This window comes from Olea europaea, unplaced genomic scaffold (assembly GCF_002742605.1).
Source record: "Olea europaea var. sylvestris unplaced genomic scaffold, O_europaea_v1 scaffold529, whole genome shotgun sequence".
NCBI lineage: Eukaryota > Viridiplantae > Streptophyta > Magnoliopsida > Lamiales > Oleaceae > Olea > Olea europaea.
This window is the reverse complement of record NW_019263611.1, coordinates 268,762-340,850: the sequence shown is the minus strand read 5'-3', so window position 1 is coordinate 340,850 and position 72,089 is coordinate 268,762. Positions and strand designations below refer to the sequence as shown.

At 34.5% G+C, this 72,089-nt stretch overlaps 5 protein-coding genes and 1 long non-coding RNA gene across 8 annotated transcripts; 2 read left to right on the top strand and 4 right to left on the bottom strand.

The window, feature by feature from the left end:
- Positions 1-277: 277 nt before the first annotated feature.
- LOC111388817 (translation initiation factor IF-2-like) lies at positions 278-1,174 on the bottom strand. Its single transcript, XM_023013628.1, has one exon. It carries the CDS (start codon positions 1,172-1,174, stop codon positions 278-280), a length of 897 nt encoding a protein of 298 aa, XP_022869396.1.
- A 7,886-nt stretch (positions 1,175-9,060) lies between these two features.
- Positions 9,061-11,883, bottom strand: LOC111388804. The gene is made up of 2 exons (XR_002701638.1): positions 10,898-11,883; positions 9,061-10,789 (listed from the first exon to the last, which is right to left on the bottom strand). It is a non-coding gene; the product is annotated as an uncharacterized LOC111388804 (long non-coding RNA).
- An 11,853-nt stretch (positions 11,884-23,736) lies between these two features.
- On the top strand, positions 23,737-30,977 carry LOC111388816. The gene is made up of 6 exons (XM_023013626.1): positions 23,737-24,574; positions 24,765-24,875; positions 25,437-25,707; positions 28,923-29,072; positions 30,639-30,802; positions 30,909-30,977. Exons 1-6 carry the CDS (start codon positions 23,744-23,746, stop codon positions 30,975-30,977), a joined length of 1,596 nt encoding a protein of 531 aa, XP_022869394.1. The 5' UTR covers positions 23,737-23,743.
- Positions 30,978-41,182: 10,205 nt separating this feature from the next.
- Positions 41,183-42,210, bottom strand: LOC111388815. Its single transcript, XM_023013625.1, has 3 exons — positions 41,652-42,210; positions 41,429-41,534; positions 41,183-41,354 (listed from the first exon to the last, which is right to left on the bottom strand). The coding sequence occupies exons 1-3, from the start codon at positions 42,208-42,210 to the stop codon at positions 41,183-41,185; spliced, it is 837 nt and encodes a 278-aa protein (XP_022869393.1).
- Positions 42,211-51,685: 9,475 nt separating this feature from the next.
- Positions 51,686-54,581, top strand: LOC111388794 (probable protein phosphatase 2C 34). Of its 3 annotated transcripts, none has more exons than XM_023013601.1 (6): positions 51,686-51,834; positions 52,350-52,630; positions 52,707-53,015; positions 53,590-53,707; positions 53,794-54,017; positions 54,323-54,581. In XM_023013601.1, exons 2-6 carry the CDS (start codon positions 52,376-52,378, stop codon positions 54,533-54,535), a joined length of 1,119 nt encoding a protein of 372 aa, XP_022869369.1. In that variant the 5' UTR covers positions 51,686-51,834; positions 52,350-52,375; the 3' UTR covers positions 54,536-54,581. The 3 variants fall into 3 exon arrangements, with proteins under 3 accessions (XP_022869369.1, XP_022869368.1, XP_022869366.1); XM_023013600.1 differs by having other exon boundaries at positions 51,687-51,914; XM_023013598.1 differs by having other exon boundaries at positions 51,687-51,948.
- A 3,090-nt stretch (positions 54,582-57,671) lies between these two features.
- Positions 57,672-62,708, bottom strand: LOC111388803. Its single transcript, XM_023013615.1, has 8 exons — positions 62,383-62,708; positions 62,237-62,303; positions 61,920-61,959; positions 61,707-61,839; positions 60,924-60,995; positions 58,213-58,293; positions 58,077-58,138; positions 57,672-58,002 (listed from the first exon to the last, which is right to left on the bottom strand). Exons 1-8 carry the CDS (start codon positions 62,656-62,658, stop codon positions 57,936-57,938), a joined length of 798 nt encoding a protein of 265 aa, XP_022869383.1. The 5' UTR covers positions 62,659-62,708; the 3' UTR covers positions 57,672-57,935.
- Between the last annotated feature and the right edge of the window lie 9,381 nt (positions 62,709-72,089).

The window sequence follows — 72,089 nt, the reverse complement described above, 5'->3', positions numbered from 1 at the left end:
TCAGAGCTTTATGAAATCTTTCTCTATGAACACTTCTTACACTGAAAGATATTTTATTCTCATGTCAAAAATCCACGTGAAAACAAAATGTGAACTTTCTGATATTTTATTTTGTATTATTTCTTAGTGCTTCAATTGGAACACGACATGGATAATCAGAATTTTGTATGGACAAAGTTAAAACTATACTGCTGATGAAGAACAGAAACAAAAATCTTAAACATTGTGTGTTATATATTTATCTGTGTATAAGATTAGTAATATCAAGTGAAATAAACTAAGCAGCAGCGTCATCGTCGTCTTGTGGTGGTTCATAATTCAAATCAGGAAGTTTGTACTTTTGCAGTCCCGTTGCGCCATCACCCTCCTCTTCTCGGCCTTCTTGAACCTCCATCGCCTCTTCCCCGGCCTGTGCTTCTTGCTCTACGTCAGCAGCTGCACGGCCTGGATTCAGATGGCCGGGGAAGTCGGCGAACTCCTCTTCAGCCCTAAACGTTGGCGGTGGAAAGGCACCTTTCCACCCTCGATCGGGATGCTGTCTCATGTGACCGAAGAGAGCCTTAGCCGATTGGAATTGTTTACCACAAACACTGCACTGAAAGGGATTTCCGCCATCTCCCCGCCCACCTTGATTTCCTTCCCTTACTCTTTTCCTGATCATGGGGTTTCCAATCCTCACCCCACCGGCTGCATAGCCGCCGCCACCACCACTTCCACCCACAGGAATTGCCTGCACCCCAAATAACCCACTGCCACTTACATTTCCACTAGCACCTGCTGCACCGCCTGACGATCCCCCACCCCCAGGTTGGCTTTGTGGCCTATAGGACCTGAAGGCAGAGTGTCCCGGACGGCCCATTACATGTGGAAGTGGAAGTGGAAGTGGAGCCATGGGTGGCCTTTGCATCGGAGAAGAAATATAACTGCCGCTGCCACGTTGAGGGCTGCTTTGATCAGGGTCTTGTGGGGCTTGTGCCCTATAGGCACGGAAGGCAGAGTGTCCTGTACGGCCCATTACGGGTGGAGCCATGGGTGGCCTTTGCAACGGCGATGAATCCGCATGGGGAGAAGAAGTATCGCCACCGCCGTCTTGAGGGCTGCTTTGATCTGGCTGTTGTGGGTTGTCGGGATTGGAAGAAGATCCCTCGGATCCGCCACTACTGGTTTTCTCCATGATTGATTATTTATATTAAAGAGTGAGAATAACAGTGTTGTAACTTCGAAGATGACAACAATGGCGATGGAGGCGGATATTTATAGTGGAGGGAAACTTTTGAAAATGGTAGCGTTTCATCCCTAATCCCATCACACGCGACTCAAAGTAAAGAGTTGCTTTGTTTCATTTTGAACACTCTGGTGGGAAGGGACGGCTGGGATTTTTTCCCGGCGACTGTTTGGAAGCGATGCCGGAGCCATTTTCTCCTCATCAACTTTTGGCTTCGCTAATTCGCTTTGTATTGTAAAAAGGCGCGAAACTACTGACAAATATAAAATATAACTGACCAAATCATTTTTTTCTCTCTTTTTTGGAGTCGGTTATTTGCATGAATGTGATATAAGGGGAAAGAAGAGTGATGCTACAGCCTTCAAGGTTGACATCTGAGTTGACACAATACGCACACATAAGGGTGACTTTTTTTATTCACCTGGAACTCACGCACTCCATGTGAGGGTGCAGTCATCATCGCAGCCACTGGCGTGGATCGTTTGGCATTTTTCGGTTAAAGAATTACGCAATTTATCATTATGATAATTGAACATTGGTGATGTGGCAGTCCAAGTGGAATAGTGGGTTGGACAGACAAGGATTGTGAAGGATAATGGATTGCCATATTTTTTATATTTCATCATTATAGTGATAAATAGCATTTCTCAAAGTGAAATGGAGGAAAAACGAAAGAAAATTTATATAGAAAATGTAAAAATGAATAAATAATTTTTTTTGGCCGAGATTAAATTAGTATTGATCCAAAAAGGGGAAAAAAAAAAAACCGTGAAGTTTGCAGGACTTTGATTTTCGATGGCATTAGTGAAGTTTGTTGTAAGAAATGAGCATTCCTAAAGTAAATTTTAAAGCGTCGCTTGAAGGACCGGAAAGATACAATAGAAATAAGTAACAATCTATAATTATATGAAACTTTAATAACAAAAGAAAAAACTCACAATATTATTACAAAATCACGTCCAACGTGTGTGTTCCTGACTAGCCATAGAAGTATTGTATATCCGTTACATTGTATTCCAACAACTTTCCGAATCCGTCTCTCTTGTCTGATGGTGGACATCTATCGATTTTATTTTCGAGTGTATTTTCTAATGATATTTATAGTCGACCATATTGTAGAACAACAGATATCTTCACCTAATTAACTCTAAGCAATGTCATTCTAGAGTTGGACAAACCGTTGAAATCATAATTGTGACTATGACATTTAGCCCCTCTTTGGTGTAAATTAAAATTAGATTTTAGTATATTTTGATAAAAATTGATGAAATGTATGTGATTAAATTTAATTGTTGATTTTGATTTGAGACTTTCAATATATTTTAATCTACACCTAGGGCTTAATAGAGTTTCAAACAGATTCGAAATAGCAAAATTATGATCAACAACTATTCATTGCTTATTTCATTGAATCCCACACATTATCGATTACATTTAAGGATATAATACAGATCATGATAAGAGAATTATAATAAGAATATCAAATCTTAATGCAAGTCTATTGTTCGCTAAAGAGACCTAAAAGTCATAGTTCTTATAAATGTGACGTATTAAATGTCATAGTATTTAGCAATGACAATAAAAATCACACATTATAAAAGGTTGTACCCCAATCTTGAGGGTCCTCATCCCACTGCCCCACCCCTGGAGCATCATGAGGGAAGTAAATCGCGGGATGTGTCATAGGAGACCAGGGAACAAGAGTTTGTCCGTACACTGGTGCCTACAAAGAGTCCAATTCCATATTTTAGGAATTGAACCCTCACACTATGACTGTCAGCAAGGTTGAGACTACCTCACTCATGTCCTTTACACCATTGGGTTATGCCCCGGGGGGCAAAAAAATATAAATAAAAAAATCACACATTATAGGTAACACGTTAGGATAAATTAGACATTATAGGCAGAGAAATTTAAAATACGGCTACTACTTCAAAGTAAGTTGCTCTATTAAGGGGTCCATAAATATTGGCACAACTTTTTGTTTTAAAATAGAAGGTAATATGCACACATAAGAGTGCATCAAAACTCAAAATGCGGCGACGACTTCAAAGTAAGTCGCTCTGCTGAGGGGTCGTAAAATCACAAATTTTGACACAACTTTTAGTTTTAAAATAGAAGATAATATGCACATAAAGAGTGTAATAATATTTAAAACGCGGCTACGACTTCAAATTTAGTCGTGCTATTAAGGGGTCGGAACATCACAATTTTTGACAAGACATTAGTTTTAAAATAGAAGGTAGTATGCACACATAAAGAGTGTAACAATGCTCAAAATTGAAAATTGTTTGAACATAAATGTAACAATACTAATATATTTATTTCGATACCATTTTAAATCAATAAATTAATACGAGATTCTATAAATATTATACCCTAGATCCAATCAACTTTGGACATAAATACTTTTGATATATAATTAATGCAATTTAATGGCATGTCTATTATTTAATTAATAGACAATTAAATAAATAATAAAGTCAGTAGATTCAAATCTTCGTAATTTGTTAATCGCAAGGAGTTGTGATTGTGAGATACAAATTACATCTGATTGAATCTTAAATCATCCGTAGTCGTAAGTAATAACGAGATACGGATATCGTTATTACGGATAGACCATCACGTGTGGCATTTCTTACTTGTGAAGTAAGTAGTTGATCTCACAAGTTAAAGTGTGGTGACACTTAAATAAACGCGTGGATGTTTTGTTATAGAACAAAACATTAGAGACCCGCCGAGAGATTCCACATGGATAACTATCTGAGTGTCAGTGGTTAATCTCTAACGTTCGGTAGTGGAATTGGTCCTTTGACTTGAGGTCGTCATGGTACCTTATATGAGGACAGTCATACTTTGGCGGTGTTGGATGTTGCTCTGCAAAGGGCTGCTAATACGACATCGTTCGGGTATGTCAAGAATCGTATGAAGGTTGTGATTGATCAATAAAGGATTCGTTACTCTTAGATAGTAGGAGATTATGATCTGCGTTTCATTCAATTAAGTCGATGATGAAATCTTTGGCCAATGTGTACTCATAAGTCGAAAAGGAGTTTTCGATTTATATTGACTTAATAGTAGAGTGAAAGATATGATCGAAATTCGAGATTAACACAATTCCATATCTCGTAATTGATCGGATCATATTGACGAAGGGATTATAGTTTCACGGTAAACAAACGAATTTGATTTTGTCATATCACGTGACATTTTTCGTCACATGCATTGCCCTGACACATTACTAGATGTCAATTAGGGACGGCGAGTGTGAATTGACGATAAATTAAAAGGGTGTTTTAATTTATCATTTTTGTATTTCACATCTTTAGGCATCGTGGTCGGGAACCTAATGGGTCGCACACAAAAGAGAATTGGAAGATTGCAAATTGTCAATTGGTTAATTTAACAATCGTTGGATAAATTAATTAATTGAATTTGTTATTTATATTCCCGAATTAATTAATTGGATTAATTAATTCACGGATCGGGTTTAATTAATTAGATTAATTAAATGTTGGATCGGACCGGGCCGAGCCCGTTTGGGTTTATATAAATACATGGCTAGGGTTTGAGGTCCATATGATTTTCATTATTCTTACTGGCACAAGAGAGAAAATCCTGATAGTTGCAATCTTGTTTTCTGTGTGGATTAACGTTGGAGACTGGACAATTGGACAGTTGTGGATGGCGAATCAAGATTGCTGGAACGAAAAGAATAGCAAAGAAGTTTGCAGATCTGAAAAATGTACAATCTTATCACAATTTCTATCTAAACACAAAGGCGATTCTTGGTGGGAATCGAAAATTATTTTAAATTCCACTGTGTATGTATAAGTAGATTCCTAACAGATTCAACCATACAATTTATGCTTGCAATTTCATTATTTAGATACATATAATATTATCACATATAACTTATTATTATTCTAAAGGGCCAAAATGAATTCAACTAACAAGTAAATATTTTGAAGTATAAATTGATCTAATAATTAACATATCTTGGTTAAAACAAGTATTAAAAAAAAATAAAAATAGGTGAACTGTTTGGTTTCAAACAGTTTTAACCACAAAAATCTTAACCAAAGCAATTTCAAACGATTTGGTTCAGTTTTAAACTTGTTGAAATCTAAATCATGTGGACCCAAATTAACTATTTAAAAACCACGATTCCAATTTAATTTGACAAATTGAATCTCTCTCTCTCTCTCTCTCTCTCTCTCTTTTTAATCCTCTCTAAGTAACAGTGAAGGATTTTTCAATTTAAGGAGCAAAAACAAGGGCTCAGCCTAATTTTTACTAAAATATAAGCACACAGGAAGAAGTGGGTATTTTACTATTTTCTTTGGGGAAAGGTTCATATATATGCTTATGAAATATGAAATATTTCAAAATATACAGAAAAAGATATTTAATCATATAATATACAACTTAACACCCAAAAAACACAAGACATATTGTGGCAGAAACTTCCCCCATTTATAGAGTTTTTAACTAAAATTTTGAGTATACATAAATCACGCTTGCATTAAATTGCATAGCTAATGAGAAATCGAAATTGAAAATACCAATAAACCCTGTTTCCTAGTTTTGTAATCTTTGAATTTCATCAGTGTTTTCTAATTTCTACTATGAATTGGGCTGTCGATGAATATATTTTTCAGAAGGCATGCAAAGTAAGATTCACGATGAATGGAACATCCTGAAATGCAGCTTCCATTTGTCCTCTATGTATAATTCATATTTCATGCTTCAGCATTGTGGATATTCTTTATTTCAGTTTAATCAATTTCGTAAATTGATGTTTTATTCCATGGTTTTCATGTCTTCAACTATACAATTCAGGTATCTTAAATTCTGGAATGTGATCCTGCATTTGGATATATAAATTGTCTGCTTGGCCTCTTGTGTCTATGAGTTTTTATAACAATCGTATGACTTTGTGGATGTTTTCCCCCTTTTTGTGCAATTTCATGGAATTGTTTACAAAAGTGTGTGCACTCTAAATAATTGGTAATTTTGCGACTTCTTTGTATATAGATTCATACCATCATTTCTTGTTTTGTTGATTGCATCCTTAATTCACACGAGTACGTTTTGTTTCATAGATGTATGATACATGTTACGTTTTTTTTTTTCACTAAATCAGATAAATATTCTATTATGTTTGGTTGCAGGATATGTAATTTGTAAAATGTGTACATAATTTGTGAGGCAAATACGTTTGGACTTTTCGTGCCTACTTGTTGCAAATATTTGGAACTCATTGAGACTATATCTGTCGAGTTGAAGATCAATAATAGGATGGCTATTTTGAAAATAGGATATAAAGTGGGTGGAAACAAATCCCTAATATCTCCGCAACCCACGAGAGAATAATGGATTTGATCCTAATATTATGGAATAAAAAAAGTTACATATGAACAATGCCATTTGCCTGATGTGAAAAAATTTATATTTTCCTGGGTTTCCATTGATGTGATTCCATTTTCTGCCTAAAGATGAAGATGATGAAATTTGAGAATTTTAGCTTTAATTGAGGGTGAATTAAATTAGAGGCTTGTTTGATGGAAAGATATAAGTTACCAAAATTTATTATTCATTTGTCTTTGATAAATCGTTTTTATTTTACTGGTCAAAGTTGAACTTGCATTGCAGATTATTCTAAAATACTTTTAAAGTGATGTAAAAGTAATATTGTACCAATTTGTTGGAGGATTTGATGAATTCGGATGAATTAAAGAAAATAAAATTTAGCATAGAAATTCAAGAGAAAAAAATTGTACTCTCAAAACTCAATTTCTATGATTTAAATTTTTTATAATGATGAATTACTATAAATGAGCAATCTTTTTATATTACATTTGATACATAAAATTAATTGTTAATACATAAATTTAAACACCTATTAAATTTTTTAGATATATGAATATGAATAAATTCATCTATTATAACTCTAAATTCATATAATTCAAGATTTATCGAGTGAAAATTCATTGAATCTAGATTAATGTGAATGTTAATTAATTGAAAATTAATAACACAATAATATTTATTACATATTGAAAAACGAAAAGCAAGATATTATTGAATAATTGAATTGTAAGGGAGGTTAAAATCGTCTAAAAAATGATTCTCTCTTGATGCAATACTTTAATACTTTAATTTAATATACTAGTAGTAAGCACGTACTTTGCACACTTATGTAGCGGATGAATTATATGTATAATAATTGGAAATATAAATATGTCAAATCAAATTTAAAAAGTAAAGTTTGTATACGTGAATATTAGAACGTAAGAACGATGCATAATTTTTTATTCATTGACAATATTCAAAATCACAAAATATAAAATATTGAACCTCATTAAATTTGTCAAAAGTAAAGACACCTTTAGTCTCTTTGATATGATTCTAGATGCATGTCTCTTCTAACAACATTGTGAAAGCCAAAAGGAAATGATCAAACATCATAAAAAATAATTGAGAAGAATTTAAAATCAAAAGCTAGTTTTAAATTCTATTCCCTTGATAATTTTAAGAAACGGAGATAGACAAATCCCTTGACTGGTATCTTGATTTATTTTATGAAACACAATTTTTTGAGAAGAAGAAATAACGAAAGTGAGTGAGAAGATGGGGACAGTGCATAATAAACTCATATAGAAAATATTAAATAATAAACACCCTTAATAAATATGATTTTGATGGCTACACATTCTAGTTAAAAAATTGTAAATGTGTTATACTACTTATGTTTATCAGAAAAATTTTCAAATTCAAAAACAGTAGTCAAATCAATAAGTTTTAAATGATAAGTAGGGATGACCGTCATACTCGCTTAATCGGGTATTCGGGGTAGGGAATTCCGTTTCGAGGCGGGTAAGGGTAACACCCGCCCAACTTTGTTAATTTTTATTTGTTTTCAAGTATTCATACTTTAAATGAAAAATTCTACAAAATTTCATTAATTCTAATAGAAGATGACAACTAAAATTATTTGAGGAATATAATAAATAATAAAAATCTTAGTTTAACAAACATATTCAAATAATTTAACTTTTAAAATTAAATAAATTAAATAAAAAATTTAACTACTATATTATTATCTTACTTTAATGAATTGAGAAATAAAATGAATTATCAAAAATTTAAAGAAAAAAGGTTACATAAATGGGTGAAGGCCCTGCCTTAAACGAGTAATGGGACAGGGACGGGGCGAAAAAATCACCGACGAGACAAAGGGTGGAGGAACTCTCCCCATTGCCATCCCTTGATAAGTAACACTACATCAAAAATCAATTTTTGCAACGGGCAAAAAACGTTGCCGTAGACCTATTGCAACGTTCTGGCGTCTGTTGTGGGTTTTAACATTGCCGTAGAGCGAAGAGTTTTGGCAACTCTCATTGCGCGTTGCGAAAACTTGGTTTTGGCAACGTGCATTGAACGTTGCCAAAACATCTTTCGACAACGTTCAATGCACGTTGCGAAAACTGGGTTTTGGCAACGTGCAATGAACGTTGCCAAAACACCCTTTCGGTAACGTTCAATGCACGTTGCAGAAACTGGGTTTTGGCAACGTGTAATGAACGTTGCCAAAACACCATTTTCGCAACGTGAAATACACATTGCAAATGAGGCTTTTGACAACGTTCAATGAACGTTGCAAATGAGACTTTTGGCAACGTTCAATGAACGTTGCCGTAGGTCGTTTACTATTTTTTCCCCATTTTTATAACAATTTATCAAATCAACCACAAAATGAAAAAGACTTTTTGGGCCTCCAATTGATATAATTTTATTAATCTATACCAAATAATCAAAACACATCATTGTAATAAATCAAAGAAAGGTTTTGATTGACGTATTGCCCATCAAATAAACATCATCTTACACTCCTCTTAAACAACAGAAAATTATTGTATAAAAGAAGATAATTTACAACTTGTTGCCTTCAAACCGTTGGGTTTGCTAGCTCTAAAAAATTCTTCTCATTACTTTCCTCTTGGCCTGCACCTATCTTTTGAATGCAATGGGTAAATTCAACATTCATGATCGTCACAGAGAAGCTTGTCCTCAGAAAACTCAAATCGAGTATGAGAATTTAGTTTCAATGATTCAGAAAACTCACATGTAAGATCGACCTTGAAATGGATTAAAGGTTGAAGACCATTAGTTGAGGACCAATGCTGCAATTCTCCATGTTGTTATATATTCTTAAAATAGTAAAAATGGTTGGGAAAGAACAATTAAAACTTCGGTACCTTTCTGATAATAGTAATCCAGTTGTGATAGTCATGATCATCAATATTGGTTTTTACATTTGCAGCATTCCTCTACCCCCATGGGTGCTTGAAGAGATCAGCAAAAATCCCGACCTTGCTACACAGATAGATCAGGTCGCCGCAGCACAGAATATATATAATTGGGTTGCGACTCATTGCCTGTTCTCAGAGGAGGAACACCAATTCAGGGCTATTCAGACCATATGAAGAGTTTCAAAGAAAGGTTCAAGGATTATATGGGAAAGGTTATAGTGGTAAGGCTCTAACAATCCTCACAAATCCTAATGTTCATCTTAAACATTTATAGAAACGTCCATTGTAGTAAAGTTTTCTTCATATTGGTTCATTCACTATAGAAATTGTTTGGTTCCCAAGCATTCACTATATGCATCAAACAGTCAAAAAAAAAAACTAACTTTGCGGGCATGTTTGGTCCATGACTAGATTATTCTCCACTACTATTCAATCCACCTTTACCACACAAGTCATGATAACAATTAAGGGAATAAAGAGCCAATATCTCTTTTCTTCACGTTTCAATCAAAGATAATAGAAATGATAAACAAGAACTCAAGATCAAAGGCTCAGACAAAAAAATCAAGTCTTTAATAGCTTTGAAATAAACCAATTTTCCTTCGGCAATACAAAAAATTAGTCCAATTTATTAAGGAAGACTTACTGATGTCATTTGTTATGCAAATTACACTCTCTTCTCACTTTAGCAAGACAAGCAAAAGCTTGAGAAAATTAGCATAGTATAGAGACGAGGGAAAATTATAACCAGAGAACGAAAAACAGTATCAATAAAATACTTAATCGAAATTATGTGAGCATCCCAAGTTACCTAATAGTTACTATCAACACAGTGGACAAATTTAAGTTTTAGAGGTATGCTTAAAATATCACATGTCAAGGACCCACATTGCTCTTTATTTCATTTTGTAACCTACAAACGAACAACAAACAATTCTCTAGAAACTCAAATTTGCTTTCTCTTTAATGCAGGAGATACAAGTGGGGATTAAAATCATATTTTTAGTAAATTTTAATGTAGGATGAAAGGGAGCAAGTTGGTCTTCAACGTTTAATCCCTTGGTTGCATCGGCTCTTAGATACAACATAAGCCATAGATATTTTTTCGAGGTCCTTACTTTATGAGCAAAATCCCAACTCCCTGAATACAGGTCCGGATTGTTCAGTGCTTTCGGATTTAATCCCGGAAATTGCTTCCCAATGCCAAGTTTGTTATCCTCCTCACTCACTTTGTGAATTAGAGAATGATCTAAAAAGGACAAAGTGAAAACAGATTTGACAACAAGCAAATGAAGTCTAAATAAAAATGCCTAAATAAAAATATATTTTTAAGTTGAATATTTTTCACCATTCTTACTTGAAATATCCAACACTTAAAAATGTCGTGATTAATGTCGCCACCTTTCGAAAGTCAGTCTTGGATACAACTTGCCTTTATCAATTAAGTTTATTCTAAGAGTAAGGATTCAAATAAAGGGTCTTTCCATCTTTCTCAACATGGAAAGGTCCAATTTCCTCAGCTAATCCATATGCAATAGATGAACATCTAGGCCTGAACATAGCTAAAGAGTCAGAAACAAGTTTCCACGTTGGCTACAAATTACATCTCGCCAAAATAAATTACAATGGAAATAACATAAATGGAGAGAACTCCGCAGTATCAAATTTGATAACTAACTAAAAAGTGAAAAGGAGTACAAATCCAAGATGGAGTTTATATAAGTTATTGAAGTTTATAATTGAGAACAGGGAAGAAATAGCACTATATTTCTTGAACTAATTTCATAGCTAATGATAAAACGTTTTAGAAATTTCAACTAATAATATTGGCCCAGAAGGATCATCAGGATGCTCTTTTAGCTCAGAAATAATATCACAATTTGATGAGCAAAATCACATGATTCTATGTCTGTATCTCCCAATATCATAACAAATTTTAAGTACTCTAAAACAAATTCAACAAAAGGGGAAAAAAATGAATTGCACATTTCTGGAGGCTAATAGTAATGAATTAACATTAACAAAATAAAAAATTGAATTTTAAACAAAATTGATTTAAAAAAGGAAGGGTCAGACTAAATTGACCTCCATTGAACCAAAAGAACAATAGGCTTGGAAGAAGGGTCCTCATCGGCCTCAAAGAACCAATAAAATAATGCTCTCCCGACTTCCCTATTGATTGTAACATGGCCCGCATAATGTGCAAAACTCACATTAAAATTCTGCCCTGGAAGCTCCCAGACTCTATCTAGTTGCTGTTGGGCATATGAGAAGAAATTGGGAGTGAGAGTGAGAACGGTGGCGGGAGAGTGAGAGAGGGGGAAGAAATTAGGGTTGGTTTGAGTTTATACCAAACTAACAGGGTCGGGTCGATTTGGGTTTTGTATGATTTTATATTTAACGTTGAATTTAGTCAATTTACTACGAAAAAATTAATGACAACGTTCAAAAAACGTTGCCAAAGATACTTAACCGCAACATTCAATGAACGTTGCTAAAACAAACCAAAGAACGTTGCTAACGTTCAATGAGCATTGTTAAAAAATATATAGAAACGTGCATTGCCCGTTGTAAAAACTTGTTAACGGCAACGTTCAATGAATGTTGCTAAAACTGATTAATGGCAACGTTCAATGAACGTTGTCGTTAACAAGTTTTTGCAACGGCAATGCACGTTGCCAAAAGTAATTAACGGCAATGTTCTTTAAACGTTGCTAAAACATCTATCGCAACGGTCAATGCACGTTGCAAAAAAAAAAAAAAAAAAAAAACAACAACAACAACAACGGTCTTTTAACGTTGCGAAAGGGGGTATTAGCAACAACCACTCAAAGAACGTTGTTAAATTTTAATTTTCTCAACCAATGGCAACATGCATTTGCTGAATGTTGCAATAAACCTCTTTTGGTAACATACAATTGGTGAATGTTGCCATTTAAATGTTGTAAAATGTCATTTTTCTTGTAGTGTAATAATTGTCAATTAATGGTGTAGGGGTGAATGTTGATACAAGATAAGTCAAAATATAACCTAATGCATGTATTATTTCAAATATTTATATTATGGATAATTAAATTTTTTGTAATTACATATTTGTTTGATTAATAAAAGATTCAAAGATTGCAATTATTAATTGAATTTATGGATTTAAAACCTTACTGTTCCTTTAGCCCAAGTTATTGAAAAGGTTTCAAAATTAAAAACAGTAATCGAAACAATATATTTCAAATGTTAAATAATAATAGCATATTAGAGAGTAATATGTAATAAAATTTTGGTGGAATCGCATTCAAATATGGCTTTTCATCTTACTTTTTAATGTTATTGAAAAAATTCATTTAATTACTTATTTGTAGATAGATGAATTAATTACTTAAAGGAATGAATGTAATTATGAAGATATTTTATATATTATAATGCTATCAGTACAAAAGCACGTTAGATTCGGAAGATTGACAAAGGACATCGCTGACAAATTACCAAAAAAAAAATAAGGCAAAAGTGGAAATTAAATGTTTTCCAGGGTAACCAACAAATAGTTTGAGTTTATCATCTAATGTTTGTATTTCTTTTTTTTACATAATCACAGATTTCTCATGAATGAATTGCATGCACTTCAGTAACCATTGCTACACAACTCAACCAAACCAAAAAACAATTGTTAAAAAATTGATTTCACATAGCCATTGAAACATAAGATAATATGTAAAAATAATAATAATAATAATAGTAAGGAATCTCAACTCTAAGAGAACGCAATAGCAAAATAAAGACTCAAAACAAGAGTGAGACTGAGAAATAATAAAAAAAAATCACCTAAAATTAATTTAAAGAAAAAAAGGGGCGGAGACGACGTAGAAAAAAGGAGAAAGGGTTACCATCAGAGATTTAAACCACTTAACTGAAAATTAAAATTTATCACATTTTTCCATTCTATAACATAATGATTATTATTAGGAGGTTAAAAGTCAAATTCTGAAATGAAAATTACTAACTAATTCAATTGGAAGAAATCCAAATAAATACAACTTAATAAATTTCAACCTTTCACCAATTAAATTGGAAGATTACCTTACACAGTTTATAGAAGAATTGTTGATGAAGATATGAATTGAATGTTGGAAAATGGTTAGTAAAATGGGTCAACTTTGAACCCAAATTTCAGTGGGATTCACACTTTAATTAATTTGGGACCTAGTGTATTCATGTTCAACTCCGCGAGGTGATTAACGTGATATATTTATTTGTCGAAAATCATTTAGAATTGAATGAAATATTGAATGTCAAAGTAACCCACTTGAAACTATAAATCATGAAAGAATTTGATTTATCAAACACTTATCCCACTTAGAAAAGTTAGGAAACTTTAGTGTAGTTTATATGGTGGAAGTTTGGGAATTGGATTTGGACCCCAAAGGGTACCAATAGTCTTTGGAAGGGGAGAGACCTATATTCTATTGGATTTGGTCATAAACCCACACGCATGCCCCGCTGTTGGCGGCGGGCGGCATGGCACGAGTTCGGTTTGGGTTCGAGTGGGTCCTTGTGCTATATTAACTTTTTAGACAAAAATTATTTGAATTTATTGGACCAAATTGTAAATAATCAAATTCTCGGGTACTTAATGAAATTAATTTTGGCTTATCTCCAGGTAATTTTTCTTGGTCTGGATGGTCTATTAAACAGTCGTTTATTAACCGACCAAACAATTGACTGTTAACAGATTAAACAGTCGTCTTTTAACTGACTAAACTGGCTCAGTATCGAACAAACATGTTTGTTCGAGTTTTGAAGGCTGCCTGAACAGTGATGATTGTTCGGGAGGATGTTTGAATGGCCACGAACAAGTTTACACATAGTCCATCCCACTACCAGAAAAATTACACCATTTTCATTGCAAATATCATCTGCATTGAATTTCATCCTCCCTCTATCTCGTTTTGATATTATTTTCGAAGTTAAAACACTTCGTTGCGTTCGTTGGAATTTCTGCAAATTACTGTGCTGTTTCTGTAGGAGATGAAATTCATTCTATCCTGGGAAACGATTGTTGGACACTTTTAGCACTGTTGAAGGCAACAAATTCATTTTAAGGAAATATCGTGAAGTCGGTGGGCTTGAATTAATTTTCTGATCCCATTGATCGTATTTTTACGCTGTTCAAAATTACATAAGGTAATTTTGTCGGATTATTTCAAAGGAGAAACTTGTACTCCAGAAACAACAATCTTAAAACGAATTTTTTTCTGGTTTATTCTGTTTCTACCCCTTCTTATAGTCCATCTTCTGATTGTGTTTCAAAAATGGCAACTTCTAGTACTACACTCCCGAATACGACCGGGGAAAAATCAGAGAAATTTAATGGGTCAGATTTCAAGCGCTGGCAACAGAAAATGCTTTTTTTTATCTGAAAACATTATGTTTAGCAAAATTTTTCAAAGAAGATGCGCCTTCATACACCAAGCAAGACAGTGATGTTGAGAAATTGACTACGGTTGATGCATGGAAGCATTCTAATTTTCTATGAAGAAATTATGTATTCAATGGACTGGATAACACATTATATAATGTATACTACAATGCGAAGTCTGTAAAAGAATTATGGGAATCTTTGGACATCAAGTACAAAACCAAAGATGCCGGCACAAAAAAATTCATTGTCGGTCGTTTTTTTTTTATTATAAAATGGTTGACAGCACGATTGTCATATTTCAAATTCAAGAACTTCAAATTGGCTAACCTGCTAGTTCATACTTCTGTTGAGCACTGTAAACTTTTATAATCTAGGAGTAATGTTTTGCATATGGGTGTGATAAGATATTATATGGTGCAATCATTTGAATCAATTAACTACCTAATCAATGTTTGAATCACATATCAAGAAGGTCATTTCAGAATCTGAAAATTTGTAGGTCAGAAAAAAAAGATACCTTTTACTCCCCATAAAGAACGTTATCTAAATAGATTGTATGATGAAGACAATTATGTGCCCTTAGGATTTGCATTACGTGCTAGGAGGAATTTCATTAGATGATAAAGTAAAAAGACATTAGTGGTAATTTTTGCTGTTAAATAGAATTCTTTGAAAATTGAAACCTTGATAGCATTTGAGTTTTCATTCAATTGAAGAAAATATAAAAAACTGCCTGGAACTGATAAATGAAATCCAACAAGTTCTTAGTTAGTGTTATATGTAAAATATAATTATTGTAACTAGAAAATCAGTAGTCTTCCACTCCTTTTTTCATTTTTCCTACTGTTTTGGGAAGGAATTTTTTTCATTTCCTTTTCCTTGTACCATTGAGAAAGTTATTTTATCGTAACAAATGGGTGGCATATCCTTCCTCAGAATGGTGTTTAGGTGAGGCTGACACTTCATTTTTCCTTGTCTGTGTATTTTAGGACAATGCAGTGTGCATCCCAGTTTGAGAGATTTTTTACGATGTAATGTTTCTAATTAGTCTTATGAGAAATTGGCTACGATTGATGCATGGAAGCATTCTGATTTTCTATGCAGAAATTATGTATTCAATGGACTGGATAACAGTTTATATAATGTATACTACAATGCGAAGTCTGCAAAAGAACTATGGGAATCTTTGGACACCAAGTACAAAACAGAAGATGCCAGAACAAAAAAATTCATTGTCGGTCGTGTTTTTGGATTATAAAATGGTTGACAACACGATTGTCATATCTCAAGTTCAAGAACTTCAAATTCTACTCAGCGACATTTATGCAGAAGGAATGAAACTAAGTGAATCATTTCAAGTTGCTGCAATGATTGAGAAATTACATCCTTCCTGGAAGGACTTCAAGGATTATCTAAAGCATAAGCGGAAGGAAATGAAACTTGAAGATATCATTGTCCAATTGAGAATTGAAGAAGACAATTGCAAATCTGAAAAAAGGAGTGGTGTATCTCATGTGATGGAATCGAAAGCCAACATTGTGGAAGGAAGTTTAAAGATAAGTAAAAAGAGGAAGCACAATGGAGAAGGACAAACCGGTTCTTCAAAAACTGCTAAAAAGTTCAAAGGTAACTATTACAATTGTGGCAAGGCAGGACTTCGATCCAAAGAATTTCAAGGGAAAAACTCATCAGGCCAGTGTAACGGAACACAACAACCTCTCCGATAAGGTACAAGATATAAATATTTTTGTGGTCGTCTCTGAATGCAGCTTAGTTGGAAACACTAAGGAATCGTGGGTGGATACTGGAGCTACTCGTCATATGTGCTCAAATCGTGGGATGTTCTCTACCTACAAAGCGATGGATCATGATGAACACCTCTACGTGGGAAACTCTTCATCTTCCAAGGTATAATGACATGGAAAGATAGTGCTAAAAATGATAAGTGGAAAGGAGCTCACTTTGAATGACGTTCTTCATGTGCTAGATATTAGAAAGAATTTGGTATCTGGTTCCTTATTAAGCGAGAACGGGTTTAAGCTAGTATTCGTTTCAGACAAATTTGTACTTACAAAGAATGAAATGTTTGTAGGAAAGGGCTACCTGAATGAGAGGCTCTTTAAGTTGAATGTAATGACCGTTGTATTTCCAATTATGAATAAAATTACATCTTCTTCTTACTTGCTTGAGTCATTTAATATTTGGCATGAACGATTAAGACATGTAAATTATAATACTTTTCGTAGACTAATCAAATTAGATTTATTACCAAAGTGCGATTTAAATCCTAATCACAAATGCGATATATGCGTAGAAGCCAAAATAACATGTTTACCCTTTCGTTCTGTTGAAAGAAGTACTGAACCCCTAGATTTAATTCACACTGACACATGTGATTTAAAGTTTGTTTAAACTAGAGGAGGTAATAAGTACTTTATTACTTTTATCGATGATTGTACTCGATATTACTATGTGTATTTACTTAAAAGCAAAGACGAAGCAATTGAAGTATTTAAACACTACAAGTTAGAAGTTGAAAATCAACTTAATAAAAAGATTAAGGCTATAAGAAGTGATAGAGGTGGTGAATATGATTCTCCATTTGAACAATTCTGTTCGGAACATGGAATTATTCATCAAACTACCGCGCTTTATTCTCCTTGTTAGGGAATTTATTGTTAAACAACGCCCGGGCTATGATGTAACCCCGATTTTATCTATCATCAATTGATCTTGGCCATATGATTGATTTATATGTCGACACAATAATCAAGACAACCCAATCCACATTCCTATGGACCGTTAGAAGCAACCGATTGTTAATAATGTTGCTCACGGTTAGTCCCATTTCCTTAGAGGGCTATGGTATTAATTTGAAACCCATTATTTTGAGTCGAGCCTTGTTTGGTCCACTAAATAAACCTAACCTAACTTACCTTGTTTGGTCACTTGCTTGGCTTATATTCTTGGCCTCTCTCTTGGCCTACACTATGAAGAATGTTCTATCTCTCTCTATGACTGTTTCTCAGCTTTTCCTCTCTCATATGACCTTTGTGATTTTTTGTGGGCATATTATTGTTCTTCATCTTGTCCAACTCTTTGTGAGTATATTGTAGCAACCGGAGGTGGGAATATAGGTGGTGGTTTTGGGCGTTGTCTCAACTCGTTGGTGGTGTCAATCTATTTGGTGAAACTGAGCTCGGTTTACCTTGGTATTTGGTGGAACTTGGCCCTACAACTGGTATCAGAGCGTGGGCCACCTTTTCTGGCCAGAAATCCACCCAAAAATGCTGGCGAGTTCGCATTTTTATAAGGAAACTGATCCTGCAATCGCGAATTCCGGCCAAACCAGAAACTTTCCGACGAAACTGACCCTATACCCGGAACCAGCAGGCAGAGGCGCTCCTTCCAGTGGAGCGTGTGGTGGCGGCGGCGAACTCCGATGAACTTCCTTCGGGCAGTTTGCTCATTTCAATCCCCTGAACGCACTGTCATTGTTCATTTTCTGTTTCAGGTTACACATAAAATGTTGGACAATTTTGCCCCTGGTGGATCGACGATTAAAACTGCCATATATCTACTGAATTACTTTAGGCCAAAATTGCGGCCCTAAAGCAATAGATTCGCATCTTTCTCAATTATACGGACTCAGATACGTCCGCTCTGGTAAATTGGCATAACCCGTTAATTTTCAGCATTAGCGCATCACCATGTGGGGTGACAATAGATTGGGGGTTGTCATTGCTTGGCAACCATTGCTTGTGCTAGAATTAGGGTTACGTGTTCTTGATTGTTTTGATTGAGTATTTGTTTTTGGGTTAAAATAAGTTTTTTGTAATTCTTAGTGATCTAATTACTATGAAACTAGTTATCTGCTAGACGTATCTTTTGTTGCATTGTTACTTCCACTGCTTACTTATTCCATTAGAAATACTGTGACCTTACCCGTTCGACATTCCCTTGATCTAAGACCGCGAGTCTTACGAAACCCTGGGAATCTAGAACGATGTATACTATCTGTGACCCTATGATTATTTTGGGTGGTTTGATTGTGGTTTGTGCATTCTTTGACTGTTGTGTAAAAATAACAACTCACAATTTTGATTTGGGGATTTTTAATGGAAAGGGTGACTTTGCTATTTGGCAACAAAAAATGAAGGGCATTTTAGTCCAACAAAAGGTTTCAAAGGCCATTGAAGACAATTTTTCAACTGATTTTTTACAAGAACAAAGAGAAGAAGCCGATGAGTTTGCTTATACCTCAATCATTTTACACTTGTCTGACGTCGTTTTAAGAAAGATGGGTAAACTGAAAACCACTAAAGAACTTTAGAAAAAATTAAAAGACTTGTATTTGCTTAAGTCTACACCAAATAAACTTTACTTGCTCGAATGTTTTTTCAGTTTCAAAATGGATCCTTCAAAGGATCTTGATGACAATTTAAACGTGTTTAACAAATTGGTGCAAGATATAGTTAATTGTGATGAGACTGTGTCCGAAACTTATAAGGCTATAATTTTGCTCAATGCAATTCCTGATTCCTATAAGGAAGTTAAGAACGCCATTAAGTATGGTAGAGATATGTTGACACCTGAAATTGTTATAGATTCCCTCAAAAGTAAAGAAATGAAAATTAGGGCTGAAAAACACGATAAGAGGAACTGTGAGGTACATATGATGCGGGGCAGAACTCAATTTAGGCAAAATAGTCATGATGGATATCAAACTAGTGGCGAGTCAAGTGGTAATGGATGGAAAAAGAAGAGCAAAGGTAGGTGTAGATCAAAATCTAAGACTAAGGCGAGAAAATGTTATGGTTGTGGAAACACAGGGCATTTTATAAAGGATCGTCATAAGGAGAAGGGTAAGCTGAAGATTAAGGAGAGAGATGAGGTCAATGTGTTAGCATCTACTTCCGATATAAATGGTGTTGAGGTCTATATGATTACAAGTCCCGTTGCATATACTGCTGAATTAAATCTAACTGCTAATTCCCGCATGCATGAGTGGATACTTGACTCTGGTGCATCTTTTCATGTGACGTCTGAAAAGAATTGGTTTTATAAGTTGTATGAATCTAATGTTGGGCATGTTGTGCTGTGTGATAACTTTGCCTATACATTGCTGGAATTGGTGACATAAACGTAAAATTTGACACAGGTTTTGTGTATACGTTAAAGGATGTTAGATATATTCCTGAGTTGTCTAGGAATCTATAGATCTTTAATTTCAGAATTTAGAGAAGAATATTTTATAAATAGTTTTGATCAGATATTTATATCAGATCTAAAATTAAGGATTGAATTAGACAATATTGATAATAATTATTTATCAGATCATACAAATTTTTCATTAGATTCTTTTTATTATTCAGATTAGATTTTTAAAACTGGATATCTTAATAAAAGAAAATAATAAATTAACTGGAGAAGTAAGTACTTTAGGAAAAAAGAATCTTTAATATTGAGAAAGATATTAATAAAATTCGTGAAAACTTAGATTTTATTAAAGAACAAAACTTGACAATCTTAAATAAAATTTCTAGAGTAGAAGATAAAGAAAAATTTCCAGATCTTAAGACTACAGAAGCAATAGAAAATATAAATAAAAAATTAAATAATATAGAAAATAAACCAAATCAAGAAATTGAAAATATAATAAATAACCTAGATAGATTAAGTTTAAAAAATACAGGTAAAGAAAAAATAACTAGAAAATTATCTACAACATTTTATAGAATATGAATAATTTTCCTGGTAGATCAAGAACTATTAGAGAAGTAGGATCATCTTCAGAACCTTATGATAGAAGTAGACATAGTACTTCTAACATAAGTACTAATATAATAGAAAGAATTTTACATAGACAGCCTCAATATAATCAGAATATTGAAGAACTTATAGATCCTGAACAAGATTATAATAGATTCCAAACTCATGGTCTACAATTACTTAATTCAGAAAATTTATATAATAGAGGGATTTTTGAATCAAGAACCCAATTTTTTAGACATATATAAGAGTAGGAATTAATATAGAAGAAATTGATAATATGACAGAAATTTCAGAAAGTAGTAATCATAAAGAATTAGTAGATGAAAATATGGGAATTAAAACAGAACCAGAACAATTTCAATACTTAGCTGGTCATCCTCCTAGAACATCTTATACAAATTATAATGATAAAGAAAGAAATTATATAGCTAGAGGAAAAGTTAGACCTTTAGAACCTAAAATAAAATTTCAGACATCACATAAACCACAGATATTAAACATTACAGCACGTGACCCTCAAACTTGGAATAATATAATAGAAGTATGGAAGAATACAATATTAGGCCATTATATTAGATTAGCAGATAATATGGAATCATTAGAAATGTATAGATATTTAGAAACATTTTTAGGAGAAAGTGTTAAAGCTACATGGGAAGCTTTTAAGAAAGATAAACAACCAGAATTTGAAGCATTGGTAGCATTAGGAAATAATCCTTATAATTTTGTTAGTAAAATACATGAATTATTAACATGAGCAGATCCAAATACAGGACATTTAATAATTCAAAGTAAAGCTATTAGAAACTTGAACAACTTAGCTTAAATAGATGGACTAAAGGTAAAGAAGTTAAACAATTTCTAAACGAATATCATTACCTTGTTTCTATATCAGGTAATACTTTTAATCAAGAATTAGGTAAAAAATTATTCCATAAATTACCAGGTCTCTTAGGATTAGAAATAACAAAAAAGTGGAATGAAAATAAGAATGTTATAGAAAGACCAGATCATTTATGGAGTATAGGAATAAGAACACAATTTATAATGCAATATTTAGAAGAAAAATGTGTTGAATTACAAATTCAGAATCAACTAAAAAAGACTGATTATAAATTTTGTAAAGATATTTTCACACCTCAAACTTATGGTAATAATTTTAGAGAAAAAAGTAAAAGAAAATATGATAAAAAGAAAATTAGTCAACCTTTTAAGAAAAGATATTACCTTAGAAAATCTAATAGAAGAAAACCTTATTTAGATGAAAGTAGACATGTTAGAAAATTTAAACCAGAAAGAAATTATCCTAATAAACTAAATTGTTATGTTTGTGGAGAAACAGATCATTTAGCTAAGACATGTCCAAAAAAGATAAATAATAATGACAAAAGAAGTACTTTAGTAGAATGTACTAATGAAGACTTATTAGAAATAGATGAATACATTTCAGATAAAGAATCAGTATATAGTATTATATCAATAGAAGATTATAATAATAATTATAATTTAGAAGAACAATCAAATTATGAAAATTGTATACAAGAATTTTCTAATATAAAAAATTTATCAGATTCAGATGAAGAATTAGAATTTATGGATCTAGAATTAGAATGTAAACATAAATGGGTAAAAGAAACAGGTTCAGATAGTATACCATGTTTTTTATGTAAATGGTATCCTAGTAAAAAATTAAGAGTTAAATGTAAAAATTATTTTTTAGAAGCATGTAAAAAATGTTTAATACAAAAAGAGTTAATAGAATTTGAAGAAGAAAATTAGAATGATTCAATTCAAATAGAATTATCAGAAATAAAAATATTAAGAAAAAGAATAGAAAACTTAGAAGATATGCAAAGATACATTTTACAGAAATTAGAACTTTTTGAAATAAGTAAAAAAGGAAAAAATCCAGAAATTACTCCTGAACCAGAATTAGTTCAAGTTTTTTGTAATTCAGAAAAATTAAAAAGTATTAAAGTAAAATGTTATGTTAGAATAGAAAATTTTGAAATAATTTGTTTAGGTTTAATAGATTCAGGATGTAGTCATTGTGTAATTAATAAAAGAATCATACCAGAAAAATATATAATAAAGTCAAAAGAACCTATAGAAGCCCAACAAATGGATGTGAATTTTTATAGTTACCAAGATATCCTAAAACCAGCAAGAATTAGTTTTGAGACTAATTGTGGAAGAAGTATAGAATATAGTTTACCTAAAGACTCAGTATGGGTAAAAGAATTATCTTTAAATACAGACTTAATTTTAGGATTAAGTTTTTTGTTAAAAGATAATGGTAGTATAATAATTAGCAAAGATTATATGCAATTACAAAAATTCACACTTTGTGCACCTACTTATACTAAGATTATTCCATCAGAGTATTCTGAGAAGCGTGGTGGGATACTAGAATAAGAAAAAGAATGTGAGTGCAGTAGAGAAAGAGAATGTCAATTAATAGATAAAGAAGAATTAGAAAATTTAAATTTTTTAGAAGAATATTATGAAAGCTTTAAGGAAGAAGAAGAAATATGTTTAGATTTTGTAGAAATTGAAAAAATATATAATCTGTTAGTAACAGAACAAGACATAGAAAATATGATTAGTAAACTAGAAAAATTAGAAATTTTAGGAGAAAATATATTAAAATATTGGGAAAAAGATAAAGTTTTTTGTGAAATAAAAATAAAAAATCCAGAATATATTATTAAGACAAAAAATATTAAAGCTACAAACCAGGATCAGGAAAATTTTAAGATGCATATAAAAGATTTATTAAAATTAGGAGTAATTAAAAAATCAGAAAGTCCACACAGATCAGCAGCCTTTATAGTTAGAAAACATTCAGAAATTATTAGAGGAAAAAGTAGAATGGTAATTAATTATAAAAGATTAAATGATAATACAATAGATGGTGCCTATAATATTCTAGATAAGACAGTTTTAATAAATAAGATTCAAGATTGTAATATTTTTAGTAAGTTTGATTTAAAATCCGATTTTTGGCAAGTAAAAATGCACCCAGATTCAATAGAATGGACAGCCTTCACTAGCCCAGAAGGACATTTTGAATGGTTAGTTATGCCATTTGGATTAAAAAATGCCCCTAGTATTTTTCAAAGAAAAATGGATAGTATTTTTAGTAAACATAATAAATTTATTATAATTTATATAGATGATATTTTAGTATTTAGTAAAAATAGGCGAGAACATAGAGGTCATTTACAAATTCTTTTTTCAGAATTTATTAGACATGGTTTAATTATAAATAAAAAGAAAATATTTTTATTTAAAGAATATATAGAATTTTTAGGAGTAAATATAGGAAAAGGAAAAATAGAATTACAACTTCATATAGCTCAAAAAGCTTTAGATTTTTCAGATAAACTTGAAGATCTTAAACAGTTACAAAATTTTTTAGGATTAGTTAATTATGCTAGACGCTTTATTAAAGATTTGGGAAAAATTGCAGGACCTTTATATGGAAAAACTTCACGAAAAGGTCAAAGATATTTTAATATAGAAGATATTAAATTAGTCCAAAAAATAAAAGAGAAATTAAAAGATTTATCTAAATTATCTATGCCATTAGAAACAGATTATTTAATTATAGAAACAGATGGAAGTATAACAGGATGTGGAGCAATTTTAATTGCAAAACCCAATAAATATGCAGATAAAGATACTGAAAAAATTGTAAGATATAATAGTGGAAATTATAATGAAAAAGGTAATATAAGTAGCATAGACTTAGAATTACTTGCAGTTAATTATGCATTAGATTCTTTTGAATTGTTTATTATTTCTAAAAAGGAAATTACTTTAAGAACAGATTGTAAAGCAATAGTAAGTTTTGTTAATAAAATGAAATTAGAAAATAAAAGAAGTAATAGAAGAAGATGGTTAAATTTTATAGATAGAATTACTAATACTGGATTAGTAATTAATTTTGAACATATTAAAGGTAGTGATAATCAGATAACAGATATTTTAAGTAGAATAATTAAAAATAAAGAATATAATTGATTATTTGCAGATGCAAAGACCAAGAGGCCCCGGGCCAGGATTGCCAACAATTGGCAATTCAAGTTCATCATTTCCTCAGACTAATTTAGCACAGACTCATGACAAGTTAAGATTTGGTAACGTAGAATTACTTTGTTTTCCAAACAGTAATATTAGCTTTAAGACATTATCCCATATTTCAGTTATAAAATCAGAAAAATGTATTTTAGATAATCTATGGATTTCTTATAATAAGAATCCTAAAGACCAAAAATATTTTTTAGCATGTTTAAATGCTCTTTCAGAACACTTTAGTCAAGATCATAAAAAATTTAAGTGTTATGTTGTTTTACAAGGAAGATTTCTAGGAATTTATCATACCTGGTTAGAAGTTTCAGATTGTATAAAGAATTTTCCAAATCCTCTTTATAAAGGATTTTATTCAATTTCAGAAGTATTAGAAGAATGTAGAAAATTTTTAGGAATTAATTATTTTGTTGTCCCTTCTTTAAAAAATGTTTCAGATCAGCCCTTAGATTATGCTTCTAAATTTTGTGAACATTGTAAATGTATGACTAAGAATTTTAAAATTTTAAATGAGTCTAATCAGTCTTTACAACAAGAAAAATTAGTTTTACAAAAAAAAATTTCTGAATTAGAACAAGAAATCATTAATTTAAAGATCTCAAATCCAATTGTCCAGACACAAGCAGGTACTATAGAGCCCAAGAATTCTATAGCTAGTCCAGCTCAAACGGAAGCTGGTAAAGACTTATCAAATCCGTTTATGGTTCTGGGCTTACCAAAAGCTCAACAGACTCAGGGGACTGTTGATTCTCCTACTTTTCAATTTAATCAGACTCAACAGGCTGAAAATCCTGTTACAGAAAATAAAAATATTTCTGAAGACCAGACACAGCAGACTGGATATTCTGCTACTAGACTTATTAGTCCAATGGATCTTAAACAGAAAAGTCCAATTAATTTTCCAGAATCATTTCAATCAGCTCAAGATCCAGAACAGATTTCTCAATCAGATATTAGAAGAATCAAAGAAATATTTGAGAAAATTGAAGAAATACAGCAACAAGTTAAACAAAGTACTACAAAGAAAAAGAAAATACAGATTAAAAAGAAAAATAAAGGCAAAAAAAAAATTGAACAAGAAAAAGATTTGGATAATTTTGAAGACAATAATTCAGAAGAAAATGATAATCCAGAAGGATGTATTGACGGAGGAGACTCTTTAGACAGTATTGGCAGACACAATTATGAAACAAGATAAGGATTCATTCAGACATTTGACAAAAAGTTATGGTGATAAACAAGAGTTTGAAGACTTCTGTCCAAGATTTCAAGAAAAAATCAAGAATTATTGTACGAAAAGTAGAATCTTTACTGTTTTCTTTTTGAAAAATTTGTAAAAAATCTTACTGTTTGATAAAGTAAGATTTGATAGCATAGCTTTTTACTGTTTCCTTTTTGACGTTTTGAAAAAAGCAAAGATTCCTTGCTTTTGAAAAACGCTTCCTCTCTCTTTTCTCCCCTATATAAGGAGACCATTCTTTCATTTGTAAACACACAAGAAAATATATACAATACAAGTTTTGAATTCTTTCAAATATGTTTTAATCTTCTTTCTCTCCCGAAAGGGAAATTCTTAATTGTTCTTATTCTTAGATAGAATAATATCCCACAAAAATATGTTGTTTTAAAAACTACCGATGGATCATTCCGGTAGGTATGCTTTATAGTTCTAAGATATGGTGCTAATAGTTAATATTAGTTCCAGATCTTGTAAGAACAATTTCTGTCCATAAAATTTTTAATTTGTAAAAGTTTTATGATTTTTGTAAAGAATGTTATGCTTCATGCTGGGTATATGATAAGAGCATGTCTTAACTCCAAGTTAAAAGTTTAAACTGTTTTTAAAATAAGCCCTGAGTGACCTCTCAAAGCGTAAAGGCCCAGTGAAGAGGCTAGGAGACGCATAGAAGATGGAAAGGGATCACTGTTTTAAGAATTCTTGTTAAGGGAGTGCCAGTGGTGTCCTTACAAGAATGGAGTTAGGCCCAAGTTCATATATCTCAGATGGCATGTTTTTAAAAAAAAAAAAAAGGGGGGGGGATATTATTTTATCAAAAGAAAAAGATATCTCAATTAAGAAAAGTACTGAGTAGGATTTTCATAATTTGTTTTAACAACTGCCTACAACAGCCTCCAAATCCTTGAAATTCTAACCTTTTTCAGGGACCCCCCCTCTTTTGATTTGTAAGGAACTTCTAAACATTGATACAGGTAAATGATTTCCAATTTTATTAGTTTTCTATTAGAGGTGTCACTAATGAGAGACATTTTCTTTTGCAGGTCATTTGATACCAAGGTGGAGGTTGTTGGGCAATTTGTTGTCAAACGACCCTCGGGCTCTGATGTAACCCCGATTTTATCTATCATCAATCTACCTTGGTCATATGATTGATTTATATGTCGACACAATTATCGAGACAACCCAATCCACATTCATATGGACCGTTAGAAGCAACCTATTGTTAATAGTGTTGCTCACGGTTCGTCCCATTTCCTTGGAGGGCTATGGTATTAATTTGAAGCCCATTATTTTGAGTCGAGCCTTGTTTGGTCCACTAAATAAACCTAACCTAACTTACCTTGTTTGGTCACTTGCTTGGCTTATATTCTTGGCCTCCACTATGAAGAATGTTCCATCTCTCTCTGTGATTGCTTCTCGGCTTCTCCTCTTTCATATGACCTTTGTGGTTTGTGGGCATATTATTGTTCTTTATCTTGTCCAACCCTTTGTGAGTATATTGTAGCAACCGGAGGTGGGAATATAGGTGGTGGTTTTGGGCGTTGTCTCAACCCATTGGTGGTGTCGATCTATTTGTTGAAACTGAGCCCGGTTTACCTTGGTATTTGCTGGAAAGAATTGAACATTGAATGAGATGATGAATGCTATGTTAATAAGTTCTGGATTACCACAGAACTTGTTGGGGGGAAGCCTTGCTTTCTGCCAATTATATTCTTAACAAATTACCACATCGAAAAATGCATAAAATATCTTATGAAGTATGAAAAGGTCACAAAGCTAATTATAAATACTTGAAGTTATGGGGTTGTTTGGCTAAGATAGCAGTCCCTAAACCTAAAAGGGTTAAGATAGGACCTAAAACCATTGATTGTGTATTCATTGGCTATGCCTACCATAGTAATGCGTATAGATTTCTTATACAGAAGTATGAAATACCTGATATGCATGTTAATACAATCATTGAATCAATGGATGCTACATTCTTTGAAAATATTTTTCCTTATAACATGCAAAATGAATCAAATTCACAAAAGAGATCTTGTGAAAGTGAAGAGGCTATAGATCAAGAATTTATAAATGAACAACCTAGACGTAGTAAAAGGGCTTGGACGTCAACCTCCTTTGAGCCTAACATTCAAACATATTTGTTAGAAAATGAACCTCAAAATTTTAAAGAGGCTATGTCATCAACCGAAATTTCATATTGGAAAGAAGCTGTTCATAGTGAAATTGAATCCATATTACAAAATCATACATGGTAATTAATAGACCTTCTTCCCGATAATAAGCCATTGAGATGTAAATGGATTTTTGAAAGGAAAATGAAAGCAAATGGATTAATTGACAAATATAAGGTTAGATTTGTCACGAAAGGCTACAAGCAAAAAGAATATCTTGATTATTTCGATACTTATTCTCCTGTGGCAAAAATCACTTCCATACGTATGCTTATTGCGATAGCAGCATTGAATGGTTAGGATATACATCAAATGGATGTTAAAACGACTTTCTTGAATGGTGAATTAGATGAAGAAATCTATATGGAGTAACCTGAAGGATTTGTGACATCAGGACAAGAAAAGAAAGTATGTTGACTTGTTAAATCACTTCATGGATTAAAGCAGGCTCTTAAGAAATAACATGAAAATTTTGACACGATTATGATGTCAAATGGTTTCAAAATTAACGAGTGTGACAAATGTGTTTATATTAAGAACACTCAAAATGGTTACGTCATGGTTTATTTATACGTAGATGACATGTTGATTATGGGTAACAATGATACCATAATTCAAAATACAAAAAGGATGCTAACAAGTAAATTTGAAATGAAGGATTTAGGTGTAACCGATGTTATATTAGGAATTAAAATTTCTAGAACATCCGATGGTTTCATACTGTCTCAATCACACTACATTGAGAAGATTCTTGATAAATTCAAGAAATACGATATTATCCCTATGAAAACACATATGGATGTTAGTATGCATCTTGTTTCCAATACTGATAATAGTAAGTCTCAATTGGAATATTTTCGTATTATTGGCAGTTTAATGTATGTCATGAACTGCACACGATCTGATATTGCTTATTCCATTAGTAGACTAAGTCGATATACGAGCAATCCAAGCACTGATCATTGGAAGGCAATTGTTAGAGTTTTAGGGTATTTAAAACATACCAAAAACTTTGGATTGTACTATTCAAGATATCCAGCAGTACTTGAAGGATACCGTGATGCAAATTAGATATCAGATACTAAAGACTCCAAGTCAACAAGTGGATATGTTTTTACACTTGGAGGTGCTGTAGTATCATGGAAATCTTCAAAACAAACATGTATAGCTAGATCAACGATGGAATCCGAATTCATTGCATTAGACAAAGTTGGAGAAGAAGTCGAATGGCTACGAAACTTTTTAGAAAATATTCCATGTTGGATAAAACTTGTGCCTGCTATATATATCCATTGTGATAGTTAATCAGTAGTTGGTAGGGCACATAATACAATGTACAACGGTAAATCTCGACATATACATAGTAGACACAATACCGTTAGACAATTGCTCTCTACTGGTATTAACTCTATAGATTATGTGAAGTCAAAGGAGAATATTGTAGATCCGCTAACTAAAAGTTTAACAAGAGAGCAAGTCGAAAGTTCATCGAAAGGGATGGGATTAAAACCAATAAAATAATCAAAAGTTTCCATTGTGGCAACTTAATATAGTTGATTGGAGATCCCAAGATCTAGGTTCAATGGGACAACCGAACTGTGGAAAATTTAGTACGGACTGGGGAGATTTTTATTCCTACCCATTCCTATGATAAGACAGTGCCTAATTGCTACAAAATAGGTTAAGTTACGTTTTTAATGGTTTCTATATCTTGATTCGTTTAAGTGGAGTATAGCAAAATACTCTTTATAGAAACCACCTATGTGGGTGAGAAGGAACCGTTTCTAAGAGAATTAAGTGAAGATGAATTCTCTAAAAAAACTCATGAACCAGGAGGTGTCCAAGGCCAAAATGGACACAAACGTGAGAACCAACAGTGTTCGAAGAGAACTGTGTAACTTCTATTGTCTAGGTTCACATGCAAGGCTGACTGTTCAAAACAACTTGCTACTGATTGGCTAAGTAAATCCGATAGATTTTACTAGAAAAATTTCAAAGTCTTTGATTACTTATCTCGATGCAGTTTTCTTCAATTTTACTTCGATAAACATATCAGATATTGTTTGAAAAAATGCCAACATATTTCATTTATGTGGGGGATTATTGGAAAATAGTTAGTAAAATGGGTCAACTTTGAGCCCCAATTTCAGTGGGACCCACATTTTAATTAATTCAGGACCTAGCGTATTCACGTTCTACTCCGTGAGGTGATTAACGTGATATATTTATTTGTCGAAAACCATTTAGAATTGAATAAAATATTGAATGTCAAAGTAACTCACTTGAAACTATAAATCATAGAAGAATTTGATTTACCAAACACTTATCCCACATAGGAAAGTTAGTAAACTTTGGTGTGGTTTATATGATGAAACTTTGTGAATTGGGTTTGGGCCCCAAGGGGTACCAATAGTCTTTGGAAGGGAAGAGACCTACGTCCTATCGGATTCGATCATAGACCCACACGCGCGCGCCGCCGCCAACCGACTCAACACGGCACGAGCACGAGCACGAGCACGTGTCCGAGTTCAAGTCCGGTTCATGTTCAGGTGCGGGTGGGTCCTTGTGCTATATTAACTTTTTGGACAAAATTTATTTGAATTTTTTGGAACAAATTGTAAATAATCAAATTCTTGAGTACTTAATGAAATTAATTTTGGCTTATTTCCAGGTAATTTTTCTTGGTTTGGATGGTTTGTTAAATAGTCGTCTGTTAACCGACCAAACAGTTGACTGTTAACCGACCAAACTGGTGCAGTATCGAACAAACATGTTTGTTCGAGTTTTGAAGGTTGCCTGAACAGTGACGACTATTCGGGAGGATGTTCGAATGGCCACGAACAAGTCTATAAATAGCCCACCCCACTGCCAGAAAAATTACACCATTTTCATTGCAACAATTCTCTGCATTGAATCTCATCCTCCCCCTCTCTCGTTCTAATATTATTTTCGAAGTTAAAACACTTTGTTGCGTTCGTTGGAATTCCTGCAGATTGTTGTGCTGCTTCCTTAGGAGACGAAATTCGTTCTATTCTGGAAAACGATTGCTGGACGCCTTTAACACCGTTGAAGGTAGCAAATTCGTTTTAAGGAAATATCGTGAAGTCGGTGGGCTCGAATTAACTTTTCTGATCCTGTTGATCGTACTTTTACGCTGTTCAAAATTACATAAGGTAATTCTGTTGGATTATTTCAAAGGAGAAACTTATACTCCAAAAACAACATTGAAGAGAGATAAGCAACAATATACAACACTAAATTTTGGCCGTCATAAAGAGTAATTAGAACTCCAGCCCCATAAGCACTCCATTCATCATAACAATTCCAGAGATCATCAATGTAAAATAATTTAATTTTATGTTTCCCTTGGATGCCATAAACTATTCATATTCACAATATTACTCTGTTCACAAAATCATCAAATAAAAAAGGGACAAATAATCAACCAACATAAACACAATTTCATAAAATAAAGATTAACCAACAAAGCAATCAGACGTGAGATAACGTCAAATATTTTTAAAGAAATAGAAAAGGAAAGAGACAAACTTAGGGCAGGAAATATGATGGAACAACTGGAGTTACACAATCCAAAAAATATTCAAGGTTTGTATGCATTGAAACCTTGTAAAAAATCTACATGGTTCTTTAAGCATAGAGAAGAGAGAGAGAGAGAGAGAGAGCTTTCACTGGTTATATCCCCTAGACATTCAAGGAATGAGAAAACACATTGACTATTAAATAAATGGGAGATGAAGAGAGAAATTAAAGGATAAAATAGAGATTACAATTTTTTGACGACCGGAAATCAAATATTTTTTGAGAAGAGGGTATATTGGTAATATAGATAAATATATAATAGTAAAATTGGTAATAAAAAATTTCTTCTCAATCCCTCATTTTTATATGGGGTGATTATATTACTACCACAATAATTGTTTGGTGCACCAAGATTTTCTTATTTACTTAAATAACTATGAGTAAAAAGACATAAATACCCTATCTATTAATTACTTGTATATTTATTCATTTCATCGTATTATTTGTACACCACAAAAGATATATAACTTCTATTTTAAAGATAGATATAAAATTCCTATTTAAAAATACAAATAAGAAGATTTATATAACAAAAGATCTAAAATTCGAATAAAAGAACAAGAAAGAGTCTTGAAAGAACTTGGAGAGTACCTCCCAATAGCTTTGGAAGTCCTTGTCAAATTCACCCTTTTTAGGGAGCCTTCGGAATACAAGTATAATTTCTTGTCTTCCATAATCTCTTTTATTTTCTTGTAGTTAATGACACATTGCATCATTTCACCCAACTATTTTCAGACATATTTACCATTAAAATTCACTTGGATCCTCAAAAATATTCAATACCATCTTGTTTCGAGTCTCTGTCAGCCTTTGATCCATTATCCTAATCAACCCTAACCACACCCTACTATACACGTGTTTATATCTTTATATCTGCTAATATTATTGGCTGAAAGAGATGGTCTCAACAAAAATATAAAGATGAAACTTGAGGGGAATGTCTTTCAGAATCTGACATTTTGTTACTTAATCTTGGCTTCTTCTTTTTTGGATTATTTCTTTTATAAGTTTATAAGCAATTCCTAAATTTAGAAGATATTTTCCTGGGATTATGAAAGAAAATAAGAGAGATTATGGGAGACATAAGAAGAGGACTTATTGCATCGTATAATTGGCCATGCTCGCAAAGGACAAATTACTTCAGTTATGAGGTTTAGCGGGTGGGCGAAGGTGGTGATGAAGAATGGTTGGGGGGAAGATGAGGAAAATGTGGAGTACATTTTGGGTTATGCCATGTGTACAAACATGTAGAAATATCCTTTTTTTTTTCTTTTCATTTTTAGTTTTTGATAGGTTACAATTATAAAGGTAAATTTATTGTGGTGTATTTATTGAAAATATTCTTTAATTGTGGTTTGATTATAGTGTGGTGTAGTAATGAAAATTTGTGACGGTAATATAATTAGCCTTTTATATATTGTAGATTATAGATATATTGCATTATTTTTGGAATAAAAAATGATGATATAATTATTTTTGAATATCTATAATCTATTCTATAATTATATTAAAGTATCTAAATCATTTTTTGGACGATTTAACCTCCCTACAATTCAATTATTTCAATAATACCTTACTTTTCACTTTTCGATATGTAATAAATACTACATAATTATTATCGTTTATTAAATTTGTGTTATTTATTCTCAATTAATTAACATTCACATTAATCTAGATTCAATGAATTTTCACTCGATAAATCTTGAATTATATAATTCTAGATTTATTATAGATGAATTTATTCATATTCATGTATTTAAAAATTTTAATGGGTGTTTAATTTATGTATTAACAATTAATTTTTTATGTATCAAATGTAATATAAAAAGATTGCTCATTTATAGTATTTCATTATTACAAAAAATTTGAATCATAGAAGTTGAGTTTTGATAGTACAATAAATTGGTACCAAATATTACTTTTACATTACTTATAAAGTATCTTAGAACAACGTGCAATTCGCGTTCAACTTTGACTATTTTATTTAAAAGTATACAGTTTATGTAATTTCTACTTTCTTTGAACTGCAAAAATTTGAATTTGGCCATGCTGGAGCACTAGGTCTTGAAAATATGAAACTAATATCCGTCGAAACATTGACCCAAATAACCCTATAATAGGGCACATGTGAAAATGCCTATTTCAAGCAACCAATGTTTTCACAATAACATAAGGTGTTCTCAACTCATATTCTAATAAATTTTAAAGTCTATTACAATCTAGTTATCCCATAACTAGTGAATTTTAAATATATTATTAATTGGAATGACTTGAGTATTAATCGATTTCGAGACTATAAACAAGAATTAATTACGTCATTTGTCACTGAAGACTTAAGTAACTACACTAATGGCTATCTACGTTATTTTCTTATGCTAATAATCACTCAAATTATTAATCGCATTCTAATGATCACTTGATAAAAAAAATAACATTAAATTTAACGTGACATCATTAAATACCAACGTGTCACTAACAATGTAATTGCCAAATCAGCAAAAATCATTGTTAAAAGTAAACTATGAGTTTACTATACGGTTCAAGTCCAAAAATAAAATCAAAATTAGAGTCACATTATGTTATTCTCATTTTAACTTGTATAATTTGGCGAGTCAGCACAGAATGCTATTTTTCTAATAGAATGACTATAATTAGCTAACAATTAAAAACTTGAGTGATTATTAATAACTTCAGCAACCATTGGTGTAGTTACTCAAACTTTTAGTTGCCATTGACGTAATTAACCCTATAAATATACATATGAAATCCAATAGAAATTTTAGTATTTCAATAGATTTCGAACTCATAAATATGAAGTCAAAATTATTCATACAGTTAAGAAAAATAAAAGAAATTAATATAAATAAAAATATAAAAATAAATAAAATATTAATAAATGTATCTTATTTTCAATTATCATTCATCTGGACGGTAAATAAAAATATGAATTAGGTTCTCATTTTTATTAGAATTTGATATCGAATTTTTATAATTGGACAACTTAGAATAAAAAAAAAAAGTCAATCCATTCCGCTTTAAAAAATTCATGAACATGTCTTCAATCATAAAATATTTAGCGCATATTTTACATTAAAAAATAATTTATGACATATTTTGTAACTAATAATCGACATTGTAAGGAAAGACAATCTTTATTTTCAAATCGAGCTGATTTTTCATTTGTTGACATTTGTTTGTTCTATTTTTAAGATTCATGAAATTAATTATTGTCCTCAATGAGATTTTAAAATATTATAAATTCTAACGAATTTCATATGTTTACATAGATTTTCACATAATGCACGAGAATGAAGAATCTCATTAAAAATGTTGAATATCAAAATAATCTGTTATTTGTTTTTAAACTTGAAATTCATCAAAATCTCTTTATATATTGATTTGTTATTTAGATTACTTAATTTTTAATAGATTTTAATATATTCAAAATCTCAAGTAGGAAAACTTAGATTTTACTAGATTGATTAAAATCTCAGATGGAGAAACCTGAATTTATAAAGACTTTTAAAATTCATTAGAATTTTATTTGGTCTAACTTAAGAATTTTCTATAATATACGAATTTTATGAAATCCATTAAAACTTATAATATAGAATTTACAAAAATCTGATAATTAAATATGTGAATTTTTATTCGAATTTGTGAAATATGTGAGAATCCATAAATCTTAAAAAATTAATTAAATTTGAGTCGAGATACTCCCATAGGTGGACTCATCGTCGGGTGGAGTCAGGATTTTTATTTGAAAAATATTACAGTGGTTGGTGGACATGGCAAAGCAGTATTGACATAGATAACGACATTTAAAACCAAAATAATAGTTTTTGTTTCGAAATTATGTTAGGAAGACGTAGTAGTAATCAACTTAGGGTTATTTGTAAAAATATTAATAAAACTAAGAAGAAATAAAGGAATCAACAATATTTTATTTTAAACAAATCAAGGTTTGAATATACATATAAAACGACAAATAGAAAAAAAAATAGAAAATCAAATTTACTCATTGTGCATAAATATTAAAATAAAGCAAACAAAGTACAAAAATTTCAGTCGTAACAAGGTAAGTGAAGAAAAGCTTAATTAGAAAAGAAAAGAAAAAACTCAATGTCCTACTAGGGTTGCCTTCTTCGAAAATTTTGTACAACTTTCTTCATAATCGACCGTATATTAAACCAATTTTTGAAGAGATATATGTGTAATAAGAGGAAAGTGTTTTTCTTTTAGTAATTAAATATGAAGGAAAGATTTAGGTCTTAAACTGTATGTGATGTGATAAGCATATTCTTTGTCAACTTCATTTGTTGACCTCGAGAATTGGACCCTTCACGTGGCCAACAGATAGCTACTCCACGTAATCTTTCATGCGCACAACAATGCATGGTTAGAAGCATACAGTCAGAACCAATGGTGGTGGTGGCAGCTGCATATACTCCGACGGTCAAGTCAGCGTTGGGTGATCGGAATAGTGCTCAAATTGTGCAAGAGGGTGGGGAGGAGAATATATGTTTCTTAGTGTGGAGAGCTAAATTGTTAAGAGTTTCATTACCTTTCTCTTCCCAAACCTTGGGTTTTTATAGACGTAGAGTACTGTTGGATGTGGGACACGTGTATGCGTCTGACGGTGTGAGGTGTTCGCTCATAAGCGTCAATTAGCCGCGTCTAGAGTGGGTGGACAATTAGTTCTACTGAGTTGAGTTGACATAAAGTCGATATGTTACATCAACTAGATCTATGGAGACGTCACATCAATTGATCCTTGGAGGCAGAGGGGATCCTGACAGATATCTTTCTGATAGTGGCGGTGGAGAAATCTGTTAAGGGGTACCTCGGAGTGCCCGACGCTTCGGAGTTGAGGAAAACTTCGGTTACTTTAATGGATCTACTCTTCACCTTGCAGCGTGTCATGTCGAGGTCGTCAGGAGTGGGCATCACTTTGAAACCACTTTGGATGGACACATGTCACTTCGAAGAGTGGTACGACTGTTGTTCCGAAGTGGTTTGGTCAGGATGGACATGCGTCACTTCGGAGAGTGGTGTGACTGTTGTTCCAAAGCGGTTTGGTCAGGGGTGTAACAGTGGTCCTCCCAAGTTCAGGCATGAATATTTATATCATGGGTGGACTTGTTTTCTCGATTGTATATGCCGACCTTAGAGTATTGCGAAATTTGATGAAGTGCTGAGGCGAGGTGATAACCGAGGAGATGTGGGCAGGGCATCCTCTCGGTTGATCATTCGTTGTTTCGTGACGATCCTTCAGTGTTCAACTGGGGGAGGAGCTCATCTGTCACCGTTGCGTTGATCCAAATGGGACGACGCGTTGGGAGATGACTAGAGCTTTGTAAAGTTTAAGAGGGAACGTAGCAACCGAGGCGAGGACCCATACAGGGGACTCCACGTCAAGTGCGTCGAAGCTTGTAAAGTTGGTTACAAGGCTCATCTATTATCGATGCATTGACCTACAAGGGAAGATGCGTTGGGAGATAGTTAAGGCTTGGAAAAGCTGAGAAAATGCGGCGATCGAGGCGATGACCTACAGGGGACTCCGCATCAGGTGTGCCGAGTCTTGTAAAGTTGGGTGAAGAGCTCATCTACTATCGATGCGCTGACCCACAGGGGACGACGTGTTGGGAGATGGTTAAGGCTTGGAAAAGTTGAGGGAACGCAGCAACCGAGGCAATGACCCACAGGGGACTCCACATCAGGTGCGTCGAAGCTTTGTAACGCTAAGTACTTCATTCGAGGTGTATTGGGATGGACTATCTCTGATCTGAAGCGTCTTATTATAACGTTAATCGATGTGACAGCTGTCGCGTATTTTCAAGGCAACAGTTGGATGTGCTGCTTGTTCCCAGAAAAAGGGCTGCTGCGGCCACTTATTGTTGACGGCTGTTGTTGTTCGAGGTGAAGCGCTTTATGCGTGCGTGAGGGGCACAATTAGATCTTGGGCGTTGATCAAATATGGCGTTTCATTTCTACGATCCAGATTTGTGATGAGATGAACGGCCTAGATTGACATCGTTTGAATTCGACGGTGCGGATCGTCTGAATTCTCCTATAAAAAGAGGACTTATTGCCATTCGAACGTTTTTACATTTGCAAACTTAGAATCCCTATTGCTCTCTAATTTTTTGGCGATTTCCGACGAATTTCAAGCGTTTCCCGACGACATTTTCATTTTTCGATGAGTTTCAGAGGGCCATTTCTTATTTCCCGACCGTAGAAAACCCTAATCCGTTCGTTTCAGTAAGTATTTCTCTAGTTTTTCAAGTTTTTTGAATTCTGATGGCTTCTGAGAGTAGTAACGCTTTGGGGAGGGAATTGGGTGTAGTTCAGGCGGATGAGCCTATATTGGCAACATCCAGTGAGGTGGCCGATGCTATATTAGGGTGAAAAAATCTGACGAAGGCCTAATAGCCCGGTAGACACATCAGAACATTGGGGGGCTTCTGACTATCCATCGAAGTTGAAAACTACTGACCTGGCTAGATTTAGGACCGAGTATCAAATCCCAGATAGTGTGGGTTTGTTACTTCCGGGGCCGGATGAGCGAGCCTGTTACCCAAGGCCGGGGTGCGTAGCTTTTAGCGATGCCATATTGAGGGTGAGGCTTAGGTTGCCCATCCACCCCTTTTTTAGATATGTATTAAGGTCCTATGGCCTAGCCTCTACCCATTTGAATCCGAACTCCTGGAGCCAGATGGTGAGATCATAGATACTGTGGAAGGAGGCATCCTATGGGGAGGAGATGCCATTTTTTATTTTCCAAATAATGTATATACCTAAGGTCGTGGCGGAGGGTGATAAGACGAAGGGATGGTACTACTTGACTTCCTGGGGGTCTCACACTCCATTCATGCTCGATCAGTCGAGCTCCATTAAGGAATGGAAGAGTTCACGGTTCTGGGCTTCCGAGAGATGGGACACGATGGAGGGTGACCCCCTGGTGTCCCTTACCGTTCCTACCAAATACTCCACATGTAGTGAGTACTAGTACCTTGTTTCTAAAAATGTTTGTTTGTGTTCGGAATATAACTCATTTTCTTGTAGGTCCTTTTCCTCGATGCGAGTTGTCTACAGAAGACTTTGACACTATCTGCATCGTCTATCAGCTTCCCCCGAAAATGAGGTCTTACAACGAGCTGATAAGGAAGAATATCCATTTTGTGGAGCACGAGCTGATGGCCTCCCAAGATGAGTATAGAGGTTACATCATTAGTCTATAGTTGAAGCATTCGAACTTAGCTAATTTTCTGTCTTGTTTGTTGCAGATAACTTTAACAAAAAGAGGCCTCTAAAGCCGACCTTCGAGAACATCCAAAGGATGATGGCTGAGGCGAGGGCCCTGAAGAACTCTTCTTCGGCCTACAAGAAACAAATGGAGGACTTGGCAGCTGCCAGTAAAAAGCTCCCTCGGGCCGAGGAGGAGGAGCCCTTGTTGAAGAAGGGCAAGAGGGCAGTCGGCCCCCAAAGGCCCCTACTGTAGCGAGGGTGGCCCCGAGGAGGACAACGATCCCCACAGGGGTCGTGATTGGGGAGAGGTCCACTTGCCTACCTGAGACGACCCTCGTGCTAGCATCTGCTCCCACCTCTACAGGTCCTCCTGCTCCGGCGGCTATAGAGGAGAGGAAGAAGAGGGCTCGTCCTTCGAAGGAGCAGGACTTCTTGGGCTGCACCTCTGAGGAGCCCGTGAAGGAGGTATTGGAGGCACTCCCTTCAGAAACTGCTACTGTGGCCCGGGTCCATTGCAAATACTAGACTGAGGCCTGGAGGGACCACACGTCGTCTTGCTCAGCCGAGGCATTGAGCACCAGTGTCCAACTGGAGGGTCTAGTGAAGGACCTTAGGGCAAAAAACATAGACCTAGCCCAAAGGTTGGAGAAGGCCTCTCTTTATGGAGACGAGGTGAGGGCGGCTTGAGCCCAAGCAGAGGAGGCCAGGAAGGCAAATGAGGAGACAGAGACGAGGGCGGTGAAAGCTGAGGCCACGTCAGAGCAGCTCAAGAAGGAATTGTATAAGACTGAGTGCCAAGTAGCTGCTCTGACAAGGCGGATCGACCATGCCAGTGAGATCACCGCCTCGCGGTGGAGGCCCTTGACGCCTCGAATAAAGAGAAAAGTGAGCTGAGGCAGTGAGTGGAGGCCCAAGTCGAAGAGATTGGCTCTTTGAAGACAGAGGTAAGAACAGTTGGCGAGTCAGCCGTGCATCACTTTATTGACCACTTTGAAGAGCACGAGCTATATGACACCTTCGCCAACTATTGGGCCTCGTGGAACGCCCAGGCTATGTTGCAGCCACTCAGGGAGGTCCATTCGAACTTGAACATTTCAGCTTTGGAGGAAGAGTTCGGTGGGCCTACCGGAGGTCGTTCCAACATAGCCACTACTGAGGAGGCTGTTGCTGCTCCAAGAAACGCTGTTACACGGGGAGACATTGCTCCCGAGGAGGGAGAGGTAGGGGCAGGGGCTATAGTGCCAGTAGAGTAGGATCTATGTTATGGCTTCGGCCTACCTTGTAATTTATTTTGATATTAATGGAATCAAAATTTTACCAAGTATTGTTTCTTCTCCCCTTTACTTTTATGTTGAACTGTTCGTATCTTGATGAGTAAAGTAAATATTGAGCACCACTTACCAATAATAACCAGTTGATGACAGAAGAATTGACCCATATAAAGCACTGAAGAACTGAGGCATCAATTGATTAACCCACATAACATAATGGAGAACTGTGTTATTATAACTTAGGAACTTACATTATCTTTTACTAAGGCAATTCAACATAGTAAGATAGGAATGTTACAATATTGGACAAAATGTAGATCGGATCAGAACATGCACATCACTGATAGTACTTCCTTAAGTGTTCAATGTTCCACTGATGAGGCAGTACCTTCCCTGCCATGTCTTCTATTTCATAAGTACCATATCGGGACTCTTTGCAGATGCAATAAGGACCTTCCTAGTTGGCTTCGATGATTGAAAGGCCCTTCTGAGGACGAGGCCCCCAAATGAAGAGTTCGTTTTCTGACCTTGGAGTTGTAATAAAGGGTCATCTTTTTTTTATACTTAGCCGACTTTATTTGGGAGGAATTCCTTCTTTCTTCAAGGAGGTGAAGTTCGTATACCCAAGCTTCGTCGTTGCCAATCTCATTGAAATATATACGACGATGAGAGAGGACACCCACATCGACAGGACTCATGGCTTCGGATCCTTAGGTCATGGAGAAGGGTGTTTAACCTGTTGCAATTCGACTGGTTGTTCGAATGGCCCAGAGGACATGGAAAAGCTCATCAACCAATGCCCCTTTCGAAGCGTCAAGCTTCATTTTCAGGGTATATGCTTGATAGTCTTGTTCACTGCCTCAACTTGCCCGTTGGCTTGGGAGTGATGAGGTGTTGAGAAGTACTTCCTTATGCTGAGTTTGTCACACAAGTTTCGCATCTTCTTGTTATCGAATTGCCTTCCGTTGTTAAACTCTAAAGAGTGGGGAATGCCGAACCTGCAAATGATGTTCTTTTAGACGAATTTTGTGGTGTTCGCTTCAGTGATTCTTGCTAGAGGTTAAGCTTTGACCCATTTGGTGAAGTAGTCAATGGCAACGATGGCAAAAATAGCGCTTCCTCTCCCCTTTGGGATTGGGCCAATAAAGTCGATGTCCCATTTGACAAACGGCCATGACCTGGTCACACGGAGAGGCCCTGAGAAGGCTGCCTTTGAATGTTTGAGAAGCACTGACATTTGTTACATTTTTGAACAAACTGGCAAGGGTCCCTTTTCAGGGTCGGCCAGAAGTAACCTTGTCGAAATACTTTGTGCGCCAGAGCTGTTCCTCCGGAGTGGTTACCGCAGACTCCCTCATAGATCTCCCTGAGTATATATATGGTTTCTTCCCCTCCGACACATCGAAGAAGTGGCGAGGCGAAGCCCCTTTTGTAGATCATATCATCCTGGAGAATAAAGTGAGCAGCTCTTCTCCTCAATTTCTTCGCTTGGATTTTCGAGGCTAGCAGTGATTGATCATTGAGGTAGGCTACGATGGGTTGCATCCAAAGTGGGGTGCCTTCAATCCATAGTACCTCTTCGTCTCCAGAGATGGAGGGCTTCGGTAGGCGCTCAATTAGGACAATTTTTAGCAACTCCGAATCCCTGCTACTGGCCAATTTGGACAGGGCATCGACGTGTGTATTTTCGAGGCGTGGGACTTCAACCAGTTCGAATCTCTCGAATTGAGGGACTAGGTTCAGAACCAATTTCAGATATACAGCTAAGCCACTGTCTTTGGCTACAAACTTTCCGTTGACCTGACTCACCACAAGCTGTGAGTCGCTACTTGCTAGGAGCCTTTTGACTTGCATTTCTTTCACTCTGAGGCCTGCTCGGAGGGCCTCATATTCCACAGTGTTGTTCAAGGCTTTGAAGTCGAACCTAACTGCTCGTAGTTTAGCTTATGGCCCTCTAGACTTTTTAAAACGACTCCTGCTCCGGGGCCAATTTCTCCTGAGGATCCATCCACATATAGGTTCTATGTTGGGGGCTCGACTGTTTCCATTATCGCCTACATTTCTAGGGCTTTGGCAAATTCAGTCACAAAATCTGCAAGGGCTTGGCCCTTGATGGCATTTCGAGGTCGGAACAGTAGGTCGAACTTGCTGAGCTCGATTGCCCATTTTAGCAAACGGCCCGAAGCGTCTGTTCTTTGCAGTACTTATTTCAAGGGAAAGTTGAAGAGCACTTCAACCAAGTAAGCCTGAAAGCATGGCCTCAATTTTCTTGATGCTGTAACAAGGGAGAGTGCAAACTTTTCCATATCTGGGTAGCGCGCTTGTGCTGGAAGTAGTGCCTTGCTAACATAGTATACCGACAGTTGATGCATGTTTTCCTATCTGATAAGGATCGTGCTGATAGCCTTGTCTAAGATCGCTAAGTACAGTAGCAAGGGTTTTCGTGGTTAGGTTTGGATAGTAGGAGTGCCTCTCCTAAGTGATTCTTCAGCGCTTGGAAGGCTTCCTCGCACTTATCCGTCCATTGGAACTTCCTTCTTTGCTTTAAGACTTTGAAGAAGGGTATGCTCTTGTCAGTGGCCTTGGAGATGAAGCGGCTGAGTGCGGCTATCCGACCGTTGAGGATTTGGACCTCCTTTGGCTTCTAAGCTGACCTCATTTCTAGTAAGGTCCTTATCTTTTTTGTATTCGCCCCGATTCCTCTTTTGTTCACAATATACCCTAGAAATTGGCTCGAAGCTATCCCCAAGGTGCACTTGGAAGGGTTAAACTTCATTTTATACTTTCCAAGAATCTGAAAGGTCTGGTCGAGGTGACTTACGTGTTCTTTCACCTGGAGGCTTTTAACTAGTATGTCATCCACGTAGACTTTCGTAGTTTTACCAATGAGCTCGGCAAACATCATATTGATCAGCCTCGGCAAACATGATATATAGCTCCAGCATTTTTCAATTCGAAAGGCATCACCTTATAGCAATACAATCCTTTGTCTGTGATGAACGATGTGGATTCCTCATCAGGTTGGAACATGGGTATCTGGTTGTACCCTGAGTATGCATCCATAAAGTTCAGGAGCTCGTGTCCAGCAGTGGAGTCCACAAGTTGGTCTATCCTTGGGAGAGGAAAACTGTCCCTAGGACATGCTTTGTTCAGACTCTCCATTTCTCGCTAGGTTTCTTCATGAGGATCGGGTTGAATATCCACTTCGGATAGATGACTTCTCTGATGAAGCCGTTGCGGCTTAATTTGTCAACTTCTTCTTTGAGTGCTTCATATCGCTTTGAGTTGAGGACTAGTCTTTTATGCCTAAACAGGGCGCATGAGGAGTTGATGTTAAGGTGGTGGCAGCTGACCCTTGGGTCTATTCCTATCATATCTTCATGTTTCCAAGCGAAGATATCCAGGTTCCTTTTCAGGAAGTTTATCATTTCTTCTTTCATTTCAGGGGATAGCACTTTCCCAATCCGAAAGACCTGATTGGGGTCTTCAGGGTTGGTGGAAAAAGTTTCTAATTCTTCCATTGGGATCGCATTTGGTTTAGACTCGATGATTCGATGATCCAACTCATCAAGAGGGTGCCCTTCTTCAGGGCCCTCTACCATGTTGACGTCTTCTTCATGTTCGGAGGTATGCCCTTATTCATGGGTGTCATTTATGTATCCACGTCGACTCCGTTGGTGGCCTCTATTAGGATGACATTAACAGTGCGGGGTTCGAATTTTCGCAGAGAGTTGATGTAACATGCCCTTGAACCCATTTGGTCGCCTCGAATTGTAGCAATCCCATGCTCAGTTGGGAACTTTATACATAAGTAATGGATGTATGTAACTGCCCAAAGATCTTTCAAGGCAGGGTCGGCGCAATATTCCATGGTAAGCTGATCTGTGGTTTGCCACTAAGAACTCAATGAAGTGGTGGGCCACTAGGAAGCTGACCCCATCTCGACAGGTAGAGTAATTCGCCCTCGTGGGATGATGCTATTGCCAGTAAATCCAAATAGCGGGGTCAGTCATTAGGATCAATTCATGTTCAATCTGCATTTTATCGAAGGTGGATCCGACCAATATATTCACCGAGCTGCCATTGTCGACGAGTATACGTTTGAGTCCGTTTCGAGCCACTACGGCTCTTACCACTAATGCATCACAATGGGGGTGGTGAACTCCTTGCACATCTTCTTGAGAGAAAGTGATCGGAGCCATCCTGTTCGCCTTTTGGGTCTGATTGACAATGTAAATTATCATTGGTGGATCCTTTACTTTCCTTGTGTAGTTCCTCTTGGCGTTCCTGGTGTTGCCTCCAATGTGAGGTCCTCCAATTATTGTATCAATTTCCCTGATAATTTGGCCTCCAGATGGGGCCTGATCCCTATATCTGGATTCTCCTCTGTCCATAGATTCTCTCCTCCGAAACGATTGGTCTCTATTTCGCCTCTCTCATCTATTCGGGGAATTAGACCTGCGGGGGTATTCATCCCTTCGTGGGTTACTCCGGTTCAAGGATGGAGGAGCATCCCTACATTTGTTGGTGTCGTGTCCGTCAAGTTGGTGAAAGGTGCAAAACCTTGCCCTTTCCAGGGGCCTGTTTGATCGCTTCTTCTTCTTTCGATTGTTGTTTGTTCTCCCGGATGGTCCTGCTTCAACAGGAGCATTTTCATATGCTAGCACTGGTACTGCATTTAGAGTGGTTGAAGCTAATGCCTACCCGGATGTGGGGGCTACTGTGTGACCCGCTTGGGATCATTGCTGGGTGACGAGGTGTGCTGCCTGTCCTTGACCTACTTGTCTTTGAGGTGGAGGGAGTCCCTGCGCTGTACGGTTTCGATGGTCAATCATCTCTTCATTGACAATATCCACTCTCATCATTTTTACTAGTTCGTTATAGATAGTGGGATTCTTGCTACGTATATCCCTCCAGAACAAAGTGTTCATGTTGAGGCCACCTTTCAAAGCTAAAAGGGTCTCTCTGTCAGTGACTTGCTCACAATACGTGATTTTATCAGTGAGTCTGACAAGATAGGTTTTCAACGTCTCGCCAGGAGCTTGCCTCATATCTTGCAGGCGTTACACTGGGGTCTCTCCTTCCATTCGTGAAAGGTATTGGTTCAGAAATGTCTTCTTCAAGTCTAACCAGCTCCTGATACTCAGGGCGGTAACCTCCTGTACAATATTTCAGCAGCTCCGATGAGGATTAAATTGAAGGCTCTACATTTTAGTGCCGGTGAGGCTCCTCTGCGTCATGTACTTAGTCAGGTATTTCTGTGGTTCCCCATTTCCTTCATACTTTGAGATTTTAGAGGGCATGAAGTTTGCAGGCATTGGAAAGCTTCGGATTTCTCTAGAGAATGGGAGGCTATATTATCGTCATCAATTTCGTAGGAGCGACACGGCCCTTTAGAGCTTTCTCCCTCTGATGCATTTTGGGGAGATGAGGGTGCCTCTTCTTGACTATCCCAATCCACTAGGTTTCTCTTCTCCCGTTGATTTCTAGGCAGAGGAGGTACTTGTTCCTATTCTTGCCAAACTGATCTCTGCACGGAGCGGACCCTATTGCTAGGGTTCTGTCATATTTTGTCGAAGACACTAACAGAGCTTTACGGTTCATATTCTGGTGGGAAGTTCTCTCATAGCGGTGGTTCTGCTAATCAGCTCCCCTGTGCCTAGGATGTGACATTCACGCCCACTTCTCTTTCAAAGGAATGTTCTCGGCGCTAGCTCAAATGGCCTAGGCCATGAGACGTAGGAATTTCTTAAGCTGGGTAAGGTTCTTGAGGTATCTGGAAGCCCTAATGACCTCGGGCATGCATGAAGAATTCACGCATCGCCACATTTTGAGTTGCAATGTCCCTCATTTCAGCAGCTATATGTGACATTCTTTCAATGAGTGCTGCTGTCATGTTGCCTCGGTGACGCTGGTGATGGGGTCTTCGATGCGTGACATTGGTCCTGATTACCTCTTCTTCAGAGGCATCCCTGTGCCCTTCAAAATTTGCATCTTCATTACTATAACTCATCTTGTCTACCCTTCCGAGGGTGTTAAGAACTTTGATTGTAGGTTGACTTTGTTCTTTTTCAAGAGCGTGCCCTTTTCAGGGTAAGTCGATAGTTTTTCGACGACTTTTCTGATGAATAATGTGGAACTTTTGGATTGGAATTCCCACAGACGGCGTCAATCTGTTGACCTCGAGAATCGGACCCTCTACGTGGCCAACGGATAGCTACTCTACGTAATCATCCCTGTTCACAACAACGCATGGTTAGAAGCATACGGTCAGAACCAGTGATGTGGCGATGGCCGCATACACTCCGACGGTCAAGTCAGCGTTGGGTGATCGAAACAGTGCTCAAATTGTGCAAAAGGGTGAGAGAAGAATATATTTTTCTTAGTATGAAGAACTAAGTTGTTAAGAGTTTCATTACCTTTCTCTTGCCAAACCTTGAGTATTTATAGACGTAGAGCACCGTTGGATGTGGGACGCGTGTATATGTCTAACGATGTGAGGCATCCGCTCATAGGCATCAATCAACCGCGTCTAAAGTGGGCAAACAATTAGTTCTTCTGAGTTGAGTTGACATAAAGTCTATATGTCACATCAACTAGATCTATGGAGACGTCACATCAATTGATCATTGGAGGTAGAGGGGATCTTGACAGATATCTTTCTGACAGTGGTGGTTGAGAGATCTGTTAAGGGGGTACCTCGAAGTGCTCGACGCTTCGGAGTTGAGGGAAACTTCGGTTACTTCAGTGGATCTGCTCTTTACGTTGCAGCGTGTCATGTCAAGGTCGTCAGGAGTGGGCATCACTTCGGAACCATTTTGGATGGACACGTGTCACTTCGGAGAGTAGTGCGACTGTTGTTCCGAAGTGGTTTGGTTAGGATGGAGATAGGTCACTTCGGAGAGTGGTGTGACTGTTGTTTCGAAGTGATTTGGTCAGGGGTGTAACATTATTCATTGAAAAATTATGTAAAATGGACGACATATGCAAATGAAAATAAAGATTAAGAATTGAATGCATAATTTTTCAACGAAATAAAAAATGTGTGCAAGAATTTGAAACATGGCATGTATGGTCACAATATGAGACTTTTACCACTAAGCACAAACATTTTCTCCTTTGCTCCGCTCTTGGACTCGACTAGGGTCAAATATGAGGGCATTACTTTTTCATATTTCATACAGAATATCAAAAATCTCACGATCAACTCTAAACTCAACTATTACAAAGTCAACCAAAAAAAGATAAAATTGACGAACTAATTGATTCCAAAGAACAAAACTAAATATAGCAAAAGTTGAAAAGTCTTTCTCAATTCTATTAAATTTTAATCAAAATAAAGCGAAACAAACACTATTTTTCACGATCAAATAAAAATCTACTTACTTAAAACTAATTACATATCGCCCCTTAACACTTCACACAACACCTATCAAATTGAATAAAACTCGCACATCAATATCATTTGTACAACATCAAAGACCAGAAAAGAAAAACAAATCAAAACCTCACCCCTTGCCCCATCACACTGCAAATAATTAAGAGTCCTATCCTACGACGAATTCTCCTATTGAGATACTTTTATCATCTGTGTTTTAATCTCACTAAACGAATGTTTAGAAGTGCAATATAATTCTAATAAATAATGGTTTTGGTTTTATGTCATTCATTATATTTTTTTTTGAAACAAGTTAGGAAAGTAACACTAATTATGATCCATTGCCAATTTTTCCTTCCTCCCGTCACTTCATTCATCAAGGAAAAATGATATTTGGCTTGCCGACGTTGATGGATCGAAAATATAATTTGAAATTGAAATTGAGTATTGAGTATTGATTTGAAGCAATTTAAAGCCCAGTAATGAAATTGAAACAAGTGTAAAAAGTTCAAAGGCCATTCAACGTGCGAACCCAAATCAATCATATCCAATACGATGGATATTCGAGTTTTTTTTTTTTTTTTTTTTTTTTTTGAGATGTCCCATCTTGCGCGGTTTTTGTGTTTTTTTTTTTTTTTTTTTTTTTTTGTTTTTTTTTGTGTCAAATATTCTACAAGAATTAGCCTCCATTTGGTAGCCTTTTTTTACCTCGCAAAAATTAATTTTTTAACCGTTATTTTACTATTTTAGTCGTCATTTTTTACTTCTTCATTAACAAATGAGACCTATTTTTTTTTCTAACAATCAAAAAATCAATCCTCACAATCAATCTCCCCACCCATGTAGCCAAGTTGATTCTACATTTGTAAAAAAAGTATTAAATAATGATAAGCATGGGATTCGGACCATGATTTTGTTGAATGAATACGACAATTTTACTGGTGTAGTGGACCAGCGTTTGAATTCCATGACCAAATCTGAAAAGTAGAAAAGTCGCTTACCATAGCGCCGCCCCAAACGTGATTGTACAGTTACTACGTGTCATCTTCTTATTCGATAAGAATCGCACCAATAAAAAGAATCTGAATCATGCAACATAGACAGAAAATTTGACATAATAATGTACATAATATCACATAACAATGCTGCTCAACCAGGTGCAAAATCAGGCTCCACCTCGGCCCTTAGATCTGGAAGAAAAAAAAAAAAAGTAAATGAAATTGACATCACCTCAGCTCCTGTTTTTGAGCCCACACTCACCTATATCATCCAATCAATTCCAACCATGACATCTTCGGTCACGATATCTAACAGGATTTTTCAATCAAAGTAGCAAAGCACCGACGGTATTATTTGCATTACACGTGGCCACTTCTTAGCATAGTCGGATTTTTCTTTGTATCTACATGTTTCTATTTAGTAGTCAAATTCTGATATTCTTTTGTTGAAAAATTAGATAGAATTGGTGGGTCGAGACTTGACTACATAATATTGGAGGGAAACGTAGAATTAATAAATTTAAGAGTCATATAGATACAACTACACTGTTACTTGACATGTTAGACTTATCAAGAAAAAAATATTAAGATAAAATAATTACAGACAATACTAAAAAAATATAATACATAGTTAATTATAAACATAGAGAAATGCGATACTTTTAGATCTATAATTGACATATAAACGAGACAAAAATATGAAAAGCTTTCATGTATACGAGCTACAAAGAAAATGACTATGTTGATAGGGGTAAAATAATTTAAAATACGAAAATTAATCTCTCTTATGAGACCATTATGTGAGGAAAAAATGAAAATTAAAGAAACATTTGCAAATCATGAAACATCTATTTCCATGTTAAATTTTGGTCCGTCAACATGCCTAAAGTATTTATTTTCTTATTTATTTTATTGTAACATTTAATATAAATTATTAGTGATGTGTATGTATTTCACCCTTGATGTAACGAGAATCTTTGTGTTCATCTCCTTAAGTGAAGCCTTTGACGAAGTAGGCTTAGAAGTCACCCATGTCTGTAAGGAAGTCTTCAAGGATATTATCTTATCAAGTCCATAGAACCCCGTGCTTGAGGGATCAATGAGAATCTTTTAGATGAATCTCCTTGAAGAAATGCGGTTGCTCAAAGAAGCGAACTCAAAGGATAAAACAACTAAACAAGTAGTCATGTAGACCAATAAGACCACAATACATGGATTAGGACAACACGCCCAATTTTTGCTTCATGAGTTTCTTCTCCAGTAAATACAAATATACGAGTAGAAGGTAAATATATCTTTTTTATTATTACCGAAACTTTGGCCGAATCTTTGCTGCATGTCTGTCTCACATTTAATTTCCTCATATATAATATGTAGTTTGTAATAACAGTTGATTTCATCGTAGAAGTATCGACGGTCGTCAACTCTTTTTTCTTCTTTGGCTCGATGATCTTGGTGCTAATTCGTCCTAGTGTGCAAGAAACATGCAGGTCAACAAGGGTGTGGTCGGGTTCTAGGATTTTTTTAGGTCAACAATTTGCGTAGAAAACTATTAACAAAAAATTTTAAAATTTATTTATATTATATTTTCTAATGGTATTTATTATAATATTGTGTAGTAAAAAATGTTCGAAGAAATCTAGTCGAACGGACCGTTAGCATTTATTGAAGTTCTTATTCTCTTTTATTAATATTTGTTTAGTACAATAATTGATTATTTCATAGTATTTCTATATATATATATATTAAAAAAAACAATAATTGGTCTAGTGGCGTAGAAAGTTGTTAGGTGGTACCGACCGTTAAATGAATGATCAAAAATAGCTTTGGACCCACAACTATAGGCAACATTTTTCCATCACAGATTAATCATAGAAACATTCATTTTAAGGTAAAATGTGTGGCCCTCTTTGGTCTTTGTTCATCTATGATTCTTTCTCCTTTTGATAAATTTGTGATTTCGTTGTTGTATATGTCGGTAATTGATAACGTGTCACGTACGTGTTTACTTATCTGACAATAACATATTATCGCATTATATAATGATTTTTATCCATTAATTATTATATATTAGACGTATAAATTCAACCAATATCATATTCCAACCCCAACCCCAACCCCAACCCCAAGCCACTACCTAGTCGTGACCATTTAGTCTCTAACCCTACAATTGCTCCAATCTTTAAACCTATGGACATTTAATGATGGGATTTTTTTTTTATACTGATATATTTAAAATATGTAGCTGCTATGCACCAATCATTAGTAGCCTATCGATCTAACATGACACGATAATTAACAATGAGAAAGGTGTTATAATGTCTATATGACTCAAGCTATTGAACATGGAACTCAAAATATTCTCACCTAGGTAGAGAGTTGAAGGCTTGACTCGACTAAGAAGTCGCAATGTCGAAAAGCTTGATAGATGATTCTAACCAAATATGGAATTAAACAAAAATAGGTCGTTGTGACATGCTCACAATTATGTAGTACATCCAACCTATCCAGCGCGCTACAAATACGATTTCAGAATGTAAAAGGGTATTGGCACAATTTTCCATTTTTGATTTTACCAACTTCTTTTGTGCTAAACTATTAGCTTTTATATATTATTATTAATATTTTTCTTAACAAATGATTAATTTAATTGCCCAATAAGGTTGTCTCTTGATCAACACATTTAATAGCATCACAATTTTGTCCAATTAAAAGATTAAAAATATGACAATGTTATAATATTTTTGGTACGACGTACATGATAATATTAATATTTCAATGAACATCTATTCAATATTGACATTTGAATACGACATATTATTTTATAATTTCAAATGACTTTCTGATTAGTCTGTTTTAAACTTCAGGGAGGATTAATATGTAATATTGATTTCATGTTCATTTTCTTATATTTTATTTTATTCAACCTTTTTACCAAAAATATCTTGAATTTCACCTCCTCGTATGCATAGAGCCGAAAAGGCTCTTTGTTTTCTCCTCCTCACCCATAAAAGAGCACCAAATAATGGATTATGATGCATCATCACTGTCCGGTTATCTCAGCTCAACTCGTCGGAATCTTATCATTTTCCGACAAATAAAGTCTGTTTTCCGTCAAATTTTTCTGTTTCCAGCCTAGTGAGACCTATACTTTCTTAACACTTTTCGCCTCAAAATTTAAGGTCTTTTTCCTTTTCAATCTATTTGACATAATGGGTGTGTTTCTTTGATCAAAACTTTTAGTCTTCGTGCAAGTTCCGCCTTGTTTGCTTTTACTGTATAAAGAAGGAACACTGAACAAAAAGAAGGGGCGTTGTGTAATTAATTATTATCTTTGATGACCTGAAAAAAAAAAATTATTGGATAAAGTATTTTATCCAATCGATCTGTTACAGATTAGTTCTGTCTGGTTTCTTGATTGTTTTGGCACAAGTTGCAGAGTTTAAGAAAATAGTAAAGAGTATTCTGATTTCTGGGCTTTGTGTTTGGATCTGTTTTGAAAATTTCCAAATTCTGTACAAGAATGATGTGATCATGTCTACATGTAAATTATATGCCTATTTATGTGATTTGAGTATGATTTGAATCTGCGTTGATAAAGAATTGTGCCTGTGAAGGTTATTGGTGGTGGTGGAGGTGTGATATGGGGCATTTGTCGTCGATGTTCAATGGATTAGCAAGAACCCTTTTGACCAAGAAAACGAAGAGTTTGAAGAAAAAATCTGGGAATTCTGATGCCAAAGAAGCTGTTGAATCTATGATAAAAGATGCAAAAAAGAATGACTTGATATTGAGATCATCAGGCATTGTAAATATCAACGGGTCTAAAAATTTTGCTTCTGTACTCTCAAAGAGAGGGCAGAAAGGTGTGAATCAAGATTGCTGCGTCATTTGGGAGGTATATTTAACTACAAAAATGTGGCTTTCTTTGAGGTTTTTTGGTGATAAATAGGATGTTTTATTTACGGTTGTAGGAATTTGGATGCCAAAATGATATGATATTCTGTGGGATATTTGATGGGCACGGTCCGTGGGGACATTTTGTGGCAAAGAGAGTTAGAGAGTTGTTGCCATCGTCTCTTCTTTGTAATTGGCAAGAGATGCTTGTTGAAGCTTCACTTGATCCAGATTTCGATGTAGAATCGGATAAAAAGCTTCATAAATTCAATATATGGAAGCATTCCTACTTGAAGACATGTGCTGCTGTAGATCAGGATCTGGAGCATCATCGTAAAATCGATTCATTCAACAGTGGAACCACCGCATTGACAATTGTTAGGCAGGTAATAAAAGTTACTTATTTTTTGGCTTGCATTATGATAACTAATCCTTAGATGACTTTTACTCGCGGCGAAGACAGGATAGTAGAATTGTGGGGGGCAAATATCACAAAATTTTAATTGTGGGGGCAAAATTGAAAATTGTAAGGAACTTTTTTGAAAATCTTGTGTAAAATCTTGGATTTCAAATTTAATATGGGGTAGCGGACCCCACTGTGATCTGCTCATGCTAGCGAACATGCTAGCAGGCTTGCTCGGCTGATGCATTACAAAATTTGAGATGTCAAAAAGAGGAGCAAGTTTTTTAGAATTTGCTCTTTTTTATTAAAAAAAAAAAAATTATATCAGAATTGATGTATTGGCCTAAAGAGAGAGATGCTAGGTGTACATAAAGATTGGTACGTCATGGCGACCTCCAACTCACATGAGGTGGGGTCCACCCAAATAATGGGGTGGGGCTCACCCGAATATTTTATTTGGGTGGATCCCATCCCATGTGAGATGATGGACGCCTTTATGGACCAATTTTTATGTACAACTATCTTTATTTTGGCCTAAATCAGTGATGTTCTTCCAGGGAGAGCTTGTTTTCATTGCAAATGTTGGTGACTCTCGTGCCGTATTGGCCACCACTTGTGACAGTGGCAACTTGGTACCGGTTCAGCTTACTGTCGACTTCAAGCCTAATCTTCCCGGTTAGTGTCTCTCTTTCCCCTCCCTCCCTCTCTGCCTCTCTATGGTCTGATATTGGAGAATCATATGACTGCTACGATGTGTGCAGAGGAGGCTGAGCGGATAATTCAGTGCAAAGGCAGGGTATTCTGTCTGCATGATGAGCCCGGGGTTCATAGAGTGTGGTTGCCGGAAGAGGAATCTCCTGGACTAGCAATGTCTAGAGCATTCGGGGACTATTGTGTTAAGGATTTCGGACTTATATCCGTCCCTGAAGTGACACAGAGACATATAACGAGTAAAGATCAGTTCGTCGTGCTGGCAACAGATGGGGTATGTATGCCTTGTTATCTAATCAGGATTTGCATAGATACTGATTGCTATAGCTGCCTAGAAAATGCTTTTTGTACATGACTATTTATATAATATTTTACATAATGATGAAGTGCCAAAATGTAAGTGGAGAGATTATTAGATTGATGAGATTTTTATTCAATTAACTTTCGTCACGTTATCTATTGATAAATCATTATGTACATGTAGCATAGTCCTGACTGTCTTTACAATTTATGTATTTTGCTGTACTGTAGAACACTTAAAAATGATGATACAGTAATGAACTGCTCTTTCTTATGAAGGTGTGGGACGTCGTATCAAACCAAGAAGCCGTGCAAATAGTATCGACAACTCCGGACAGGGGAAAATCGGCTAAGCATCTGGTCGAGTGTGCCGTCCGTGCATGGAAGAAAAAGAGAAGGGGAATAGCTATAGATGACATATCAGCAATTGTACTCTTCTTTCATTCTTCCCATTTGTGTGAACAAATTAATCCTGTATCTACTGAAAAATAATTCCATTAAAAGGTTCAAATACTTGCTAACTCTACTATTCTTATCCTGATTATATCCATTCAAAGTAAAAGGGGATCAAATACAAGAAAGCAATGAGAAAGGATTCATGTGGTTGACTCTAAATCTATTAGTACTCTATTCTAAGTTTACGTCGATTTCACTAGGGCGTAACCCTGCAGTTGTAGCAACCATTGCTTCGAAATGACACCGGAAAGTACCACAAAATTGATAAAAACGAAAGATGGGCTCTTGGAAAAACTGATTCGTGTTTGAAGGTGCATAACTTAGCTCCACAACACAATGAAGAGAACTTGCGAAAATTGTTTAAAGCAAAACACAAAACCAAAGGAATTTGCAAGCAAGGAATAGAAACGATTTCCACACAAATTTTGGTGAAAAATAAATATACGCTATTGAGAACTGAATGAATGACCAAAATTTACAATGCTGAATTACATTCTCAGAATTTAAATTTCCCTTCAGTAGACCACTTCTTTATGTTCAATAATTCTGAATCCAATATTCTTATATACAAAAAACTAGCTATACATCTACCAATGGCTACATTTAGTATGCCCTCACTAGAAACTGTAAACAGTAAAATCCACTCGCATTTTTGTTCTAGGAACCCTAGATGCTATCATTATAAAGAACCATCAACAAGAACTAAATCCAATCACTTTTTCTTTCCGCAGAACCCGAGATGCTGTCGGCTTCTAGCAAGTTGTAGATTCTTATCCAAGACCTAATGATCATGTTGTTCAATGATACCCGTGTCCAGTGGAACACTTGTGGAGAAGCGTAAAACTCGCCTTCAGTAAACATTGGTCTGAGATCTTCTTCTTGACTCATGAACTCCAAGGAAAAGAAACAAGAAATCCTTTTACGAATTTTAACTTTGCCAACGAGTCAAGATTTACATGTTCACCATTCTGATAGGATTCATGCAATGAAGAAGCTACTCCAAAGTCTATGGTGGTGTGCCCAGGTTTTTGTTTCCATTGACTAACACTTTGTCTAAGTGAAGATCTGCAGTTAATAAAAATGCGGAAAAATATAAGTCAAAAGCATAGAAGAAAATGAGACATAAAATGAGAATACAGACTTCTAAAGAGGCACCTGGAGAGTATGAGGTCAATGGGAATGCAAGAGAAAACGTCATGGTATATTTTTGTATTTGAATGGAAAAGGGAAAATAAAGCTGCTCAATAAAGGAGAGACGAAAATGAAGAAGTAAAATAGACAGAGTAGCGATGATGTTTTTCTTTCTCAAATATAGATCCGATTATAAGATTTGTGCAAGAATAGAATAGAGCAAAACCATATGTACAGAGGAGTTCTTCACAGAACTTCTACAGAACAGACCCACGAGGTCTGTCCCACACGGGAGTCATGGATGATAAAAAATTGCAAAAAAATGCTGACCTCCCCCGTTTGAGTGTAGTCTATAAAGACTCTGTAAGTGTCCATTCTGTACGTGTAATACGGCTCAGTAGAATATTACAATAAGAGAAAACCGCAAAAGCTCGAAATGACATGTAGTGTTGAAATGATATGAAGGACAAAAACTAATTGCTTTCCAATACTTAGAATAACTCTAAAATTTATTAGCTGTTACTCCAAATTTAAACACAAGCATGCATGTAACAACATATACCTACATGAAACTTCAAGTTGTGAAAGAGCACCATAGTTTTGTTATGAGCACCAAGTTTACTTCTCTAATGCCAGATCAAAATCTATGCAAAGTTTATGGCCAGATATTTAATACTGTTCTCACCTTTGCAGTTCTACCCAAAATCCTTGAATGTATAGCCAGCCATAGGGTCTCTTATTCGACTAAGCTGGAGAAGGGGGAGCAAAAATTTAGTGCCATAAAATTTTAAACAGCGTGTAAATTTTTCGTGACTGTACTCACCTCTTCAGTTTTTAAAACTAGGTGCTCTTCCCACAAGTAGGCTCAAAGAAAATTTTCCAGCTATACAGGGCTTCTCATTCATTGATGACTCGACAAATTCCGTTTCTTCAATCAAGACCGCAATCTGAATATCATGTTAGATATAAAATCCACCAATTAATGGTTAAAATGATGACGTAATAGGCAAGTCATGGAGTTCGAAGGAAAAATGAGGAAGATGAAACAGTTGCAAAGTTGGAGCAAAACTTCATGTATACGACATATAATACAGGATAGCTCAGTAATATGTATTTCAAGCCTTTTGACATTTCAAAGGAATTTTTACCGGATGTCTTCATTGTTGATAATAGGGCACTGGAGCATTTGCTTGGAAAGATGAGAGTAATTTATGGAAATACAAATTCCAGCTCTCTTAAAAAGGTTCCCTTATTGATACTATCTCATAAATTTATTTATTTATTTATTTATTTTATTTTTTTGAGAAAGCCTAACAAGCTAGGGATGGAAAATAACGTCGGGATGTTTTACTTATTTTAAAAAATTTTAAATGTATGCCTCAAGCGATGGCCAGGCATAGGGTCTACATGTACATTTTAGCTGCATGCTCGGGATATGACCTTACGCTAAAGTGTTAGAGTTTATTTAGCTGTATGCCTTAATTGCGTGCTTGGGGCACGATCTTACTAAATGTTGAATTACAATTTTTCCCTTCTGAAATTGACTAAAATGTGGTAAAAAATAATTTTTCCAGTCAAAATCACTTTTTTAGGTCAACTAATGAAAAATTGGACAGATTCCATCCAAAATGGCCTCAAATGCAACGTTTTAAAAGGTTTGGAATGACGACTGCAACAAATGAAAAGTTAGGAAAAAATCTGCTAGTGTTTAAAAGATTTGGGTCTTTTGCTGCAATTATCCCTTTAATGAATGCTATTTGTACTTCACCTTCGAATTGATGATGTCACGGAGAGGAGGAAGAAAAAAAGAAAAACAAGTCAATTAATATAATCAACATCATCAATATGTGCACAATAATGTACAAGTAATATTATGCTTGAGATTTTGCAATTAAATTGTCACCTAAAAAAAAAAATTGAAATACCCTATTTGTAACCCTTTGTGCGTGTGTGTATATATATTCAGAGACTTGGAAAGTTATGAGAGAAATGATAAATCAACCTTACATAAAATACAGCAGATCGACTCTGAAGAAATATAAATCTTGAATACTGGAGATAAAATTGGCAAAAATGCAAATAACCGATTTGTGTGTTGATATACTTGGAACATTTGATATGATCATTTGTGCTTCTAATCTAATCGTCTTTATCTTGGATCAAGCAAGCAACAAAAGTCGTTAAAAATGACTCAATATTTATTTTAAGGCACCCTTTCTAATACTGCAAGTCAATTTGTAGTTATGCACTGGATGTATCATGTAAGGTTAATACATTTCACTTCTTTTTGTACTAGGTTGATTCTTCAACTGAATCTCCAATTTCGGCAATTGCAATGAACCTTGGCAAGTGATGCCATATAGTCATCAGACCTGAAATCAGCACTAAATCAGATCATCTCGAAAAGCTAATAATTCTTACTGACTCGTTTTTCGAACTATCAAACCTTGATCCATACGAAGATTGACATGCGGCAATTAAGTGAACTTTTGCTGCATCTGCCTCATTCTGCATTGGAGGAAGTACAAATTAAGTGTCATAAACAGAGCATTAGTTTAGAAGCTTAAGGTTCAGACGCAAACCTGAGCTTCGTGATACAAGCCTGCGTATAAGGTAGCATAGAAATATTCATGTTCCCGTCCATTTGAAAATGCTGTAACGAGCTACGCAGAGAAACCAATTACTCAGTTTAGAAGAACCCCTTGAAAATAAATCCAAGTGCTTCATGTAACGTGTAATTCTATTAAAAGAGATCATCACATCTGCATTCAGAAATTGTGAAAAGCTTAATGTAATTTCATCTATCATGTGTGACGCAAGAACACCTTATATTTTAGGGAAAATTGCAGCAGTGGTCCCTAACCTTTTCATTTTTTTGTGGACTTTGTCCTAACTTTCATTTTGTGCCAACGGAGGTTTCTAACCTTTCATAAATATGCACCTGAGGTCCATCTGAACGGAAACCGTCCAAAAGACTGTCAGTTGATCAGAAAAATTAAGGAATCAAAATCCAATAACATCGTCCAAAAATGTATCAACATCCAATAAAATCATCACGGTAACAGATAGTTCAAGAAATTTTCTTGGTTAGCTGATGGTATTTTGGACGGTTTCCGTTCAAATAGACCTCAGGTGCATATTTATAAAAGGTTAGGCGCCATCGCTTGCACAAAATGAAGGTTAGGGTAAAGTCTGCAAAAAACAGAAAGGTAAGGGACCGCTACTGCAATTTTCCCTATATTTTATCTGAAAAAGTTTGAAAAATCGAAGTTGGAAATGATAACAAAATAATAAGGAAATAATGCATTTATCTCTTAGTGAAAGACTCGGGTGAGTCAACTTTCTAGACCAAGAGTTGCACAATGACATGGAAGACATCTTAGCCAGTGTCCTCGAATCAATACCTCTAAATACTGAAAGTAAAAAACTGGGTATTATGATGTTTTTCAAACAAACCTATGAAGTTTCTCTACTAATGAGATATTCTTCACAAAACCCTTGAAGTTGCATTGTGGAGTAAGTATTGCAACTTACGTTTTAAGGAAAATTAACAGAACAATACAAAGAATTGCAGAGTATTACACCTATGTTTAAGGAAAATTAACAGAACAATACATAGATACATGGTGTGGCTACACTTCACATTCCATGTTTCCAAAAATTACAAAATACACAGTATGACTAGAAACGAGCCAACATGAATGGGAATTATAAAATGACTAAAATACCCTGCACACACACACACACACACACACACACACACACATGTGAATAAAATATTTTTGACAAGTCATGTCCTTTTTTTAGTTTCCTTATTTCATTTGTGGTTATATAAGTACACATGATAAGAAGGTCAAGCTGAAGAAGCTGAGCTCAAGCCACAAGTAAGACAAAGTCAAGATTCCAAGTAAGGCAACATAGTACGAAACTAAGGCACTCAGTTAGGAAAAGATCAGCACAACAGGCGCTCAATTTCAGGGTTTTGCAAGTTCCGAGAGGGCATTAAACTTACAACATACGTTTATATCACATGACATCAATCCTCATTCCCTTATATATAAACTTCCTGGATATTCCATTCCAGGTGCGTGCAATCTAACTTAAACTCCAATGGAATTCTCCCAGATATATAGTAATTGACTAGGACTGTCAAAGTGGACTCCTCCACCACACCCGTAGTAATCAAGCTTACTTACGGACCTCTGTGTTGCATATTTGTCCGAGCTAACTAGCTACCCAGCAGATCAGAGGTCAGTCGACATTATAAGCAATTATCTCTAAAGACTGTTTGGAAGCTTGATGTCAAGGATCTATAGGTGTTTATTGGATCTTATTAAGCCCTTGTTTGGTGCCCATTATAATGAGAAATTTGGTAAAATGTATTATGGAATAATAATTTTTGGGATAATTTGTGATTAAAAAAGAATGAAAAGTTTTTTAGATCGGACTAATGACGTATACAATACTTGAATTCTATGTGTAATGTTATTTTATTGGAGAATGTGTGATTGAAACGAAGAGAAAGAAAAGTGTATTAAAATTTTAATGGGGCCAAACAAGGGTTAAGCTATTTAACTGTTCAAAAAAGGAAAAATAAGTCTGAATATTGCAGCAGGGGAAGGAAAAGAATGATTAAAACAATTCCACATAAACACAATGCTCTCAGTAGAATAAAGAGATTACACAATTATTTCTAAGTTGCTGATACTCCAAACTATACACATGAAATAGCTGCTGCATCTCAACTTTCTACTTCTATGCTAAGGAAGTGAATGCAAGTGTGTCTGCTTTATGGTAGGTTCAAAAGGAAAAGAAAGGGGAATAAAAGGGATGAGTATACAGAAAAAAACATCTTATAAAGGATTGAAATCAGGAACTTGGAATGTTTTACTAGTAAAATAATGTTGGGAATAGCAACAGAGCATTCACTGTTTTAGGTTAATTGAAAATCAAGAAGAATGTCTCTCACAGGGTTCAGCTCCCAAAAGGTACTAAACTTTAAAGATGTTAACTGATGATAATTTATTCTCAAAAGATTTTATGAAATTCCATTTCTTAAAATTAGAAAATTCAGCAACTAGCAGTCTATAATTATACTAACACACTGGAAGAATCCTTTCCCATGAGAACTGTTTCCAAACTTGATACACAGTGTCCTGGTAGCACTTTGAGGTTAACACAGGGAGTTTGTCTTCACAAAGAGAAATGAGGTGAAAAACAAAGTTTGCTACTCATAAAAATTCTTTTCGAACTACATTGGCTATTTGGAATTGAATAAACTTGCTGAATTCACCTTTTCTGGGTCTCCACCATCTTTAAACAAATTGTATGCTTCCCGCATCACGGGTCGTGGATCTCTGCCAACCTGAAGTCAGCACATAAGTAGTTAATATCAATCCTCTTATGTCACAGTACACGAGCATGATACTAGGCAGAAAAATGCCTTTAGGAAACTGTTAATGGACAAATGGATGATAATAATGCAGATCATATACGATCTTTATTGGGTTAAAAGTAATGTTACTTATCAAACTTAAGAGTGTTGTGTCACCTTAGAGACCCACCCTTTGTCTATCTCTGTTAGTAATGTTAACGAAACTGGTCACGTGGCTAGTGGAAATAATTACGTAGCATTAAAGAACTCATTGACGTTATGTGCAGTTTCACTGTTCAGGCCCAAAAAAAATTTCTGAGCTGGTCGCCAACACATCATGCTTCATTATTTTGCTGAGCTGGATGTGAACAACAGTAAATTAGTTGATTTTACGTCCAAATCATATTTTCGTGAGCCAAGTCATAAATTTCATGAGCCTTGTTATCATTTCCACTAACATAGTTAACAGAGACAAATGAAGCCTAAATTGAAATGAAAGTCAGCAACTATGTCGGAAGAACAAATAGTTCGGTGAAAATGTGACTTGCACTTCATTTCGGCAAAGGAAGTGGCAGTTAATACTTTAAATACAGCCAGCCAATTCATATGTCAAGCGACAGTAAATCGGTTTTCCCAATCTCAAGGAAACATTCATTTCAAAGACAGTTAGGTACTGATTATTTTTCTTAATCGTTTATTCACCTCGAGAAATCGTCTTCTTGCTTCATCAACTCCATATAGCTTTGCTTCACAGAGAAAGCACCATATTGACTCTTCTGTATCATTTGGATTTTGTGCAACATCTAATCTAAATTGCTCCGCGCCTTCTTCGAACCTAAGGAAATGGACTCGCAGATCAATTGCTTTTATGTAAAAGAACAAAGAAAAATTAAGTAAAATTAAATCACTAATTACCTATCTAGGTAGTATAATGTTAATCCCCTCTGCCAGAGATCTGATTACCAAATAAACAGTAGGCATCACTAAACATAGGATGAATAGTCTCTTTAAACACAGTAATCATCCCAACTTACAAAACGAAAGTTTAATGGGTATTGTCAGGAAATTGGAACGCAATTACGCAAGTATTTAATTAGAAATGAAATGTATCTATAACATTTGTAAATTTTTATTACTACGATAACTAAACTTGAATTGATACTCTAATTAATTAAAAATAAATAAAATCACCAATATTAGGTGATGCTTTAAAGAAAAAGAGAACAACTCACATGCCTTTTGGCGAGGATCAAGTTCAATTGCCTTGTCAAATTCCACTAAAGATCCCAAAACATCACCCTGAACAATCAAAATAATTGGTCCAAAATGACAACTGTACAAGTTTAAACTATGGAAGCATAAATTACTATCCTAATACCTGTCTGAATAGAAGCATTCCACGTCGAATCGCCAAAACGGCTTCACGAGCAGAATTTCCACCAGCTAAGGCATCCCAGAGCCCAGAAACAGAAGGCAAAAACAGCCTCCTTGAGAGTGTCGTTAATGGGGTTTGATGGGTATGAATTCTTGAAAATGTGGTGCCAAACAATTGGGATTTATAATTAGGGATGTTTAGTGAGATCGAAGGTTTACAGAATAAGGAAGAGTGGGAAGAGGAGATTATAGGCATATATAGTTTGTGGATAACTGCCATTGATGAAGAGGACACGAAAATTGGGAGCGAGATAAATGATAAGGCGCGCAAGACAATATTTTAGACCTTTACAAACAAAAAATAATCACCACTTTGAATTAATAAATAAATTCTGGACAATTGTAAAAAATTAACAAACCATTCTATCCTAATAATATTTTTTTTAAATATAATGTAAAATTCCGACATCAATTTTCAACTACACAATTCATTAATTTTTATTAAAACCTGCTAAAAATTTGATTATAGCAAAACTAAACAGGGGCTTAAGATGCCAATTTGTACGTCACGCCGTGTTTAAGATTTTTTACTTGATCATTCATCTTTTCAATTTTTCTCAAGAAGTTATAAGAAGTCATCTTCTTGTCGAAGTCAAAAGATTTCAATTAAATTTAACATTTCAACAACCTTAGGTATTTTACGGCTGTCATCATCATCTTTGTCCATCTCTACCACACTATTATTATTTTGTCTTGTGAGGCCATCTCCAGTCCTCAAATAATTCCACCATATTTCACCATTTAGAAAATCGTTTCCAACCTAATACATTGTTCATTCAATGTAATTTTTTGTGTATTGGGTTGGATATGATTTTCAATTTGGTGCAATAATTGGTACAAAATTCACCTTAAATTTGATGTTACATTGGAGATGACCTCATTATTGATGATATCCTCTTAGGTTGGAGTTCAACACACTTCTTATGGTGGATGGTTAAGTAAATTATTAACATCCATAAGACATCTGTAGTGGAAGCTATGAATTTATTGTTCTAACTTATGAGAAATAGTTCACCTATCCACGGTGAATAGAATAAGACCGTCCACTTGTTAATGTGGCGGGAGAACAGGAGTGCCTACTCATAGGCTGTCCTCAAAGTCTCTCTCAACTTCTTGGACTGAATGCACAATGCATTTTGCAATAAAAGAAACAAAAAGTAATGGTCTTATTGGGATGTGTCCAATAATGCAAGGACATAACTTTAATTTTTGGTAATTCGTCTTATCAATTACTAAATATTTCTTATTTATTTCGGTTAAATTATTTATTGCATAAGAGAGTAAGTGATCAACGGTACTTGATCTGGCAAAGTTCTTTGCAAAATGCTGCTCATCATGGTAGCCTTTGAAGTTGACATCTTACAATTAGGAGCAATAACAAAGAAGATAGAAATGAGAGAAATTCAAGAAGAGGAGAGATGGATATGAAACAAGAAGAGATTTTTCATTTTTTTTTTTATTTTTTAAACAAAGGGAAGTCTGTGAAGATATATTTGTAAGGAAATTTCTGAAGGAGCTTATTAACACATTTTAAGATTTTAAAAAGACGTGAAACATTAATTTATTGCATTTTTTTAAGACAAAATAACCATTTACAAGGTAAAACTCTTCAAATTAATAATCCCCTTTGAATTAATATCCTCGTGGGTACAAGAATATTAGTTTAAAGGGTTCTAACGTACTTTGAAGCTGGGAACAAAATATTTTTGATAACTTATTTTCCTTTATTATTATTGTTGACCACAAAATATGTTGTCAACAGATATCGGACCCGTCCGCGCATACATAAATCTATTTCAACACGCTAAGACACGTGGACGGTCTAGAAATAATAGCAAAAAAGGGGCGTGAGAAAGACTCAAAGGCGCGGGACGAGAATGTTCGGAATCTGACGAGATGTTTGTATAACGATTGTACAATAATTATCAATAGATGTTTGTAGAATGCGAGTATGAATTCATGCATTACCCTTGTGAGAGATACATGGGGAGTTTTTATAGTATTACAACTTAGATCGTGGCCTTTGATTGGGAGTACACGTGACCTTATCTCGTAAGTTTACATGTCAAATCATAGGCATCACATTTGACTTCCTAACTTGCTACACATTTATTATTTGGCGGCTCTACCACTATATTGACAAGATAAGATACTAGCACTCTATAATGGTAGCCCATCAATTAATTGGGAGGGATCCTTGTGTAAGATCGGATCTCTGGAGAGGAGTGATGCTTAGAGTCTCAAGACCTCGGAAAAGATTGGGCCTTAGAAGGAAAGGCCTCGACTACAAGGTCACTTCGGCATATTAGTTTCGACATCAATGCTTGGGTCACGTCTGGCATGAGGTTTCGGATAAGATGTCACGTGGGTAGAAAGAGGTGGACCATGGGCCCAATGGGTCTGCCAAGTGTCAATACGTAACAATTATTATTATTATTATTATTATTATTATTATTATTATTATTATTATTATTATTATTATTTTCCTTTATTAATTTACATGAAGGTATTTGAAAATATATAGAGATCTTCTCTTTTAATTTTAAAAATTACAGACATTTATCTTTATAGATATTGCCTCTTCACCATTTTTAGTTCTATTTTAATTTATTTTTCCCTTTTACGTTTACTTTTTGATAAATAACATTTTCAAGCTTCTTTTTACATGTATTAGGTAAAAGGCAAACGGGTGGTCGGGAAAAAGATGAAGATAAAGATGTTGGAGATGGTCATGTATCGGTGTACTTCTTTTTTCATCTTTATACTTTTTTCTCTTTTTAATTTTTTGACTGGGTTATGATTATATTTGTAAATTAATTGGGTGTACTTATCAAAAATATATTTTAATTAGTGTGTTTATAACGTAACTAGAAAATAAAAACCTTAATGATAGTATAGTTAATTCAAATGGTATCTGTTGTCTAAAACAAACTTTAAAGAGTGTCTCTAATTTGTGAAATTAAAAGGAGGGAGTCTATATTCATGATTCATCTACAATTTGAGAGAGATTTCTATAACTTGCTATTTTCTTTGATATTTCAATAAATAATGTTATTTACAGTTGCTCACTATCACAGTCGTCTTACGTGGCGCGTAGGGCGATTATGACAGTGAGCGATTACAAATAGCATTACTCTATTTCGATAAGAACGTAGATTGAGTTAACAAGGCGTGATTAAGGAAAGATAATCTATTCATATATGTTTAATTCAAGTATTGTTGGTTGATTTCAAACAAGATAAAGAATATTCTTGTACATAATATCACTCTAATTAAAGCCAATATAGATAGCAAGAAATCAATCTCTAACTTGAACAATTAAGGCGCATATGAAAATAAAGGTTGAGTGCGTAAATGAGCACATAGATTCTCAACGAAGGAACAAACGAAGAGAAATAGACAAGTTGAAAATTTACTGCTACTGTAGGAGAAAGGGGAAATACAACTAAACAGCCTAAATAATAGGAAGATTTTTGAAACTAGTCTAAAAAATGAAAACATTTGAAAAATAGCCTTCAAACAACTACCTTTCCAAAAATACCCCTTATAGAGAAATTGCAACCAAAGCCACTACAATGTATAAAAATCTCCAAATAGGTCCCCAAAGAAATATAGACCAAAATTTTTTAATAAATTTAGACCCAAATATTATACAAAATTTTATTGATCTAAAAAAGGCCACAGAAAATGAAATAAACTATTTGGAAGAAGATTTGAAAGACTTCTTTATAGAATATTTAGACCCAAAACTAAAAAATAAAATTGATTCCATAGATAATGAAGCAATCAAAATGGAAAAAGTTATATATAAACTAATTCTTAATTTAAGAAGAAGAATTAAATAATTAAATATAATTATTAAAGAAAAAATATTGGTAAAAAATAGTGAATTTTTTAAATTTTATTGTGATATTTTAAATACTTATGAAGATTCTAACTGGCTTAAAAATATTAACCCCTCCGCTGCACACTCCGAAGAAATGGTATCAGAGCCAGGTTACGAACCAAAAATTATGATGAATATAGTAGACGAAGAAAATATAATTGAAGAATTTTTGAAAAAAGTCGAAAAACATAAAAAACCTAGTTATCCTTATTTACCTAAAAATACCACAAATGAAAATTTTGGGGATATACATAAAAGATTTGAAAAGATCTTAACAACAGAATTTTTAGGAGATAGGTATGCTTCTAATGAAGAAGAAAGAAAACAAGATGAATATAACCAAGGAATGATCTTAATGGAAAATTTAAAGATATGTGATATGTGTGAGTTAGAAATATATACATGTAAATTTGAAGAATTATACTATATACTTAATCAAGGAGACTATCAGGAAAATAAACCTATTTTAAGGTCTTATTTTACCAAGTTACCATTCCCATGGGGGAATCAAGTTACTAAAAGAATATGAAAAATTACTACCTCTAGGAAAAGAGGAAGGAGTTGAAATAGATAGTCTTGGAAGTAAAATTGAATTCACAAGAAGAATGATAGGAATGTGGTGCAGAGAAGCACTAGAAAATAAGAAAGTTTATAAAATAAGAAAAAATTCATTATGTTGTTATAAAGATAATGGCCAAATTGAACAATTTGGATGCCATAAGAAGAAATATAAACCATATAAGAAATATAAAAGGAAGTTCAAAAACTATAAAAAATTCAATAAAAGGAATTTTAAACCACATAAAAAATATTTCAAGAAAGGAAATTGGAAAAAGAAATTTAAACCAAGAAACATTAAAAAATGCAGATGTTTTATTTGTAATGAAGAAGGACATATTGCCTCTCAATGTCCTAAAAAGAAAGATAGACAAAATATAAAAACTCTTAGAATATACAAAAAATTCCAAGAAGATAGTGATATAGAACCAATTGAATATTTTGAAGATTTAAGCAGTGAATGTAGGAGTATTTATAAATTAGATACATCTTCATCAGAAGAAGATTATGAGAAGATAGTATACATGAATTAGGAGATACAACAATCAGAAATAAAAATAGAAACAACTGAAAAAGTTGAAGATTCTATAGAAGGTATTAATCAGGAGATAACTTTTGATATTAAAAAATATGCAGGAATCACTAAAAAGATCTTAGATCTACAAGAAAAAGATGTATTCCATCAAGAATTCTTAGGAATTTTACCAAGGGTAAATAAAACAATTGTAAGTATGAATTATAAAGAAATGTCTATCAACATAGAAGATACTATAGGAAAAGCAAGAATTCCTATAATTACAAAAGAATGGGTAAAACAAAAACTATCCAAAATCCCAGAAAATGTAAGAAACAAATTAAAATGTATTGAATTAGGAGGAGTTCAGATAATGGTAAAAGGATTTTTTAGAGAAGGTGTGAATATACCAATAGAAATATACTGTATGGACAATAGAATCTTACAAGATCCTATAGATGCTCTATTAGGAACAGTTGTAGGAAATTTAGTCTATCAAAAGATAATATTTACAGTAAAACCAAATTATGCCATATCATTGAGTGATGAAAAATATTGACCAAAGTTTTAATCTATATTATAGAATTGGAAATTTAAAGATGTTACGAAGAAGTAAGGCTATTAATATAAGCATAAAATCAATTTTTACTTTTAGTACTAGCCATCATCACAATTTAAGGAAAATAACTGATAACATAATAATACATAAAGATTTTGAGGAATTAGCACAATACATACCTCCTAGGAAATATCAAGAACATGAAGTAACAATACCAGAACAAATAATGCTTGATTTCCATAAACAAGCAAAAGAAATTAATTCAGAAGGAAAATTAATAAGAAGAAATAGTGTCAGTTTAGAAGGAGACAATCTTATTGCAAGATTTCCCTCTAGACAAGACTTTAAGATAAGCAGACTTAAGAATTTAAGTATTGATGAACCATCAAGTTCACAATATTATATTAAGACAAGATATATAAACCCAGAAGGATTTAAGAAAAATCTTCTTGTCCTTATAGATACTGGAGTAGATAAAAGTCATGTAAATGCCAAGTTTGTTAATCATCTAACAGACTTTGAAATACCAGAACCATATATATTTAAGGATTATTTAAGAAATAATCTTGAAATAAGAAAATATGTTAAATTTCCTCTTATACTTGTAGAAGAAGATCAGAAAGAATATACTAAAAAAATAATTCTATATAAAGATAAATTATATGGAGTGGATCGTTCACCTATTTTACTAAGAATGAACTTTTTTGAGAAATATAGTCCTTATAAAATCTGCCAAGGATATTTGAAAATAACAGTTGACGATAATCCAATTATCACTCCAAGAATAGATAAAAATATGAAATCATTGTTATCATGGAAAGAATAATAAGTACTAATCCCATGAGCCCATATATTGAAATTACACTCAATATAAAAAATTATTGTAGAATTAAATTTCATGCTTACTTTGATACAGGAAGTACAATAAGTTTATGCTTACCAAATGTACTGCCGTCTGAATACTGGAAATATAATTCAAAGAAAATAGTAACTGCTACAACAGCAGGTGGAAATAAAGTAATATACAATAAGTATGCTACTCAAGTACCTTTTCTAATTTCTTTTAGAGAAGTATTTGTTGATACAATATATATATGTCAACCACAATTGGATGTGATATTTTATTAAGACAAAATTTCCTATTAAAATATGCACCATTTACACAATATATTGATAAGTACATGTTCACAACACCTTGTGCACATAAAATATTTACACCAAAAATAAATAAAGCTGTTACAATTGCATATAGAGATATAAAACATCAGAGTTCTTCAACCCAGCGTGGTGGATGTTGGAGTACAGAAAAATTTAAACCAGTTACAGTATTAAAAATGACAACAGAAAATAGGTTAGAAAAATTGAAAAGAGAAATTTCTGAAACATATTCTGAAAATCCATTAGAAAAATGGAATACAGATAAAGTAAAGGCAAAAATAGAATTAACTAATCCAGATACTATAGTTAGGGTCAAACCTATGAAATATAGTGTTGATGATCAAAAAGAATTTAAAAACCAGATAAAAGAATTGATAGAAGCCAGACTGATTAGGCCAAGTAAAAGCCCACATAGCAGCCCAGCCTTTATGGTTAGAAAACACAGTGAGATAAAAAGAGGAAAAGCCAGAATGGTAATAAACTACAAAAAATTAAATGAAGTTACCAAGTTTGATGGATATTACTTGCCAAATAAGGATACCCTTATTAAACAAGTACAGAACAAAAAGATATTTTCAAAATTTGATTGTAAGTCAGGATTTTGGCAAATCATGCTTACAGAAGAAAGTAAACCACTAACTGCATTTAGTACCCCAATCCTTTAGGACAATATGAATGGAATGTAATGCCATTTGGGTTGAAAAATGCACCACAGATATTTCAGAGAAGAATGGATGAGGTAATCAAACCAATTACTCATTTTTGTATTGTATACGTAAATGATTTACTTATTCATTCAAACAATATCAATGAACATATTGAGCATCTTGAGAAATTCCGTTATATTATGAAAAAATATGGTATTACACTTTCTCAAAAGAAAGCTGAAATAGCTAAAACAGAAATAGAATTCTTAGGATTATTTATAAAAGAAGGAGAATTGCAATTGCAATCCCATATTAGAGAAAAGCTTCAAGAATTTCCTGAAGAAATCAAAGATAAAAAACAATTACAAAGCTTCCTTGGTATATTAAATTATGCTGAAGGATTCATTGAAAATTGTGCCAAATTGAAAAATTATTTTCTTCCAAAATTAAGAAAAAATATAATGTGGTCATGGGAAGAGCAAGATTGTAAAAATATAAGAAAGGTAAAAGAAGAATTAAAGGTATTACCCAAACTTGTAATACCCCAAGAAGAAGATTTTTTTATCCTGGAAACTGATGCTTCAGATTACTACTGGGGAGCAGTGCTAAGAGTTAAAAAGAATTATAAAGAATATAAATGTGAAAAAGATTGTTGTTGCCCTGAGATACTTGCAGGTTATACATCAGGGACATTCAAAAAAGTTGAAACAAGATATGAGACGAATAGAAAAGAACTCATTGCTGTAAAAAGAGGAGTTCAAAAATATGAAGATTATTTATTACCAAAGAAGTTCTTGATTAGAACTGATAATACACAAGTTAAAGCATTTTTGAAAAATAATGTTGATCCATCTGTGACTAATAGATATATAATTAGAATACAGATTTGGTTTTCATATTTCAAATTTGATATTGAATATATTAAAGGAAAAGCTAACTTTCTTCCTGATTATCTTAGTAGGGATGGAGATAGAACAATTAAGGACGAAAGTCCAGATACTTGAGATAAAAGTTTCTTATTTGGAAACCCAAATTCAAAATATCCAAGATAACCTTCGAGGCAAGAATTTAGCCCATGAGGCAGAAGTTACTTGTACCAAGACTAGTATCCCTTCGCAGGGACTTGTAAGTACTAGCGCTCTCCCCGAGGATAAAGGGAAAGAAAAGAAGGTAATAGGAACCCCTTCACAGGGAATACTTAAACCTATTACTGGTAATAGAGATATTCAAGATATCAAAAGAGAAGGTAGCTCTTCACAGAGCCAAACTCAATCTAAACTTTCTATTGAAAGGATAGATCCCAAAGATATTGTCAAGATATGTCATGAAGCAAAAATGCCCAAAAAAGATAACTATGAAGAAGTAACACTCTTTATTGTTATTTTTAATATTCTATCAGATTGGTATCTGGAGATTGAAAAGTGGATGAAGACTCTCCACTATTCAAAATATAACAAGATAAACTTTTATCCAGGAACACCAGCCAACTGGGTTCGAAATTGCTTTGAAATAGGAAATATACTTTGTATATATCCTAGTAAAGATTTCAAGGAGATAGCTCAGCTTCCAGCCAACATTAGGAAAGCTGTTAAAAGATATACTGAAGTTGTTAAAACAACAAATATATATATCAGATTTCATTCAGCAACAATGGAATGGGATCCTGTTCTTGAATATATGCATCCATCGTTCCATGTGATCAAAATGGGACTAACAAATCAACATTTTTTACCAGCCAATCAAAAGGTTGTTAAAAATGGATATCAAGATATTCTAAACATGATGCCCTACAGGAGAGCAAAAGGGTATAAAGAGATATTTGAACATGTAACTCAAATAATTACTGAGAAAGAAAAAATATGGGTTTACCCATCTGAAGATCATATTATCTACTCCAATGCAAGGATGGATACCAAAGAAGAAGATATTTGTTATCTAGATCATTTATTATCTGCAATTATATCCAACCAAGTACACGGATCAGAGGATATGGCTAAAGAACTATGCAAATTACTCTGGAATTACAGTGATCACCATTGTGGATCAGAGGATATGGCTAAAGAACTATGCAAATTACTCTGGAATTACAGTGATCACCATTGTGAATACTGTGTTGTTGAAGATATGAGTCAAGCATCTCTTAATGATGAAGAATTCCCTGCAGAATTCTTTAATTCAAAAATGGAGAAGTGATGGTGAATAAAGTAGCCCTTTATCACTATTTTAATAAAGAAATTTATTAAAGAAAAATTGTGGCTACTAGAAGACAGAAGATAATACAAGAAAAGTCTCTATAATTGTAACTACTCCTCAACAATAGTTACAAGTG

Excerpts from the sequence above, each read along its gene's own strand:
- LOC111388817 (XM_023013628.1), bottom strand. The coding sequence starts at position 1,174 with ATGGAGAAAACCAGTAGTGGCGGATCCGAGGGATCTTCTTCCAATCCC.
- LOC111388816 (XM_023013626.1), top strand. The coding sequence starts at position 23,744 with ATGCACCCAGATTCAATAGAATGGACAGCCTTCACTAGCCCAGAAGGA. Across the intron at positions 24,575-24,764 it reads GAACAGATTGTAAAGCAATA|ATGCAAAGACCAAGAGGCCC; the intron begins GTAAGTTTTGTT and ends GATTATTTGCAG. Across the intron at positions 25,708-28,922 it reads AATGGATCTTAAACAGAAAA|GAATTAAAATTTCTAGAACA; the intron begins GTCCAATTAATT and ends ATGTTATATTAG.
- LOC111388815 (XM_023013625.1), bottom strand. The coding sequence starts at position 42,210 with ATGCAAGTCAAAAGGCTCCTAGCAAGTAGCGACTCACAGCTTGTGGTG. Across the intron at positions 41,535-41,651 it reads GCACAAAGTATTTCGACAAG|GTCATGGCCGTTTGTCAAAT; the intron begins GTTACTTCTGGC and ends CCGTGTGACCAG. Across the intron at positions 41,355-41,428 it reads TTGACTACTTCACCAAATGG|GTTCGGCATTCCCCACTCTT; the intron begins GTCAAAGCTTAA and ends CATCATTTGCAG.
- LOC111388794 (XM_023013598.1), top strand. Across the intron at positions 53,016-53,589 it reads CATTGACAATTGTTAGGCAG|GGAGAGCTTGTTTTCATTGC; the intron begins GTAATAAAAGTT and ends ATGTTCTTCCAG. Across the intron at positions 54,018-54,322 it reads TCGTGCTGGCAACAGATGGG|GTGTGGGACGTCGTATCAAA; the intron begins GTATGTATGCCT and ends TTTCTTATGAAG.
- LOC111388803 (XM_023013615.1), bottom strand. The coding sequence starts at position 62,658 with ATGGCAGTTATCCACAAACTATATATGCCTATAATCTCCTCTTCCCAC. Across the intron at positions 58,294-60,923 it reads ATGGTGGAGACCCAGAAAAG|CTCGTTACAGCATTTTCAAA; the intron begins GTGAATTCAGCA and ends TTCTCTGCGTAG. Across the intron at positions 58,003-58,076 it reads CAATCTTCGTATGGATCAAG|GTCTGATGACTATATGGCAT; the intron begins GTTTGATAGTTC and ends TGCTGATTTCAG.